Here is a 71,250-nt window from a genome sequence, read left to right as displayed (position 1 = left end):
TAAAAGGTGATAGATTATCCCATATTGCTCCTCCTGGTCTTGATGAGTTTAAAAGCAAAGTAATCACTGTAAAAGAGAAGCCAGTTTCCAGCCAAGCAGGCTGTGTCATTCACCGAGTTGAGCCTGGTGGGAAAGAGTATAATTATGCTTCTGCTACTAAGGGTGCCAAGGTCTTAGATTTTAACAAGGAAGCAAAAGGTGCTTCCAACATCTTAGACAAAGATAAGGACAGGTATCTCCGAAATCCATGCTCTGCAGAGAAATTTGTTGTTGTAGAGCTTTCAGAAGAAACATTAGTTGATACCATTGAACTAGCAAATTTTGAGCGCTACTCTTCTAATTTGAAAGATTTTGAACTGCTGAGTAGTTTAATTTATCCATCTGACAATTGGGTCAATCTTGGTAATTTTACTGCTGAGAATGTGAAACATGCCCAGAGGTTTTCTCTTCCAGAACCAAAGTGGGCGAGGTATCTAAAACTCAATTTGCTCAGCCATTATGGTTCAGAGTTCTACTGTACACTAAGTGTGGTGGAGGTGTATGGAGTGGATGCAGTTGAGAGGATGCTGGAGGATTTGATCTCTGTTGATAACAAACTGTTGGAGCCTGAAAAGCATTATGCTGAACAAAAACCACTTAAAGAACTGACTGATAGAGATGATACCCATGAAGAACTTACTACAGGAATTGATGATGAATCACAATCTGAAAGTCCAATGACAAAACAGGAGTCATTGCAAAACAATGTGCCTGATCCATTGGTTAAGACAAGGCCACCACAATTTGATCAAAAAAAGGAGACAAAGCCTCTGCAAGTTGGAAGGATGCCTGGAGATGCTGTTCTCAAGGTACTAATGCAGAAAGTCCAGTTCCTTGACATTAATTTTTCTGTTTTGGAGAAGTACCTTGAGGAGTTGAACAGCGGATATGGGCACATTTTTAAAGAATTTGATGATGATATTGCTGAGATGGATCAGCTTCTGGAGAAAATCAAATTAGAGATAGAGAATCTTCAAAACAGCAAAGATGATTTTGTACGTTGAATTTTCAGTCTCATAGATTTCTTGGTAATTTGTTTGAATTTTAGCTATTCATTTTTTTTGCTGAACTTGCATTCCTTGATTTCAGGCCGATAACATTGGAGAGCTGCTCACATGGAAAATCCTTGTTTCCTCTCAAGTGGACCAGTTGGTCAGAAATAGTGCAATGCTCAGGTTTGATTAATTCCTTGTTCTGGTGTTCATACTTCATACACATCTGGTATTGTTACTTTTTTTTTTCCATCAATTTCATCAACTAGGTTCCAAACTTCAGACATGTGTAAGAAGCAGACGCTAAACTTGTATGAACCTGCCTGCATCTTTAAGGGTCATTGCATGCATAATGTTAGTGGGAGGGTATTATGTTTCTCAAAACAGGCGCATCTATTCAGTAGTTTAGGGCTGTTCTGTTTAGTGGAGAAGGCAAGTCCATTGATAACCTTTGAAGTATGCCCCTACTAAAAGTATAGAACTATAGATTTTTTTTTATTTAGACATAAGTACTTGTTTAATATCACTTTGGTTTTCTGGACTTTAAGTGCCCTGGTTCCCCAACTGGAGAATGAACTTGCTCATTTGGAAATAGGAAATCACCCAGCTTGCTTGTTACTGGCTAATATTAGCCTTCTGCTAGTACACATGTAGGACCATTGTCACCTTGAGCAGAAAAATCTGTCCCTCACATGATGCCCAGTATCAAAATAAGTTGGAACAAACATACGGCAAAATAAATGAATCCTTTTGTTATTATCAAACTGACAGTAAAATAAATCAATTCTTGGTGACAATTATACAGTATTCACAAGTTTCTGCTAATATGCAGATTAGAGATTGAAAGGGTTCGAGACCATCAGTTTGACATCGAGAGCAGGTGTCTCACCGTGACATTCATAAGTTTAGTATTTGGGTGTTTAGCAGCTGCAAAGTTGGTTATAGGTATGCTTTCAAGTGTTTGTAAAATACATCATTCTGAAAAGTTTTGTAGCACAACCTTTTGCTGGCTCATCTTGCTTGTGAGCAGTAACATTATGGCTTCCATCCTGGTGTAATAATAATCATATGCAATAAAGTTTCCTATAATTTCAGCAAGACATTATTGTCTCGTGAGGTTTTGTTTGGATCAAACTTTTGTGGGGCCTCTATTATCTTTCATTAATGTTACTGGAAACCAGCATCACCAAGCTTGCTGACCTAACTATTCTCTTTAATGAAGAATTAAGAAACATAACTTACATTATGGCATGTAAGCCTACAAATAGATAATGGGAGATCGGGAATATGATAAAGATTTTTAAGAGATTTTAAGAGACGGTGCAAGCTAAATTTTAAACAAATGCTATATGATCAAGACTTTTCAGAAATTTTAAGAAACAGTGCAAGCTATATTTTGAACAAATGCTTTTGGCAGGTAATGAGCCTGGGGGGAAGAGTGGAGTAACAACATCTCATAAGATGCAACAATGCCAACATTGCAAAATGCTACCATACAGTCATCATTGATCATCCAATTATATATTTTCATACATTTGTTATCCTACATGATGCCATAAAATAATAGCAACCTCGAATATTTTATTTCTTTACAGACCAATCCATATATACATAAATAGGGAATTCTTCCCTTACTGAAGCAAAGGGCCTGTTTTGTTGCCCCTAATTGGGCATCCGAACTCAGTTCAGGCTAGAGGAGTCTACTTCAGGTGTTTTGTTCATCTTAAATGGAGTTGAACCAAGTTCTGCGCAGCCCAATTTAAGTTAGAAAAAGCATGAAGTGGTTTCAGTCTGGGGGAGACGAAGCCACTCCAGTGAAGTAGGCTCCTCCTCAGTCCACTTAACAGCAACCAAAAAGGACCCAAGTCTGTAGCTTTCTTGAATATAGACTCTTCAGATTTGTGAATCTCAACTTCTCTGTTCATGGAGCAAAGCAACATAATTCAATTATGTTAGGGAATTACAAAATTTATGTGAAAACAGAAGGAATTACTAATTAATCTAGTAGTTCATGGTATAGAATTTTCTCTATATACGCTGGTAGGCTGCCTTGAAACCCACGTCAAATGTGTTCTTGGGCAGTTATGTCCGCAGACTCTAAACTCGAGAAAAACAAAATATCAAACATAAATATTTTTTTTTGGCAAAAAGTCTCCAACAGGGTTGTGGCAAAAAGTCTTCAATAGGGTTCTAGCAACACCTGGTTTAACTCTCATAGATTTACTTCTTTTTCAAATTGGACTAAGGTGTCCCTGATAAATGAAAGACCTTGAGCCCGTGCTTTAGAGTGCTCTCATCATTGGTGGATGCATAGTAGAGTACCTGCCTATGGATGTTGATGTGTTCTACCCAGCTAGCTGGTTATATTGTTTGTCAGATGTATCTACTGCCATCCTATTCTTCATTCTTTAGTTGATTAATGGGGTCTCTCTCTCTCTAGATGGATGGATGGATGGATAGAAAAAAGAATAATGAAGAAATAAAAATAGCAACCCAATGGAATGAAGTATTATTTGCATTAACTGGACTTTCAGATAGTCCAATTGCACCAACTATACAGATCCTTGAACAACCAAGGTTCTTTATGCAGTACATGTTAAACAAAATAGGATGGTAATGAGCCTACGGAGCCAGTATAATTCAAGCATACAACATAGAAGTGACAAATTTGAGTTATCCCATTTGCAATAACTCTGAACATCTTAATTCAAAATGTGACCATTTGGAGAAATAATTCTAAGAATGGCTTCAGAAGAGCAACATAGAAAACAGAGATACAGCTCATGTAAAAACCTGACAGGCTATGCTGCTCACTTTTTCCTTCAACCTGGTGGAAGGTGCACAGCACTTCTTGCAGTCATTGAGTAAACCATCTCCGGGACCTGACAACTTTTTTGTGACTGTACCAAAGCTCTAATACTCAAACAGGTCTCTCTAAAAATGTTAATTGCTGATGGAATCCAGGTGCCAACCCTATCATCAGTGGTGATATTCCAAATTCGACTCGCACTGGTGGCAATTCCACCATTTCTAGATATATGGCTCCAAATGTATGCCAATATCCCATGATAAATAACATGAGACTGCCTGATTTGGAGATTTTTTAATGACTTCGAGCAAACGTCGGGCTATTTAGAAATCAAGCGCCATGTTGCAGTTGAAGACTGTACTAACATGCTTCAATAAAATAAAAGAACATTTAATGATCTCATGCACTCATTAGACTGACCTCTGGATTGGAATGATGAGGGCAACAAGTTTGAGCTCCTTCAGTGGGTCTTGAAGCCTTCCTCTTCCCTCAATTTCCCACTCAGTTTTGCTGAAGCTATATTGCAAACTTAGATTCAAAACTTCAGTTTGAAAAAGTCCACAAAAATTTATCATCAGAGAGCCAATATAAGTTACATAAACCAACCTTGCAAGGAGTCAATAATGATAAGTTACATAGACCAACCTTGCAAGGAGTCAATCTCCAAAGAATTTCAGCAACATAATGCAGGAGAAGACAAGTTCCTGATAAAAATATGCATTCGGATTCCATCTGTATGTGCTAAACTTCTGATCTTTGAATGCAACAAGAATTAGAATTAATCAAGGATCTACCACATCAATATCAAGTGAAAGAAGAAGATTTATGGATGACTTTGAGGAACCAAATAAGCTCATATCTGAAAAACTCAATGAAGGGAACAACCATAATCCGAGTCACATTAGTGATCCAACGCCGTTATTTGGCTCAACCAAGAGCTACACATATTGTTTCATTGCTGCTTTCCTGACTCGCATTTTTTTTGCCTGCTTGCAAAGCTGAAAAAATAATGCCAAAAACTTAGCACGGCTATAACTGGCTGCCATAATATAATGACATCCTGAACATCAATGGTGGATCGAAAAATTTTACTTTATCGGATCAATATAAAATAAAAAAATAAATAATAAAAATATTAATAACTAAATAGAGTATAGTACTATTTTTGTATCAATAAAAATATATTAAAATTCTTTATTTTTATAATTATTCTTTATGATTTTTCATATTTTGAAAATGATACATGATATTATTATTAGTAATACATGGGGGGGGGGGGGGGGGTGGAATTGCAGGAAGAGGACCCGCGAGGGGAGTGAGGGGTGATTGAGGGAGGAGGAGCTATGGGTGGCTGGGGGGGAGAGGGGGGTGCGAAGAAGCCGTAGGCAGAGGAAGATGGAGGAGCTGTGGGCAGGGAGCTGGGGGGTGCGGATGAGCCGCAGCTGGCACCGAGGGAGTGAGGGAGGTGGGCGCAGAGAAGCCACAGGCAGAGTGAGGTGGTCAGGTGGAGTCACAAGGGGAGAAAAAATGAAGGATAAAAATAAAAAAATATTATTTTTTAAATAATAAAATATATAAATAATAATATATAATATCTAAAATATCTTTTATAATAAAATATTATAAATGAGCACTTTAGTAAAATCTTAGTTGATATGAGTACAAAAAGAAGAAGATAAAAATAAAAAAACCTAAAAGAGATATACCTGATTTAGGTTGAGAAAGAGACAAGAAGAATAAATGGTTTTGTATTGTATTTGAATTGATTAGGATATAAAAAATAAATTGATATGGGTTTTAAATATAAGGGAATGATGCATGGGGACTAAGAGGTTGAGGTGGGGCATTAAAAAATTAATGGAGAAGTAATGAATAAAGAAAGAGAAAGAACGAGAGAGAGAGGGAGAGAGATCAAAGTGGTGTAAGAGAGGAAAAGAGACATAAGATGTGTGAGTCATTAAAAAGAGAGAGAATATAGATCATAATTATTCTTTTCATTTTTTGATATGGCATATTGATAAGAGGTTTAAATATAAGAGGTGGATGGATCGGGTTGGAAATTTAGGAGGGAGAGAGAGATATGACATCACATGTGAGTTATTAAAGAGAGAGAATGTGGGTCATAATTATTTTTATTATATGATCTTTTTTATCTTTATTTCTTCAAAATTTTATATGAGATATAGGGTCAATTCATAAAATTAATAGAATCAATTTTAACTTTTTTTTAGTAGTGTGTATGTGTGCGTGTGTGTATATATAAAATATATTTTTATTTTTTTTTGTGAAGTTAATTGATCCTATATTTCTTAAGATGCATCCGCCACTGTTGAACATGATGATTACCAAAGAATTTTTTTTTTTTTTTTTTTTTTGTGCCGCTAAGGCAAGTAGATATCTTAAACACCAAGAAGTAAATGTTATTCGAATTCATTTGTAGTGTTTGATGTTCTCCTTTACCAATTACAAGTGAGTTCACTATTGTTGTTTGTTACCGAATTCACCATTCTTAGAATGAAAATAATTGTTCATTTAAACAGAGCATATTGCTTGTTGCAAGTAGTCTCCATCATCATCATGTGCATTGAGTCTTGGTTACTAGCTATGACCTTAGGAAAGGCAACATAATTTTACTTGAATGGTGCACCAAGATGCGAGTGGCAGGCAGCTGGAGCCCAAGCTGCAAGGCTGAGGGGTTGTCTGTCTTCTCATCCGCAGAAGATTACGCTGTTTATGAATGACCCCACAGTGGAAAAATCCGATCCAAATTATTTGTTATGCAATAAAAGCTATATAATATTGTTCAAGGTCAATAATGGAGCATGGTTTCATGCATGAATAAATTTAGAAGTCATGAGAGGCCATACAGTTCTTTATCCTACTTCCCTGTGATGTCTTCTTTATAAATCTAGCTTTACTTTGATTTAAAAATAATGACAAAAATATCATCAATCATCTCAAAACAAAACTGTGTGAGAATTGTCCAACAAATTTCCTCCCAAGTATTTCATGTGGAACCTCTTCCGAATACAGGATGGATGCAAATCATAGAAACTGAATAACCAACTTGCAGGTTCTTCTGAACTTAGATTTGCCGGCATGCTTTCATCTTTTGCTACATTAAAGAAAATAAAAGAAATCAAGATTTCTTATTTGGAAGGATAGAGAAAGAGAGAGATGAGTAGTTGGGATTTGTCTAGAGCCCGTGCCTTTATGTTTAAGTGGCTAGCCAAGGTACTCCTCCCTCTAAATCTAAAATCTATTGTGAAGATAGCTATTTATAAGGATGGCACATGCTAACTTTCTTGCATGTCCTTTCTCCATTTCCAACTCTAAACATTTTACAGTGCACTGCACATTGGTTTCTTATTTTACCTTAAAAAGTGTCATTTAATAAACCTAATCAATAAATTACTTTTGTCAATGTTGGCATAATTTTGTGAATTATGTAACAACCTGTGTCGATTTATAATATTTTTCTTTATCAATGATATCCTATATTAGTATTTATTATATTTTTTTCTTAATATGATCTGGAATGTTTTTAGGGATCACCAACAAGTTGTATCAATCCGTGATATTTTTATTTGTTAGCATAATTTTATATCAGTCTATGTTATTCTCTTTATATGGAGCCTAGATACTATCTGAGGTGTATTGAATATGATACAACTTCCTTTCTTTTTTTTACTCTCGTGTGTATGTATGTGTATAGCCAGACTAGAACCAGATCGATCGAATTTGGACTCAGATCCAGTTAGATCAAAATTCTATAATAGATCTAAGCCATTGAATATGATCTACTACTTCAAAAATAGTTATATACAAAAAATCATATAATTTAGAGATCTCTAACCTATGCATCAAGTAATCAAAAATTAGACAGTCTAAATAAAATTGAATTAGATATATTTTTTGATCATCTAATACATAGGTTGGGAATTTTTAAATTATATAATTTTTAATGTATAAACAGCTTTGAGGTAGTAGATCACATTCAACCGTTTGAATCATTAATGTAGGATCTCCATTGTCTAGTTTTGATTTGATCGAATCTAAACTCAAATTTTATTGAACTTATCGAAATCTATCTTTATATATATATATATTATTTACGGTCAATATCATCCTGGAAGAGCACTAGCATTGCACGATATCTGATATCATCTTAAAAGACATGGATGTAATTCCACTCGCATGTTCCCTTCATCTTTTACCGAAGAAAAAAAAATAAAGTATCATATGTTTGATAGTGACAAATTCTTATCAAACTAATTCATAAAAAGGCCGAACAAGCTTCTAATAATTAACACCTTTCCAACATCGCCTTATATGGATGCCACCTTCGCAAACCAAATGCCCTTGTCCTGCTCATAGTTCACTCTCACGCCACGCAGGCCCCTCCAAAACTGTAGGCATCAAACCCACCATCCACTGCGACAACACCTCCCCCCGGCACCCCAACCTCCAATCCAAAAGGAGCCAAAAAAATTCTCGTCTTGCTGACTCATCACATCCAATAAACAAATCCAGAAATAAAGAACAGAAAACGTAAAGTTATCACACCCAAGCAAGGAGTTGAGAACGCAATAAGCCACCAAAGAAGGCACCAGGGTCTGTGCACACGTTTTTAAGCCCCAAACCTGGGCAAAAAAAAAAAAAAAAAAAAAAAATCACAATATCCCCTTCCTCCGGGTCGAGCGATCCAGAGGACCACCATTAAAAAAATTAAAAAGATTTTATTAATGTTAATATGTTATTAACCCATCGTGGGCATTATTAAAGAGGGGGAAGTTTCGATTTGAACGGGAAGCGCTTCTCCTAAGGAGGCCGCTGGTGTGCTCCAAGAGAGAAGAAAATGTGAGGGTTTTGGAAAAATTAAAGAGATTAGGGCTTCTGAGGGCGCTTTATTGGAGAAAGATTGAGAGAGAGAGAGAGAGAGAGAGAGAGAGAGAGAGCGGAGAGAGATGGAGGGAGGGGAGGAGAAGAGGGCGGCGAATCCGCGGTGCTACATGGATATCAGCATCGGAGGGGAGATGGAAGGGAGGATCGTGGTGGAGCTCTACGCTGGTGTGGTGCCGAGGACGGCGGAGAACTTCAGGGCGCTGTGCACCGGGGAGAAAGGCATCGGGCCCAATACCGGTGTGCCGCTCCACTACAAGGTACCTCCTCTCGCTGTGTGTCTGGCTTCTTCTATTGTTTTTCTTTATTTGCCCTTGGAGTTGGAGGAATTGCGGGGCGAAAGGCGGCGTCTTGTTCTGATGTTTGAGGGTATCAGGGTCTTTTCATTGGCTTTGGTCTTGTGTTGTTGTCCTCATTGGCTTGACGGTTTCCTCACCTTGGGTTGTCAGCAGAGGAATATTCAGTGGTTGTGCATATTTTTTTTTGTTGTTTTTTTTGTTCAATTATTTAGAAAATGACTCAATCGAGTCGACTCGAAATAAGAATCTTTAGGTGCTTCGTGCTGTATACATCCTGTAACTACCAGTTTTCTACTGAGTCGACTTGCATGTCGAGTCGACCGAGTTGGAAATGTCATGGTTAGGATGTGGGAAAAAGAAATGAGTCGACTTGCATGTCGAGTCGACCGAGTTGGAAGTTTCATGGTTAGGATGTGGGAAAAAGAAAAACTCTTTTCTTTTTCATATACATTGGCCATCTTTGCTTTTTCAAAGTCTTAAAAGCAGGTGATTTCTTGTTGCTGCTGCTGCTGTTGTTGTTGTTTTTTTTTTTTTTTTTTTTTTTTTTTTTTTTTTATAAATAAAGATATCATTGTGAGCATCTTACCATTGTCTTCCTGTTCTTATGTTCTTTCATGTCTAAGTTTAAAAACTGAATTATTATTAAATGCATTTTGCTTCTTTATTTAGTAATGGTGTTGTTTGTGCTTAGAAGAGTTATGCAACCAATATGCATGTTTGTATGTTTGTGTGTGTGTATAGAGGGATGGATAGATAGATAGCTAGGTAGATAGATAGAGAGAGAGAGAAAGAGTGCTATGGTTTCTATCAAGAGGAATGCTGCTGTTGTTGACAATATTAACTGTTGTTGACCATATTATTACACTCCAAAAAAAAAAAAGAAGAGACAATATTATTTTGAAGGTGTACACATGTTGCATAGTGGAAATTTCCTTTTGGCAATAGTTATTTGATTAATTGTTGTTATTTTTCTTTCGTTGTTTCAAATTCTCAATGAAATAGTAGTAACTGTGCCAGTGTTTTACTCAAATAATAGTAATTATTTTGTACTCAACTGTATGATTATTGTGATGGTCCTAGTCAAGATGATTGCCCCTATTTATTTAGAAAATGAAAGAAAGTGTTATGTTTGATATTAAGGTCTGATTTTCAGTTTGGGAAATTAAGGCAGTTCCTTCACCTGCCAATTAATCTGCTGGTTAGTTATCTTAGTGGAAGATATGAGAGGCTGGATATTTTGAATTCTTCAATATCCAGTAGGCTAGATGAATGCATGCCTGTAAAACTGATCATTCTCCAATCATATGTAGAACTTGTCGATCTCACATTCTTTTCCATCTTAAACATACAATGATGTTTGTGCTAGAGTTGTGATTTGACTTGCTTCAAGTTGGTTGTCTTTCCATTTAATACTTTGCAAGGTGATGGAGTGGGGAGAGCAATGTGATAAGGATCCAAATTTGTTTTAACTTCAAATTATTGGTTGATCGCTTTTGGAAAGCTTGCATACGTGAACAGATTGTGCGGACAAATAATTGATATATAATGGAGAAACTTGGATGGGGGTAGTCAGAAATATCTTGAAGCCACTTGCTGTTTTGTAGGTCTTGGTCTTCAATAGGAACTAATTTTGATGCAGGATCCACAAAGCTGATACTTAATTGGTGATACAATGCTTGTTGTGTTTATGCTTATTTCACCATTGTTTTTTATCTATTCTTGATCGACCATATTGAAACCCATTTTAGTTACAACATGATGACAGGCAAAGCTTTTTTATCTTAGTCTCTACACGCTATTGGAAGGTGAAACTGATCTACATTCCTTACATCATTTGAAGATTTTTTTTTTTTTTTTTTTGATTCAGCAGTTAAAGCATTCCTTTTGATAAATTGAACTGAGTTAATATGCACTTTTTCCATTTAAACTTTTTTTCCTCAACTTGATCTATTGTAAAGTAATGCAAACAATAAAATGCATATAATTGAACTCTACTGTCTTGCTATTCTTCTGATTTATACAACAGTCTGAAGTTATTGGAGTATATGGTACTTTTAACTGTTCATTTCAGGGTACACGTTTTCACCGTGTTATCAAAGGTTTTATGATACAAGGTGGAGATATATCTGTGGGTGATGGAACTGGAGGAGAATCCATATATGGACTAAACTTTGAGGACGAGAACTTTGTATTGAAACATGAAAGAAAGGGAATGCTATCTATGGCCAATTCTGGCCCCAATACCAATGGCTCTCAGTTCTTTATTACTACCACCAGAACATCTCATCTAGATGGAAAACATGTTGTGTTTGGGAAGGTGGTTAAAGGAATGGGAGTTGTTCGAGCAATTGAGCATACTCCTGTTGGAGAAGGTGATTATCCCAATGTTGATGTAATAATTGTGGGTTGTGGAGAACTTTCTGAGGGGGCTGATGATGGAGTTTCAAATTTCTTCAAAGATGGTGATATGTATCCAGAGTGGCCCAACGACCTTGATGAGAAGCCAAGCGATGTCTCATGGTGGATGAATGCTGTGGACTCTGCTAAAGCTTTTGGAAATGATAACTTCAAGGTGGTACTGTTAATATTTATCTTTCAATTGCATTATGTAGAATGTTCAGTTTTTAGATTATCTTTTCATCAGATTTGCTTTAATTTGTTTTCCACTGTGAAAGTATTTTTAGTGTGTTTCTATTTCTTACACCTTTATATATGTGCCCATCTTACTACCTTCTTATTGTCTATGCCATTTTTGTAATGTTTCAAAAGAGTGGTACTTGTGTTGAATGTTTGCTATCTTGTTTCACCTGGTTTTGTTAGATATCAAATTGCTTATTCCAAATTTAAATCTTTTGCTTCAAGCAGAAACAGGACTTTAAGATGGCTCTTAGAAAGTACCGTAAGGCTCTGCGCTACTTGGATGTTTGCTGGGAGAAAGAAGAAATTGATGAGGGCAAGCATATATTTGCAATAATTATTGTTGTTATCTATATGGATATATGTACTTAGGCATGTACATATGCATGTATGCATGTATTTAGCAGTAAAATTCACTCACTCACTCACTCTCTCTCTCTTTCTCTCCATCTTTTTCTGATTTTGCAGAGAAGAGCTCATTGTTGCGGAAGACAAAGTCTATTATACTCACAAATAGTTCTGTAAGCCTTTGTAGTTTTTCACACAGTTTTTTTTTTTTTTTACATTCTTATATTTATAATTCTGAATTGATTATTCAAAATATGAGATTCCCTATTGTGTTAATCTGAGTAAGTCCCTTGATGTCTAATGACCTTAAGCTCTATGAGCAAATAGTATCCAATCTATATAGGGTTTGCTTTTATGCATCAAAGGATTCATGGTAACATTAAGAGCATTAATGTCTTATGTGTTGGTTTTGAATTGCTGACCACATACTATGGGCAAGAAAAAATTGTCATGTACTCTCAGTGGGTGATTGGCAGTTAGGCACTGTTGGCACCTACATGGGTTTGAAATTTTGAATAAAATAGAAGTATTGATTTTAGTTGTGATTACCAAACTCAAAGCTTTGATTAATTTCATAGATGCATATTCAACCCATGATATGAAAAAAGACGTGAGATCCAGAAGTTCTGGGGATCTAGAGTTTGCATGTCATTTTTCGCCAAAGAATTCTTGAGATAAAAAAGCATTTTATCAGATGAATAGATTCACCCTTTTTATAGTTTGAATTTTGCTGACACAGTGAATCTAGTGGCAAGCATATATTCTGTTCTTTCTGCTAGTGTCACACTAATTAATGATTATACTAATACACAAATTTCCATTTAAGGAATGTGTTCATGCTGTTTCTCCTTGCACTTCTTTTTTCATAACTTATCCAATACACTCAAAGAACTTTTCTGTTTCTTGATCCTGCCATTAAACTAGAAATTTTCTTTATGGTTGAACAATCTTAACTCATGTAACCAGAGAGCAGCCACAAGTTCTTTCTCACTTTGAAAAGTATCTAAAAATAAGGAGTAACATGTGCATCTTTCCTTAGTTGTACTACTTTCATCATGGTTGTCTTTTTCTCACTCTTCATGCACTACAATATGTATCTCTAGCTTTTTTAAAACTTGATTTAGTGTGGTATTTTTGATTTCCTTTCTTCTTTTTAGCCAATAGATCATGTAGATAACTGGAAGTCAAATTTATTTAACTTTTCCTGCATCCTTGTTATCTATTTTGGATCTTTCAAGATCCCTTTTTGTTTTCATCTCTACATTCTGTTTCCTTCCTTTAGATTCTTGTTTTTCTTTATTGTGTTTCGGATGTCAGTTACCTTTAGGATCTTTAAGAATGCTCTTCCAAATATGTTGTTGTAAGTTGCCATCTGAATCTAACATCATATATGGTTCACCTTTTGAGCTTCCATTTCCATCCTTTAATATTTCCGTCTTACTCAGCTTATGTAGGGACTGATTTCAATTGGGTTGGGACTGACTCACCTAAATCAATGCAATCCTAACCAACACTAACCTCTGAGCCTGGTCATTACTTCATTCATTGCTCGCTGTAATAAATATTAGAGCAACATCCCACAAAACCCTAATCCTACTCCAAATAGAGTGACAAAGTAGAGGGAGAGGGAGAGAACCCAGGCATTCTACCTTATTTTATCGCTCGCTCCACTGCCTGTCAGGTATTATCTGCATATTGCTTCTGGTGCTCAGCCTTCAATTTTAGACGAGAAAATATGGGTTAAAGAGGCTTTATCTGAGAGCAAAATATGAGGAGGGAGAGTTCATATATTAGGATTCAGGTTGTTTTAAATCTAGGCTCTATTCAACCTAGTCAATCTAATGGCATTCATCCTTAATTATCCTTTTTTAAAGTTAATGCGCGACTAGTTGGAATTTAGGTTTATTTGTTGATAAGTTTTTATTCTGTGTATGTATGTGTGTGGAAAAGAGATCCCTATGGACCCATCTCGATGCAAATGATTGCCCTACCAATGCACCACAATTTTTTGTGCTTCTTCTGATCTTGCAATTGCATCTTGTTGTGATGAAGTTATTTGAGCCAGGGTGGAGGCTTTTGTCATTTTCAATGTCCTCAAGATGCTAACAAATCTGGTTCTGTAGAAACTGAAGCATGTAAAATACCAAGCATTTCCTCCATAACATCTTCAGCCCCCTTCAGTCAAGCTAGTCCCGCATGTTTTGGGTCTTGCCAATGCGAACAACACCAGCTGATCCTGCAATCCACCATGGGTATTAGAGAAAGTATTTATCTTTTAGAGCAAAAAAGAGCTACCCATAAATGATGCCTAGCAGTTGTTTTTGAAGGTCCTTTTGAGTACTATTGACAAGGTGGCCCAATTATGATACGTAAGGAATACCTTAGCCAGGACCGTAAAGCTGATTAGTGTTTTCTTTGGTTTGCTTCTTAGCAAGACAAGGCAATGCCACTGAGCTGCAGCTTTGCTTACATATTTTCTGGTCTTAGATCGACCACCATGTTCTACCAGGAAATTCATGACCAATATAACTAATTTACTTAGTTGAATGGCTGAGAGTGCACATTTTACTGTCCTAGCTAAATATTTGCCTTCTTAGTTAATCATATAAAATTGCAATCAATTGATTAAGAGGTGCATTCTGTTTATGTAGCTTCTCAATAACTATAAAGTTCTGCAACTTTAATTTTAACTAATTGCTTTTATTTTCTTAAACTCTATGTTTTAGGCTTGCAAATTGAAATTAGGAGATTCCAGGGGTGCCTTATTAGATGCTGACTTTGCATTGCGCGAAAGAGAGGGTAATGCAAAAGCATACTACCGCCAGGGCCAGGTTATTATCCTCCATCCGATGACTATTATATAGATAAAAAAATGATATCTTTCTCCGGTCTGAGATTGTTTTGGTGGACCGAGCCTTATTTGCACAATATTCAGAACCAGTGATTGTGATAATATATCATGTTTTTCTTAGTTATTTCACTATTTATTTCCTACTTTCATGAGAAAGATTGTTTTGCAGGATTTTTGGACTTACATTGGCTGCAACATCGAGGGCTATAATATATTACATCTAAGATATGGATTTCTTTTATCTACGTACTATATTTGTAACAAAGGAATTTCTGTAATGGTTTTTATGATTTGCCAAATGTTTGTCCCAGGCACTTCCATTATAATATAAGAATACAAGTTTTTGTCAATAGCTGCACTTCGCCTGCAGGTCAACATCTTATTTTTGCAATGAAAACATGGTCTGATGTTTGTGAAGAATCAGGGGTTGGCTTACACCAAAATTTGACCAGGACCTGAACTTGATAAGTCCAAATAAGTTGCATTTTGTTTTTTTTTTCCTTGTTTTGGATCTGGATTAACACCAGTCATCTGGTGTTTTTGGGATATGGTTCGTGTATGATGCAGCACATACATGCATCTGATGATGACAGATTGTAGACTGACATGATATCTTGTTTTCCATGTGCATGTAGTTAAATTCAATAGACTTCACTCAACAGGCTCCTGCACTTGTTTGTGGATGGCTATGTTTCTCATGATTTTCTGTATGCATCTTTTTTTTTTTTTAATTATTATTTTGTTTTGGCTGCTGTTTTTGTTTGTTTGCAAGTCATGGATGGCCTAAGTTGTTCCTTGGTAAATTGATCAGGCACACATGTCACTTGGTGATGTGGATGCTGCTGCGGAAAGTTTCAAGAAGGCACTGGAGTTAGAGCCAAATGATGGTTTGGGCTTTTCTTTAATTTGTTTTCTTTCAGCTTGATATATGCAATTGATAAGCTGCTGATGATTTGCGGTATTTATTAGGAGGCATAAAGAAAGAGCTTGCTGCTGCAAAGAAGAAGGTGAGAATAATATTATCAAGTGCACTTAATTCAAGTGCACTGATAATGCTACATATAATATGAATATTTACAACTGTTCACAGATTGCTGATAGACGGGATCAAGAGCGAAAGGCTTATTCCAGAATGTTCCGAGTCCCAGTAAGATCAGATGCAAATAATGAGGTCATGATATCTTGGTTTTTCAAGTTCAGAAAAAAAGCTTCTTTATATTCTTAGGTGTACAAGTATATATTTGCAGTAGCAGACTTCATGTCTTTGGGTGTTTTCTTCTTTGCAGGAGAAACATTGCTGACGAGAATTCAGGTCTAAAAAATTACATGAAATCTTTTGGCAAGCAGGCAGATATAGCAGGTTCTCATTGAACATAGAGTCAGGTAATTATTGTTTCATTTGCTAAAGTTGCTTTTCATTATATGATACAACTAGAAGATCATGCCTTTCTTTTTTTGGTGTTTACTGCAGGTATGTAATTGGGACTGAAGAAAAAAGATAAGGTCCAGATCCCTTGAGATGGACGCATACAGAAAAGGATAAAAATGCTTGAGCCATTTTTTCCTAAAAATAGTTGATGTTGCATCAGGACATTGTAGTAATAGGCTGTTTAGATGAGGGATGTTTAGATTTTACTACTTCAAAGACTCCGTTAGGTTCTCCACATGAACTTTCATACTTTTTATTAATTGCATGGTTTATTCTGCACTTTTTACTCCTTCATTTGATTTGTCCTTCTCACCCTTTTTTTTTTAAAATCCTTTATATTGCTGGTAAATTTTATAAATATCACTTAGCTGGGTTTAATGCCTCTGCAAAGCTTAAGCTTTTGTAATTTTGTGTGACATATTTATGGTTCTCAACTGCATGGCTTTTCTTGGTTGCTCCGGTCTTGCGCCTTTGTGGTCATGTCTTTCTTGGTTGCTATGTGGTTGTCCATTTAGAACTGCATGGCTTTTCTCGGTTGCAGTTCTAAATAAGGTGCTTCCAGGACGGTTCACCCTTTTCCCGGCACATAATGTCTCTGAGATAAATCTGCAGGTTTTGATTTATTATTGCTTTCTTGATGTTAAGATGTAGTTCCACTGCTTTTTGCTAGTGCTTTCATATCACCACTTGCTTTGTGAACTCAGGATTCTTGGAATTGAACTTTGGAGGCAATTTTCTGAGTTCCAATCCTCTCATCCTTGGATATCAACACTTTTGACGCTGTTCAAGTTGTTGTATATGCTTGTGACCGGAAATGGGGATTGGAACTTACAAGATGTCAGTAATTACAGTCATACACGCACAACACACGGTTTATTAAAGGATATTCTAGTTAGACATTAATTATATAATATATGGATAATTTTAGTTTATTCTTCACTCAAGGTTTTGGTTAAGTATCATTTTTGAATAATGCATTAGTTCTATTTCTAGCCATGATTTTGATCGCTATAATATTATACAGCATCTGTGACAATTTTAAAAAAGTCTATTTCTGTTGTGGTTGTAAAGTATAATTGTGATACATTAATTTCTAACAATATTTATAAATAACAACTGCAATACTCTATACTTGTGACAGTTTTTAAAACTGTTGTTATTAACTATTATTTATTCTAAGGATTTGTTTGGTTGGGGTATGTTAGATTGTGGGATAATTTGATAATTTCTGAGAATCATTTGTTTGTGAAAATGATTGCGGAGAAAAATAACTTTTGCTATATTTGATTGGTAGAAAAATTATTTTGAAAAATGGCACTGAAAAAAGATTACTATATTTGGTTGAAGATAAATCTGTATAGAAATATTGTTAAATTTATAAATATATTTTTTAATATAAAATAATTTTTTAATATTATAATAGATTTTTTTAAAAAAAATATTATGATAAAATTGTCATCTCTAATTAATTTTTATATAATGACTATAATCACATATCTCTTTATATAATGTCACCTCCATCTTAATTTTTTTATCAATATTTTTTATTGAATGAATTTGGAAATATATCAAAATAAATTCATTGATTACATATACAGTTTTATTGAGGGTATTTTTGTCAAGTATGGATTACTATCACTCGAAAATTTATCAAATATCAATTTTTTTATAATATTTATTTTTCTCTCTCTAAAAAATAAATATGGGGTCTATTAATTTTTTACCATCTCTCTCTTTCATTTTTCATACCAAACCGTTGTTACGAGGAATGTTATTGAGAACCCTTAGTCTATAATTTGGCCGCAGATCAGTTTTAGAAGCCTAGAGTCAAAGTGGTCGAGCTTTGTCTTTTGAAAACAAGCAACCCAGCATGCGGAAGTCTTGATCGTTTCTCTGATGGCTCGTTTTTGTACTCATTATGTATCTTTCATAACAGCTTTTGTGTACCCATTATAAAGTGCTATTTTTTGCAGCAACTAGAGGGTACCATATGTAACAATTCTTTTTTGTAACAACTATCAGCAGCAGCTGGAAGATTAGTGGTCACTGGTCCGACCATGATCCAACCAAAACTTTTCTCTTGAATCTGGTCGGCCCCAAATCTAGCATCTGCGTCCAACCTCAACCTTCTCATCTTCAATCCCTCAACCTGCATGTCCTTGTTCCCACCTCGACATCTTGTTAGATTAGATTTGATTCACCAAAGTCATGCTATCTGACAAGTATTCCATCTAGGCATAGTATGCTTTAATCAGCACTACTATTGTTGCTGACCTGAGGAGAGAGTCGATCCAAGATATTTACCCATCTAGTTACCCTTTGGCTTTGAGAAGAGAAAGCAACAAATTTCAATCAAATTTGTGGAAGGCCTTCTTGAAGTCAAGTTCACAAAGGGCTCCCTAGATTGTATGCTCCTTGCGACAAGCTATTAATTCATGGGCACCAAGGAAATTTTCTAAGATATATGTACCTTGCATGCAGGCCAGTTGGGTATCTTTGAGGTTGTTGACGTGGGAGCCAAATATCACCTTTTGTAAGGTATACTTTTATTGTGCTACGAGGTCTAGCAGTGTCCTAATTTTATTGATCTTTAATAACATTGATGTGCCAAAAGGATATAATTTGTTTTATTCATTTTAATTATATGATTTTTGTTTTCTTTATGTAAATAACGGTAAATTCTCTACACTTACCTGTTGCTCACGTAGACCTTTGTTACCCCACTACAAAGACAACGTAGTGTTTGTCGCTTAAATTAAAGAGTTTGTTGCGGCCAATCTCCTGATCGTCGGGAGCGAGCACATGCAAAAAAAAGTCCACACTGATTGGAGATGGCTCCGGCAGGGATCCTCCGACGGTCAAGTCAGAGAGGAGACTAGGCAACAGTGAGAAGAAAGCAAAGAGCTCAACGAGAAAGGGAAAAAGAGAGAGGAGACAAGCTCAAGAGTTTCGAAGGGGACCTCTAGCATGTTGCCTTCCCCGATATATATAGTGGAGCGTGGTATGGCGCCATCATTAATGACGCAGACAATTGAAGAATTGTCAACTCACTGTAGACTGTCAGAGTCGTCGCAAAGGTGTCAAATCGCCGTGGGACCGTCAAATCACTAGGGTTGACAATGCCATAGGCAGGACAATGCCCCTAGGCGGCAGTGCCGCATGCTGTTGTCAGGACTGACAGTCTCTGACAGTAGTACGGCGATTGGAGGAGTCGATCGATCTTAGGTCGGTGGCCAGCTGAGGGGCGTCGGGTGGAGATCCGGACCCCTCCGACAGTCAGTCGGGCACGTCGCGGGAGTCGGGCATCGAACCCCCTGGTGCAGTCGGTCGGAAGGGCGGAAAAGATCCGCTCGACCGACATATCCTCGGTCGGTAGAGAGCCGTCGATCGATCGGTAACGGCACCCGACGATCGATCGGTCGGTCGGTCGATCGGGTAGGCCCGATCATAAGTCGGCATGAGCGGGGTCGGTCGGTATTCCCCAACAGTTGCCCCCCTCCACTCCTGAGTCGGACGGCGCGCTGGCTGATGTCTTCATTTGGGCAGTAGCGTCGGGCGAAAAGGAGTGGATCCCCTGTGTATCAAGTTCCGACCGTATCGCGGATTAACATGATGTCAGGCGTCTCATGAATGCCGAGCGATTCGCTGGCATCAGACGTCCAGTCGGTGTGAGACGTCATGTCGGTGTCGGACGTCCTGTCCTGTCGGCGTCAGAAGTCCTGTCGGCGTCAAAAGTCCTGTCGGCGTCAGGTGTCATGTCCCGTCGGTGTCAGACGTCCTGTCCCCTCGGGAAGGAAAACCGCAGTTCCCGCCGTCCCTTCGGGGATACGAAACATCACGGCCTCCGCGCCACGTGGTACGCGGCCATTGGGACGGATCTGTTGGAGTGGATTGAGGTGACGTGGCTCGATCTGAAGATGGGTGCGTCGAACCGTCGGGCCGACGGACGGTCCGGATGATGCCACGTGGCGAGATCTGGGGACTTCTCGTTGGTCGTGCCTTCATCTCGATCGTCAGGGGGTACTATATACACAGGGTCGTCCATACCCAGTTTTTACCCCGCTCATTTCGCTGTCGAGACTCTGCCCGCGTAATCCCTCATTCCAGGTACTCTTCTCCACTTTCCTTCTTCTTAGGAGTTCCGTCCTCTTCTTCTATAGGTCATCATCACATTTACCATCTCCTCCTTCTTCATTTCCTGCCATTTTTCTCAATCCATGGCCAGAACATCTCCGCGAGGTGGTCAGTCCGGAGAGCTGACTGACGACACTCGGTCGACCCCGGAGGTGGAGGTCTCTTCACTTTCAGGGCCGAACGTCGATCGGCTCCGGGAGCAATATTGCATCCCGGAGCAGTTTCAGCTATTCGTACCTGATGCCGACGGTCGGATTAACAGCCCGCCTGAGGGCCAGGTGGCCTTCCACGTGGAGGACCTCTGGGCCGGCCTTCGTTTTTCGGTCCCGGAGTTTGTCCGAAATATTCTCGACTATTACGGGCTATGCCCAGCACAACTCGCGCTGAACTCAGTTCGGCTAATAGTCAGTTTTGCTCTTCTGTGTCGGCTTTTGCCGACTGATCCTCGGATCTCCCTCTTCCGAGCTTTCTTCATCCTCCGATCCCACCCTAAAGCCCGAGGGTGGTGGTACTTCAATCCTCGGAAGGGGCTTTCCTTCATCACTGGTCTTTCGTCGTCCATTCACGGATGGAAGAACCAGTTTTTCTTTGCGTCGTCTTCCACTCCTTGGGGGTTCCCTGTCCGTTAGGGGAATCTCCGAACTGAACCGAACGAGAACAGTCGGGTGGAAGCCGAAGATCGAGAAGACTTCCATCGGCTAAAAGATATCTCGGTGCCGAAGTAGAGGGAGCTCGTCACCGAGCAGGCCCTGTACGACGCCGGCCTCAGCCCGGTCCCTCGCTTAGGTCGGTTTTTCATTTTTCTTCCCCTTTTTTTTCTTTTCATTTTTTCTTCATGGCGCTGACCGTTCGTCATTGTTTGCAGATATGCTGCCGAGATCACGACTGACGGCAGCCGACGTACGTCAGTACGCCGTCCGAAAGAGGCCGACGCAAGGGGCCGGACCGTCGCAGCCTCCCAAGAGGCCCCACACAGCTCCGTCGAGCGAACCGACTGGGTTGGGGGCGGAGCCCAGCATCGCACTGTCGGCGCCGACAGTGCTTGTCGAAGTCCCGTCCGAGGGACCGTCGGGCGAGGGTGCCGCTTCGCCCGAAAGAAGGGCAGTTGAGTCGATCGATGGCGCGCCGGCCGCCCAGCCGGCAGAGGAGGACCGGAAGGAGGCTCACGAGCCCGAGCGACCAGCGCCCGTTGCTGCCGCACCGTCGGTCGAGACTCGATCGGGCTCAAGCCTACCGTCCATCTCTGACGTCAGGGCCTGGGCGTCCAACCGAGGGAAGGCCCCCATGGCGTCGGGCGACGAAGGGCGATCGGCCAGTAGAGGATCGACCGACTTCCCACTCCCCGAAGGTGCGTCGGGCCTGGCCAACCACGACTTGGCCAGGAGACTGTGCCAGGCGCTCCTTCTTCCTGCCGATATCGAGGTGATGAAGAACCAGCGTGTCTCCGACATGCTGTCTTCATTTTACCCGATGATGATCCGGGTGAGTTTCTCTCTTCTTTGCCTTCAATGTAGTTTCCGTAAGCTCGGTCTCCTGACGGTCGGTTTTATTTTGTGTAGCTGGTCTTCAACATATCCGAGCTAGAGGTCGGATACCGGAAGTTCGGCGACATGCGCGCGGCTTGGAGAGACAAGGTTGCGGCCGTCGAAGCCGACAAGGTCGTCCTGGTCAACCAGCTGCAACAGTCGGTTGAACGGGAGGACCGACTTGAGGGGGAGGTCTCCCGACTCATGGAGGAGGTCTCCCGACTCAAGGGCGCCTTGGCGACGTTGGAGTCGGAGCTGCAGTCGACCCGGGATGATGTGAAGAAGAAGTCCCGGACTGTCCGTCGGCTTCGGCACGAGCGGGACAGCTTCGCCAAGGAGCTGGAGGCCGACCGTGAGCAGCTTCGAGTAAGCCTCGAAAATCTTGCTAAGGCCGAAGAAGGTTTGTCCATCGCCCAGGCCGACGCAGACATCGCAAAGGTCGAAGCAGAGTCGGCGAAGGAGGCCATGGGTCGGGCCGTCGAAGACTTCCGTGACTCGGAAGAGTACCGAGAAGAGCTTCTGGAGAGCGGCTTTCTTTCGTACCAGATCAGGTACGAGGATGCTCGAAAAGCCGTTCGAAGTCTGTACCTGGAGCTTGATCTTAGCAGCATAGTTCTGCCAGAGTCGGAGGCCCCAGCTGCGGAGGAGACGGTCGAACCAGTATCGGAAGGCCTTTCCACCAGGGCGGAAGCCGAAGAAGATGCAGAGCGAGCTACCGAAGATCAGGCGGCCCCGACTGCCGAAGCCAGAGTGGGTTCGCCGACCGTCCCCCGTCGTTATCCAGTGGAGGAGGCCGACTCCGAGGACTAGTCAGTTTTCTGTTTTTGTTTTTTTTTTTGCTCTGACTTGTATTCGGGCTTTGGCCTAGCTTTGTAAGCTTTATTTTGATCTTCAATAAAATCAAAGTCAAAGTTTTTTGGACTTGAACTTTTTCCTTCTGCGTGTGTTGTGGAACGCATTTGAACACGTGAGTCGCTAACCCATATAGATCAGTTAGGACGTTCGGTAATTCGTGCCGCCACGAAGGTAGAACAAGTCCCGACTTTGGATCGGTCTTTTGATGACCGAAGGCTTAAGTCGGGCGCCCTTTGCCCGGCTGTGAGTCAGGCATCCTTTGCCCGGCTGTGAGTCGGGCGCACTCGTCGAGCCGAAAGCCGACCGACCGCCGGATGGAACTTGGCAGTCGGGTCTCTTCCAACGCATTCAGTCGGATGTCGTCCGGTGCGTTTAGTCGGGGGAGCGATGATAAGTTGAATCCCGATACCCTTGTGTCGGGTACTTATACTGTGCCACATGATATACGGTGGTAAGTCGAATATCTTCCGACCGACTGTAGCTCGGTCGGTGAGTGGTCGCGTCGTGCGATAGACGGTGGTAAGCCGAATATCCTTCGACCGACCGTAGCTCGATCGGTAAGTCGCGACGGCAGTCGCGCAGACGTTTCGCCTTTCTTTGGTCAGAGCTCAATCGGTAAGTTAGCCGATCGTTTGGCCCGAAAGTTCGATCGTAGGAGGAGTGTCAACTTCCGTTGCTGCGGACGGTTCGGCCCTTGAGAGCGTCCGATACATCATCGGCGATCGGGCCATCGGTTTCATGCGGACATCAAGTCCGAGTCGGGACGTCGGGACTCGGCCTTTTTGGTGAGCGCCGATCGTCAGTCGAAGAGTGAAAAACTCCGAAATTTGGAACTGGATTTGCATTCCGAATGAACAGGTACAAAGTTCATTGGTGATACAACTTCAGGTTGTCAGCGTCCCAGGTCCGGGGAATCGGCTTCCCTTCCAGAGTTTCCAGTCGATAAGCCCTTGGTCCGTTGGTGTCCGCCACCGTATAGGGCCCTTCCCAGTTCAGAGCCAGCTTCCCTTGATCTAGGGGCTTCGAGACTTCCATCTTTCTCAGGACCAAGTCCCCAGGCCTGAAAAGCTTTGGCTTGACCTTGGCATTGTAATATCGGGCTACTCTCTGTCGGTATGAAGCCATGCGAAGTTGAGCCTCGTTCCGTAGTTCGGGGAGGAGATTTAGGTCGGTTCTCCGACAATCAGAGTTGTTCGGCTCCTGATACTGCTCGACCCTAGTTGATGGCAGCCCGATTTTGAGCGGTATCATTGCCTCCATCCCATAGGCCAAACTGAAAGACGACTCTCCGATTGGAACGCTTGGGGTCGTTCGGTAAGCCCACAGAATGGAGCTCAATTCGTCGACCCAGAGGCCTTTGGCTTCATTCAGTCGGGTTTTGAGCCCGTGTAGTATGATCCGGTTGGTCACCTCGACTTCGCCATTGGACTGTGGGTGCCCGACTGAAGTCAGTCTGTGCGTGATGTGAAACCTCGCGCAGAAGTCTCTGAAGTCTTGGTTGTCGAATTGCCGCCCATTGTCGGTGATAATGGTATGCGGCAATCCGAACCTGAAGATGATGGACTTCTGGACGAAGTCCTCCATCTTTCGCTCGGTGATCTGCACCAGGGGCTCGGCCTCCATCCACTTGGTGAAATAGTCGATAGCAACGACTATGAAGTTTCTTTGGCCCGACGTCGGAGGGAAAGGATCGAGAATGTCGACTCCCCACTGAGCAAAGGGCCATGGGGCGACGATAGGAGTGATTTGGCTGGCTGGTTGGTGTTGTACGTTGGCATACTTCTGGCATGGTTCGCACTTTCGGACCAACTCAGCCGCATCCTTCCTCATGGTGGGCCAGTAGTAACCCTACCGCAAGACCTTGTAGGCTAAGGATTTGCCCCCCAAGTGACTCCCGCAGATTCTTTCGTACACTTCCCTGAGCGCGTAATCTGCGTCGGTCGGTCCCAAGCACCTGAGTAAGGGAAGGAAAAATGACCTTTTGTAGAGTCGGCCATCTATGATCACATATTGGGAGGCCGACCATCGGAGCCGCCTGGCCTCCGTGGGATCTTCAGGGCTGATCCCGTTGGTCAGGTACCGAACAATCGGATCCATCTAGCTTGGTTCAGCTGTCAGTTGTAGCACCTCTTCGACCTTGTCGATGCTTGGCTGCTCGAGATGCTCCACGAACGTCCGACCCAAAGAGTCGAAAGCCGAGGTTGCCAGCCTGGAGAGTGCGTCGGCCCGGGCATTCTCCGACCTAGGGATGTGGGAAATCTCAAAATATCTGAGGCGCGTTACGAGATCCTTCACTTTCTGGAGATATTTTGCTATGGCTGGATCCCGTGCCTCAAATTTGCCTTTGACCTGCCCCATGATCAGCTGAGAGTCGGAGAATGCCCGGAGGCTGTCGATCCCAAGTTTCCTTGCCATCCTCAAGTCGGCGAGGAGTGCTTCATACTCAGCTTGGTTATTGGAGGCTTTGAAGTCGAATCGGAGGGCGTACTCGGTGACTACCCCATCCGAGTTGGTGAGCAGGAACCCAGCTCCGCTCCCTTGAGCGTTTGAAGCTCCGTCGATGTGCAGTACCCAGGTGGAGATCGGGTCAGGCTCGAAGACCGTGCCTTGTCCGGGGTCCAGGTCTTCCGATCCTTTGTCGTTCGTCGGGCATTCTGCGATGAAGTCGGCCAGGACCTGGGCTTTTAAGGCAGGCCGCGGTTGGTACTGTATGTCAAACTCGCTGAGCTTCATTGCCCACTTTGCCAGTCATCCCGATGTGTCGGGTCGGTGCAATATCGCCCTCAGGGGCTGATTGGTGAGAACCACAATGGCATGCGCCTGGAAGTATGGGCGGAGTCGCTGCGCGGAGACGGTCAGGACGAAAATCATCTTTTCCGTCTCTGAATTTCGGGCTTCGACGCCGTGGAGCACTTTGCTGGTATAGTAGACAGGCTGATGAGTTCGGCTCTCATTTTCCCTGACGAGCACCGAACTGACCGCCTCGAGGAAAGTGGCCAAATAGAGATACAATGTCTCCCCGATCTCTGACTTCACAAGCAACGACGGAGAAGCCAGGTACCCCTTCAGCTCCTCGAAGGCCCGTTGGCACTCATCCGACCAAGAGAAGTCCTTCGCCTCCCTCAGGGTTTTGAAAAATGGGAGGCATCTTTCGACCGATCGAGAAATGAATCTGTTGAGAGCAATGATTTTTCCGTTCAGCTGCTGGACCTCCCTCTTGGTGTTCGGATGGCGCATATCGATGATTGTCTTGATTTTCTCGGGGTTAGCCTCGATTCCTCGTTGAGAAATGAGGAACCCGAGAAACTTCTCCGAGGTCACTCCAAAAGCGCACTTAGTCAGATTCAGCTTCATTCGATGTCGTCGTAGAGTGTGAAAAGTCTCTTCGAGGTCTCGAGCATGGTCTGCAGTCTGTGCACTTTTCACCAGCATGTCGTCGACATATACTTCCATGTTGCGCCCGATCTGGTCTTTGAAGACCTTATTGACAAGTCGTTGGTAGGTGGCACCGGCATTCTTCAGCCCGAAGGGCATTACTCGGTAGCAGTAGAGGCCCTTGGGGGTCACGAAGGCAGTGTGCTCCTCATCTTCGGGCACCATCCGAATCTGGTTGTACTCGGTGAAGGCGTCCATGAAGCTGAGCAGTCGATAACCGGACGTCGCATCCACCAGCTGGTCGATCTTTGGAAGCGAAAAGCTGTCCTTCAGACAGGCCCGATTCAAGTCGGTGTAGTCGATACAAATCCTCCATTTTCCGTTGGCTTTTTTGACCATGACAATATTGGCGAGCCAATCGGGATATGTGGCTTCTCTGATAAAGCCCGCCTCGAGTAGCTTGTCCACTTCTTCATCGATGGCCTTCTGTCTTTCGGGGGCAAAAAACCTTTTCTTCTGCCTCACCGGCTGCATCATCGGGTCGATGTTGAGTCGGTGCATTATTGTCTCCGGGAGGATGCCCGACATATCCGCCGCCGACCAAGCAAATATGTCGGCGTTGGCCTTCAGCAGCTCCGCCAACCGTTGTCGTTCTGGGTCGGGTAATTGACACCCGACCCACACCTTTCGGTCGGGGTTTTCCGCTATCGAGATTGACACGAGCTGTTCGGTCGGTGAGCCCCGTTCTTCCTTCTCCCGTTGGTCTAGTTTGTCGATCGTCAGGGAGCCTTTCAATTCGTCGCTTTGAGCGGAGACCTGGAAGCATCGGCGAGCGAGCTGTTGGTCTCCGCACATCTCTCCGACCTCATTTTTGGTCGGAAACCGAACCAAGAGATGGTACGTTGAGACAATCGCCTTGAGGACGTTTAGTCCGGGTCTTCCAAGTATGGCGTTGTAGGCCGAAGGCACTTGGATGACTGCAAAAGTCAAATGGACCACGCTTTATCGCGGTTCGGTGCTGACCGTCACGGGCAGGGTAACTTCTCCTTCCGTCGTGACAGCATCCCCAGCAAAGCCTATCAAGGGTGTAGAGACCCTTTTGAGTCGGTCGGTTGATAGTCGCATCCGGGAGAAGGTCGAGTAAAATAAAACGTTCGTTGAACTTTCATTATCCACAAAAATTCTTTTTACATCATAGTTCGCTATCGTTGCAGAAACAACAACAGCGTCGTCGTGGGGAGTTTGGATACCCCGAACGTCCTCTTCCGTAAAAATAATTACGTCGTCCGGGCGTAGCTTTTTCGTTGGCTCCCCTCCTGCAGACGTCCCCTGGCCCAGTCGCTTGGAAATCATATTGATGACCCCGGTCGTCGGCTGATTAGTCGTCGCTTCTTCAGTTGGCTGGGGTCGTCGGTCGGTCACTGGTCGAGTCGGTGGGTTCCTCTGAAATTTATCGAGATACCCTCGGCGGATGAGAGCTTCGATCTCATCCTTAAGCTGGATGCATTGCTCGATATTGTGGCCGTGGCCCCGATGGAATCGACAGTACTTCCGTCGGTCGAGGCCTTTTGTCTTCAGAGGCGGAGGCCATCGTAGGTATTCTTTCTCCTCGATCTCCATTAGAATCTGCGCACGGAGAGCAGAGAGAGGAGTGTAGGAGTCATACCTGGGGCGTGTCAGCTTAGGAGTCTGCCGTCAGGGTGACTTCTAGTTTCGTCGCGGGGATGAGACCCGACCATTGGTCGGGGGCCCGTTAGGTTCGGCGGGGTCCCGACCCTTCCTTCGCTTTTTCTTCGGGTCCTTGAACTCGATCAAGCGCCGGTCAGAGGCTCCTTCGTCCGTGCGCATGTACTTGTACGTGCGCTCCAACAATTCGACATACGTCCGGGGAAGGGTCTTGTCCAGGAAGTAAGTGAACCGGGACGCTCTCAGCCCCCGTTTCATGATTGAGACAGCCATGTCTTCGTTGAGGTCCCGGACCTCAAGCGTGGCCGCATTGAATCGCGTCACGAAGTATCGGAGCGTCTCGTTTTCTCCCTGTTTGAGGGAGAAAAGACTGTCCGACATTCGCGGCGGCTTCCGACTGGTGCTGAAATGAGCCACGAAAGAGTGCTCGAGCTGCCCAAAGGAGTGGATACTTTCCGATCGAAGATCGGAGTACCAGGCCCTGGCAGCTTTGCGGAGCATGGCGGGAAAGCCGATGCAAAAGAGGGCGTCGGTGCCTCCCTGAATCGTCATGAGAGCTTTGTAGCTCTTCAGATGGTCGATCGGGTCGGTGGAGCCGTCGTAAGGCTCCATGTGTGGCATCTTGAACCGACTAGGGATCGATTCGTCGAGGATGAGTCGGGAGAGAGGTTGGGCGGTCTGGAAGTCGACATCATTTGAAGATTTCTGCCCGTCCACCTGCAGCTGCGCGAGCCGACGGTCGATTTCTTCGAACCTGCGTTCGTAGTCGTCTGTCCGTCGGTGCTGGGAGACCCCAGGAGTGGAGTCTCCGAAAGAGTCGAGAGAGAGGCGGACGGCGTTCGCGGTCGCTTCTCCTTCCTCGCTCGTTCCAGCTGGGAGGGGGAATGCTGTCGGGACTGATGGGCATCGCGCCGCGGCCGCCCCTCCTCCTCTCTGTGGGAGCGCTGTGGCAGGCGCTCCTGCGGAGGTGACGGAGATCGACGTGGGCGCCGGCGGCTGCTCCTGGAGGGCATCGGACGCACCATCGGTTGCCCTACCGGCGATGGCGGCAGCTGGACCGGCTGTTGCTGAAGGCTTTTGACCGCGTCCGTCAGCACGGTCATCTGCCGTACGATCGTCGCGATCTGCGCCTCCGTGGTCACCGCGGGGTGCGGAGAGCTGGGTTCCGCCGCGAAGGGTGGAGGAGAGACCTCTTCCCGACGGAAAGAGCGCCTCGTCGATCTAGTGACCCTCGATCGCTGAGCTCTTATCTTTGTCATCTCGAATTCTGTGGGGGGTCACAGTTTCTGGCGCTGTCGATGAAGCACCAACTCATCACTATAAGCGTCGCAACCCGTCTCCCTTCCTGGTGCGCCAATCTGTTGCGGCCAATCCCCTCGTCACCTGGTCGCCGGGAGCGAGCGCCTGCAAAAGAAAGTCCGCACTGACCGGAGATGGCTCCGACGGGGACCCTCCGACGGTCAAGTCAGAGAGGAGACTAGGCAACAGTGAGAAGAAAGCAAAGAGCTCAACGAGAGGGAAAAAGAGAGAGGGGGCAAGCCCAAGAGTTTCGAAGGGGACCTCTAGCACTGTTGCCTTCTCCGATATATATATAGTGGAGCGTGGTATGGCGCCATCATTAATGGCGCAGACAGTTGAAGAATTGTCAACTCACTGTAGACTGTCAGAGTCACCGCAAATGTGTCAAATCGTCGTGGGGCCGTCAAATCACTAGGGTTGACAATGCCATAGGCGGGACAATGCCCCTAGGCGGCAGTGCCGCATGCTGTTGTCAGGACTGACAGTCTCTGGCAGTAGTACGGCGATTGGAGGAGTCGACCGACCTTAGATCGGTGGCCAGCTGAGGGGCGTCGGGTGGAGATCCGGACCCCTCCGACAGTCAGTCGGGCACGTCGCGGGAGTCGGGCATCGGACCTCTTGGTGCAGTCGGTCGGGAGGACGGAAAAGGTCCGCCCGACCGACATATCCTCGGTCGGTAGAGAGCCGTCGATCGGTCGGTAACGGCACCCGACGATCGATCGGTCGGTCGATCGGTCGGTCGGTCGGATAGGCCCGATCATAAGTTGGCATGAGTGGGGTCGGTCGGTATTCTCCAACAGAGTTAGTAACAAGTGGAATTCTATTTTTTAATAAAAAAGGAATGAATAAAGGAATGAACGAACGAACTCTAGTTTTCTACTCAGAGTGATGTTTGTAGTAGATAGCAAGCATGAAACCTCTTTATTGAACCAATAAATAAGTTCAAAATTCATGCCAAAACTGTGGTGAAGCCGCATTTGAATTAGAGAAATTTTTTGTGCATTGTATGCGGTGTGCAAACACGCACATCATATACGATAATTGGCTCAAGCACGGAGCCAAACAAATTTTTTTTTTTTTCATGCCGCTATCCGATTTCAAGCCGACCACTGCATGCGGTGCACAAAAAATTTATCTTTGAATTAACATGAAACCAATTAGATTCACAGAGAAAGGAGAATTTCATCTTTACAAATGCTGAAACAAGCTAGAAATTGCATTCTTTTATGTTTTCATTTTGAAAAGTAAACAACGTGATATATTGTACTCTATTCAATTTGTGATAGGTCATTTCCCTTGGCCCATAAAAGGGGCTATTGTTACCATTTCTAGCCAAGCATAGGATTTTTACAGTTAGACCCGTACCTTTTAGCTAAAGTTGATTAAGATCTAGTAAAGTCCTTTTCCTATCTGTTTGAGTCAAGCATGATTCCACAAGTAGGCAAAGTAAGCACAAATCCTAAATCCTAAAACCTAAACCCTAAACTTGTGTTAAACATTATGCCTAACTTGGGATTTGGGTGAGGTTCAAATCGAGCCAATACAAGCTAGATTCTAAGAGTAAGCACAACATACTAAAAGTTTTAACGGAGCAACTAATGGAACCTTCCAATAAAATTGTAAATGGATTCTGCAGCAGCAAAACTTGGCAAGAAAGAATATATCGGCGATCATCATCCACATTCCATGCATACTAAAATGAATAAATAATGTGATCGCACGTGTAAGATCTATGGATATCAAAATTTAGCCCATATTATACTATTCCTAGGCATGCAGCCATGGAAGCATCATCATGGAATGGCATTATTATGCTTATCTTTAGGATGAAAACCCTAGGTGCAGGCAGGGCCAAATGGCAGGCAATACAACTCTCATGCTGGGTACTTTCTGTTATACCAGCTTTTAGAAGCATAATACATAGGGCATGATGGCCCATTTTCTTTGCAAGGTGGCACCTCCAAAAGGAGATGGGAGCCCTAATGGCCAGGCCCACTTGATGGTAGACCCCTACCTAAGCTCTTACTTTTCTAATGTACCATGCTAATGTGAGCTGGATCTGGCATGCTTGATGCTGATTGATGGAGAGACTCTTTTTCCATATCTATTGTGAAGGAAATACTGGGCCATTCTTCTTTGGAGTTTGCTGATTGGCATCTCTCATCAGCCCCTGGAGTGCTGCTTTCATGTGGAGCCTTCACATGGCCATCAGCTTAAGGCTACATGGCCCAAAAACATAAAGGCATGGATGATCCTGTGCTCTTTGTTGCATACATATCTTGCACGTTATAGAGGGGACCATTTGAAATACATGAAAACCGGCGTATGTGCCATAGAGTTGGTGGAAGCAATCAGATGTTTGCTGAGAGGTCATCTGGTTCTTCCCTATTATCATAAAGCCAACTCCTGTTATGTCCTTAGATGTCCAATGCACTGAATGGAGCCTCTCTCATTTTGTGACATGCACTTTATCTTGATATCTCTTAAAAATCTTATAGCGAGAATCATTAAAATTGCATCTCTTAAACAAGTTGTGTGTATCTAATGCATCACACATGCTACAAACTCTTTATATAATGTTTTTTTTTTTTCCAAAAAAGAAAAAGGAGGTGCATATCTCCCCCAAACTTCATCAAGAACTTTATACAAGATTTTCAGCTAAGAATAGCAAAATAAGATACTGGTAACTCAAGTGGTAGTATAAGTAGCCAAACATGATAAGGTTTTACCTAACTTGAAAGAAACAGTGGGGGACTCTTTGGCATGGGTATTGCAGTACTGGTTCTCCTAGAGAATTCATGACAAGGTATGACAAGGTCAAGCTTCAGGTAAATCATCAATTTTGAAGAAATAAAAAGAAAAAGAAAAAAACAGTGCAAGGAGGTACTCTCGCACAAGCATCACAAACACAATTTCTAACACGCAGTAGGGTCTAAAAGTGCCATCAGATCATGGACATATATACTCAGGACCCTTACCATGACTAAGTTCTTCAAAATCCCATCAGTTTGATCACAAATTGCTTTTTTAAGTTAAATCATCATCCAATCAATGTTAAAATATTACTAAAAATAGGAAGTACTGCTAGGTTGTCTTCTCAACATTTGCCACCACCATCGTACGTAATATCCATCCCAAGTCCGTATAAAGCTAAGGTTGCAGAAACCAACTAAAAGATGGAAGAGAATATAATTTTCTCTACAAAGACCAAGAGACCTATATACACACAAGAAGCAGAGCAAGCTCAAGTAATCCGATCACTTAACCCTCACAAGGAAGATGCTCAACTCCGGCCCGCCGGTGCCGTCGGGGTTGATCATGTACAGCGCCTCGGAGTCCTTCGATCCCACCACCCTCTCGAACCGTGCTCTCATGTAGGTCAGCTCCCCCTCCGCCGTCTCCTTCTCACACGGCAAGACCCCCGCACCCATGGAGACACCCCTTAGAAGCTGCATGACGTGCCGCTCGTCGTCGGAGCTCTGCTTCCTCCTTATCGAGTAACCCGACTTCCGGCCATTGCAGTAAACGGCCCAGACGTACTCCTCAATGAGCTTCTTCTTATGAGTTCTCGTCTCGCTCTCCAGCGCAATCTTCACCAATCCAGATGCCATTTCTTTGTGAAGAGAGCTCGTGAGCATGGGGAGTTCTATAAGAAAGACGGGTGGAGACCTGGGGTCTTCTTGGATGGCCAAGCTCACCCTTCCTCTCCTGTATCCAAATAACGTAATGGTGGTGGCCTTGTCCGAGAGTAATCCTTTGCTTGGCCTGCCTAAGAGAGCAACCATCTTGCAGCCGGAGGTGAGCATGGGGAGCAGCTTGAACATCCGAAAGATACCGCCACCACCGCCGCCTCCACCGCCCATCTTCGTTCGGCGGTCTTCGGTCGTGTGCCGGAGCAATGACACCAATCCTGGTGTCTCCATTACTGAAGGCATTGATGGAGAGTATGGTCTTGGTCTTAAGGCTTGGGTTGGAAAGGTGGTGGTTGGGAGGGTGACAGAGGGAAAGGTGGGGAGTTAATTTGAGTCTAGTGTTTTCTCAAAGGAAGGGAGGGCCTTTGGTTCAAATTATATAGGGTGGGAGAGGAGGAGGAGGTTGGAAGGTGGTTGCATAGGGTGTGTGGCTTGGGAATCTTTTACCTCTTTTCAGTGTGGGGGAGGGGCACTTCCCTAGTTGGGTTTGATCTAACCAAGGTTAGTGATGGAAATATTGGGAGGATAGGATAAGGTGTGGGAGGCCGGACCACTCTGGAAAACAATGGGGGAGGAAAAGGGACCCTTTGCTCTTTGCTAGTTTGGCATGTGCCTCTCTGATCATTACATGGGTGTTGCCATAATGGGTTTGTGCCTTTCCTTCCATCCATAGGCCAAACTAATAATTGAGGCCATCTTTTCTCAGAAATCTATTTCCATTTCTTGGGGTAAATATATAGCTTTTGTCCCAGGTCATTCTCGTCTTGTGATTTAGATAAAGCACAGTGAGTCATGTGCAGTGTTGTGTTGATGAGGCACCAGTAAATTTTTAGAAGAAATGGAGCAAGAAAAGTATGAAGTTGTACTTAATTTCCACTATTGATGATAAATCTTACCCAGGTTTGAAATCACATGAAAGTTATAATTTAGCTTGCAACTTTTTGCCATCATAGTAGTTTGCTTTAATGGTGGACAGGAATGCTGTTGTACATCTACAGTCCTCCATGTACTACCACTGGTCCAAGCAAATTTTTGATAATAGTGTTATTCTGTTATGGCCCACTGAAGCCACCGTTACGACGATTATAATGACTGTTATTCTCCTCAAATGTGTGATTTTAATTTAATATTAAAGTAATAGATATATAAGCTGTTATGAACTTCTGATAGCATTATACAGATGACACCATTTTCCAAATTACTTTTGTTTATTAGTATTATTATGTTTTCCTCACGGTAGAAACTCTTTTGCAGAGAAACTTAGTATAAATAATTGAATTTTGAAAATCACAATTACATTATTTAGAGAAACAATGCAATTGCAGATAATAGTATTTAATATTTAATAATGTATAATATAACTAGTCAAAGATCTACATGTTGCGCGGAGTCGGATGTACGAAAATAATTTTTCTTCTAGATCTGATTAGATTGAAAAAAAATATATTTAATTAATAAAATAATATTCATTCAAATTCTTAGAATTACTTCATATTTTCAACTACTTATATAAATAGATTATAATTGTAAGAATATAATAATATCATACATTAATAATATAATTTAATATAAAAGGATGTTTTTTTCAGGTGGCACAATAAAATTCATTTGAGAAGTTGAGCTGGCAACACTCTAATACTCCTTTACGAAGTATTATTTTATATATATATATATATATATATATATATATATAATGATTATTATGTATCTCCAATTTTTTTTTCCTCAAATATTATTTTCCTTCAGTGCATAACCCTTGATAAAGGGTTCCTCATTGCAAAAGCCATTGACTCCTCTGAAACATCTCTTCAATATTCTCAAGTGTTCATTATTTGTACCCCATATCAGCTATATAATGGCTATTATGTATCTCCATTTTTTTTTTTCTTAGATCTCGCCAGCTAGGCTAATACAATCCTCAAGTATTATTTTCCTCCAGCACATAACCCTTGATTAAGGGTTCCTCATTGCAAAAGCCATTGACTCCTCTGAAATATCTCTTCAATATTCCCAAGTGTTCATTATTTCTACCCCATATCAGCTGGCCAGGAAGTACTTTTAATTAAATTGACATTGCATAAAGACACAGAGGAGGTCCCCAATCATTAAAATGGCTGTTGTAAGCTGTAACATCATAACAGCTGCTATTTAAACCTAGGGTCTAAGAATTGTACATGGAAAAATATCGGTATAACGGCTGTGTTAGATCTTAAGAATTCTCTCCCATAATTGAAATTGCAAAAGATTGCGATCTGAGCTGGTTCCTTTGAGGTGCTAAGAGCACCTTTGAGCAGAGCAAAACAACTGACCGTAGCAAGACAGCTCCAAAAACTCATGACATCCTATAGACTCTTCAAGAGGTCTCAAAACTCAAGTGCTAATCATGCAAAAATTTGGTGTGGATCATGCAGAATGTATTTCTGAAAGAAGAAGAAGAAGAAGAAGAGAGGAATCTAAACGAAGACCATTAGCACTCCACTATTGTTGGAAGAGAATGACTAATGCCATTGTGTATGTTATGCTCATATATGTTTGTATGCACCTATTTGCTATATCACCTAAATCAGGTTAATTAAATTGGCAATGGTTGGAAATTTGGAATGAATAATTTCAAGTACAGAGATGCTGCATTCAGGAAGCTATAACCTGATACTTATATATGGCAAGTAATTCGTTGGGAGAAGATGTCAAAGAGGATGCACCATAATTAACTTAGCCTCTGGCAATTAGTGTTTCTGACCTAAATTATTTAATGTACTTGGATCATACTATTGGTTCACTGTAAAGTGAAGATGCCACAATATGAATTGAATCCTAATGTCATTTGGAGACATGATAGAAAATGATCTATCAGGACAAGCCAAATTGATGCGATAGAGACTAGTTGGTTATGGTAGATTGTGATTAGGCCCTACTAATTAATTAGAAAAATAAAAAAGTAGCCATCATCTACTGTCATTGTTATACTGTCTGTTAATAATGCAAGTAGCTAGCACTTCAAGATTAATTGCTGTGAAAAAATCTGCATAGATATTGTCGTTCAGTTGTTCTAGTGGACAACGAGGAAACACGAAGTTAAATATTGTTCCATAAGTTCTCCATTGGACGACAATGGAACAAGAAAGTGAGCTGTTAAGCATGATCCTATGAGTGGGTACGACTCGGTATCTCAGATCACTTTGCCTTGCATTCACATTGAGGGACACATCTTATTAATGGGTCTCCCTTTTAGGTCTGTTTGCTATCAATCACCAGTGCATCTGATTTATATGTTTGGTATATGACTGGACTTGTAATTGTTAGTTCATGCATTAATCTTTCTCTCATATTACAAGATGTATCTGATTAACATGGTTTTACCTACTTTCACTTACATGGTCATTAATTATTCTGTTTTTGACATTCTCATGGTCAAATTCATTGGGCTTAAAATCATAAAATGGATTTTTCTTGAGCAAAAAGAGTGTAGTGGACAAAGAAATCTCATCTAAGGCTGAAGGCTTTCTATTGATAGGTTTGTTTCTCCTTCCTGCACTACTTTGCCTGGTGTGAGTTCTTAAAGTTGGAAACACCACATGAAGAAGGCTCTAGATGAGAAAGACTTGACAAGATTTTGTTTCATGAGTGGCTCTTATAGGGGGCCACCAACCGAGGAGAGGGAGCAAACTTGCGTAGTGATGAAGGTTAATGGAAAACTGCTATCAGATCGCAGATGCGACTCCGCAGTGGTCCCAAAACCATGTGATGCTTCCCTCCCTCTTTAAAGGGTTGTCCTCCTTGTTGTCCCACTGCTCCCTTCTTTTTGAAATCTTTGGCCATGGTTGTGTCCAACTTTCGATTGCTTTGCGGCTTGCCTCTTCTATCCATGGAGGTGCAAATAAGAAACACCTCAAGTTATGATGATACTCTTTGCTTTTGTCTTGCTAAGATTATATTTGTGGGACAGAAGGGTCTTCCACACTACTGATCATAGTTGCCATTATGGATGGTGGATGGGGAGGAAGATACATTACCAATAAGTGTAACATGTGGATCATAAAGTCTTATGGACATTTCCTTAAAAGAAAGTTCTTTTTTTTTTTTTTTTTTTGAGATAATAATAAAAAAGTTCATAGGAAAGATGAAATTGTCAGCTGCAATGTCGAAATAAACTTTCTTTCATAAAAATGTCAAATAAAGTTATGGAAATGAATGGAAGGCATCGAAGTGTATATTTGGAGAGCATTGCCAATAAATTCAAATTGAAAAACTCGGAGCAAATATGGTTATGTTCGTATTAGTGCTTAGGCCCAGAACTGCAATAAGGGCTCCCCAATCTTTTGTAAGAAAAATGGGAAAAGAGAGAGAAGAAAAAACAGAACAGATGACAGACAATAACCATAACTACTAACCTCGTCCTAACTATTTATTTTCAAGTAATTAAACTGCACCTCTCCCTGTATGTGTGTGTTCAAAGAAAGTCATATGGCCATAAACACAAAAATGCGCTTTTGGAATAATTACATGTTTGATAATAACCTCAAATAGTTAGGGGCTGGCATGTCGAAGAAGCTACAACTCTGTCTTTTGATGCATGGTTGCTTGGAGCATGTATACTAGGACATAGAAAATGACTAGCTTAGTTATCTTGAGCTCATCTTGACAAGTGTCGCAGGGGGATTGGTCAGACCTCAACTTGACTTTGAACTTAGCTACGGCGCCTAAAGCACCAAATTTGGACTCTCACTTATTCTAAATATTGGTTTTGGATCTGGTTGGGCCACCCATGATGCGCTGGGCCGATCAAGATCACCTAAATTTTAAAAAAATAGAGGGATTAGTTAGAGAAGAAACTACTAAGTAGTTTCTCCTTCTTCCTCCAAGAAAGAACATATTCTCTATTTCATCTTATTCTTGCATCAAAGCATTTGATGGATTTCTTAATATGCTTTCCATAATGAGTGCACATACGTCTTTTGAAAGTCGAAAACGTGTGATTCAATCTATGGATTTTTAGTTTTTCAATTTTTGTGGACTTTCTGTGATAACTCCCAAAATCTGGATTTACATTAAGTTTTATTTAACACTAAAAGTAGACTAAAATTGATCAGAATTGACTGGACTAAAACAGATCAGAAGTGTCGTTTTTACCCATAGAATTTAACACCAATATAGACCCACTTCTAGTTGAACTCAACCCCACCAATGCAGGCTTGCTAGGTGTTGCCCAAGTCTGATTCATGCTGTACCACCTGCAACTGCTTGGCCGTGCAGAAGAGAAACATCAAGATGCTGGTTCAGTTCTTCAGCTTGTGCGACGTTTCCATGAATTGTAGTAGTCTATTTGTAGTTTGCTTTTGTCATGCTGCCTCAGTAAATCCTATCAATATGTTGCTGTAATTGAATTTCCAATTACACCCAACAATTTGCCTGCTCAGACTTAGGCTCTCTGTCATACCGATATTTAGAACAACTGTCTCCTAACAGGAGTGTTTTTTTTTTTTTTTTTTTGTCCGTCTGAAGGTCTCCTAACGGGAGTTGATATACTTCTGTTAACAATTTTAATTGAACTATCCCATGCTTATTATACATGTATCTGATTTCTCAGTGTAATATTTTGTTGCATGAAGTGTTTCATTCCGAGAAAATAATGAGATATTGACCATCTTTTTAATATGTTTTCTATGCTTTGCAGGAGAGAGAGTGGTTGGAGTCCATGGTGGTGTCCTGGGAGAACTGTACAAGCTTGCTGCCCCAACAAGGTCAATCAATAGGAAGATACAGAACACTTTCGTGAATGTTTTCTGTATTTCTGGTAGTGGTGGAGATTGGATCTTAAAAACGTGGGGAGACACAAACCATCTTCAAGAAATATGTTAAGCCATTCCTCCAAGAAAGGGTGATGAATGGTCCATATTTCTGGTAGTTGTTACAGTACTTCACAAACAGATACAGAACTTTTCTTTTTTCTTTTTCTAAGTAAAATCTTATTGAATATGAAATCTGTGGCACCAACTCCTACCAGCATCAGACATGATGCATGCGAAGGGAAGTATAGGTATTGTGCCCGCATTACAAAAATTTCTTTGGGTAAATTAAAAAACATGGTGTGAGGACCTATTTGGGTGTCTGCCTAATTCCCCATTGGTTGTACATTCAATAGTTTTTGGATGCTTATATGGAATCAAAGAATCCAAATAATACAGGAGAAATTAATTCTCAGTCCATATATTGTCTCTGTCTAATGATTAAATTTTGTTGATTTTTTTTTAACTTTTCGATCCATAGCTTCAAATATTTAACTCTAAATCCTTCTCTTTGATATTTTTACTTTTTTCAAAATTACAGCAGAAACAAAATAGGGGGTCAACATCGATGCCCCTTCACCCAAAAATCCCACCGATGGTCATCGGCATCTCCAATCGACGGCCTGACGCATCTTTCGGCCAGAAGATACCAATTCACCAGTGATCAAGAGAGGGAAGCCACCGGCAAATTGAGATTCGGAGGTTTTCTTTTTTTGGTTTGAAAATGAAGGGGTTACGACTGACGTCCGGCACCACCGTCTGTCGGGGTAGTCATCGCATGCTCGGATGGTGCTGTCGGTCGGATGGCCACATGCGGTAATGACATAGGTGGAGGAGGAGGCCACGACGGTGAGAACCGTTGCCCTTCCAATTTTTTTTTGTTTTTTTAGATCCTTAGATCCAGATGCAAATCGTCGGCCTTTCACCAATGGCTGATCTCGATCGTCGTCGGAACTCTCTCTTCCACACCGGCAACTGATTGATCTCACGGACGGAAGAAGAGAAGAAGGGACGGCCTCCATCCCTCTTCTTCTTAATTTTTTAAAAATTTGTTTGGGATCTAGATTGGAACCACCGGCCCCTCCCCATCGGCTTAATTTTTTAATTGTTTGGGATCTTTTTCTTAATTTTTTAATTTTTTTTAAATTAACTATATACGATGTTAATTTAACTGTATGCAGGGTTAATTTAACTGTGTATCATATTTAGTTAACTACATACCATATTAAATTAACTATGTACTATATTAATTTAACTTTGTACAATATTCAAACTATATGCAGAGTTTATTTAACTATATACCATGTTAAATTAACTATATACCATATTAATTTAACTGTGTGTAGTATTAATTTAACTGTGTGCAGAGTTTATTTAACTGTGTATCATATTTAATTAATTATATATCATGTTCAATTAATTGTGTACTATGTTAATTTAACTGTATACAATATTAATTTAACTATGTGTATAATTTATTTAACTGTATATAGTATTAAATTAACTGTATATGATATCAATTTAACTGTGTATAGGGTTAATTTAACAACGTATTATATTTAGTTAACTATGTACCATGTCAAATTAACTGTGTATCATATTAATTCAAATATGTACAGTATTAATTTAACTATATGCACAGTTCATTTAACTGTATATCATATTAAATTGACTATATGTCATGTTAATTTAACTGTGTGCAGTATTAATTTAACTATGTGCAGAGTTCATTTAACTGTGTACCATATTTAGTTAACTGCGTATCATATTAAATTAACTATGTACTATGTTAATTTAACTGTATACAATATTAATTTAATTGTGTGTAGAATTTATTTAACTGTATGCAGTGCTAAATTAATTATATACGATATTAATTTAATTGAGTATCATATTTAGTTAACTGTGTATCCCGTTAAATTAACTATGTATGATATTAATTTAACTATGTGCAGGATTAGTTTAATTATATACCATATTAATTTAACTGTATACCATATTTAGTTAAATGTATACCATATTAAATTAACTATATATCATATTAATTTAACTATGTATAGAGTTTATTTAATTATGTACCATATTAGTTTAATCGTATTTAGGGTTCATTTAACTGTGTACCATATTAATTTAACTATGTGTAGAGTTTATTTTTTTTTGTTGGATAGAAATCAAAATTTATATTTAATAGGGGCTAAACTGTAAATTCTCATAAAAACTTCATTTAGCAAATCGAGTTCGGATTTCGATTGAAACTCGAAACCCAAAACCTGTTAAGGGGTTTCTCCTCCTTCCTCACGATTGGGTGGCAGAGAATAGGGGCCCAACACCAGCGCCCTTTCTACCCAAAAACCTTGTTGGGCCTCTAATCGGTGGTCCGATGCATCTTTCGACATGAAGATACCAGTTCGCTGGCGATCAAGGGAGGAGAATCACCGGCAAATCGAGATCTGATGGTTTCCTTTTTTTCTTTTTGTTTGAAAATGACAGGGTTAGGGCCGGCGTCGGGTACCACCATCCACAGGGATAGCCGCTATATGCCCAGATGGCGCTGTCGGTCGGATGGCCACATGTGGTAACGGCATGGGTAGAGGAGGAGGCCACGGCGACGGAAACTGTCGCCCTCCTACTTTTTTTTTTTTTCATTGGATCCTTAAATCCGAATGCAAATTGCCGGCCCTTCATCGGTGGCTGATCCCGGTTGCCATCGGAACTCCCTCTTCCACACCAGCAATTGATCGATCACACAGACGGAAGAAGAGAAGAGGGGACAGCCTCCATCCCTCTTCTTCTTAATTTTTCTTTTAAATTTGTTTGGGATTCAGATCGGAACCACCAGCCCCTCACCGCCAGCTCATGTCGGTGGCCGTCGGAGCACGGGGTTAGGGGTCTGGAAGCAGCGCACGATAAGGGAGAGCGGCCGCTGCCATGACCAATACCTCATGAAGAAGAACAAAAAAAAGGAACGAACGAAGAAGAAAAAAGATGAAGGCAATGGGTAAGTTGGATATTTTTTAAAGCTAAATCGCATCAAAACTAATGGGTTACGCTAAATAGGGACCCGGAGTTACAATTTTGGTCAACAGGGAGTTTTCGTTAGAGTTGGGTCAATCGAGAGATCGGCAATTAAATATCCAAATAATATATTTTGACTAGTTTTTTAGGATAAGAATTTGGATTGTTACAAATAGTATCAAAGTAGATTCAATCTATGAGCCATGTGAGCTAAAAGATATTGTAGTGTGAATTTATATAAGATTGATTCTACACCTATTATGAAATTTATGATTGAATTTGGATTCTAAACTTAGTGAGAATACTAGGACTTAAATAAAAGAAGTTGTGCTGATATATATTTAGTTCTATATTAATTATAAAATAATAAATCTCAGATATTTATATAAGATCAAAAAAATTTAAATAATATCTTTTGATTAATCTTTTCAGAATGTATTAATAATCCTTGCGAGCTGGACCATATGGGACCTTCAATGCATGTGAGAGGTGTGTCACCAAAAACATTTTTCGTTTATCATAAAATTTTATTTAATAGTAAATGTTTATATATATATATATATATATATATATATATATATATTATTTATTTATTTATATTTATATCATTTAGAGAGCTTGCAACTTTGTTATCCACCTCTTCCATGGTACATCTCTGTGTATGTTAAGCTTTCTTCACTGAAAAATGAATATCCTCTCCGAGGAAAAAAGGTTCCCCCTAGCTAACGTGGGTGATGGCTGTCCGCTTATTCCTTGCACAAAATCATTTTAGACAATGTTTTGGTGGACCTAACCATCTCAGAAAAGTTATTTAGTTGAGTGATCCATATGAGGAAAAAACACCAAAAACTACAAGACCAAGAGTTATTGCCAGACATAACTATCTTATGTACGATGGGAAGAGACAGAAGGTTCCATTTTGGATGTCTCATAAATTCATGTGAGACTGAGATGAATACCAAAGACATACTAATTCAAATTCAAATCAGAATAAAGTCAGTACATTTACTTCGCTTTTTTTTTTTTTCAAAAAAAAGGAAATTCTAATTCTTATCTATGATTTGGCTCATTCCATCACTCTGTTTCATATTTTTTTTCACTCAATAGATTGATAATTCTTTTCATTGAGATGTGAAAAAGAATCAGAGCAATTCTTTCATTAATCCAAATCACGTTCAACCATAAGAAGAAAAAACAATGAAAACAAGCAATAACTGAATACGTTACTCGGTATCAGACGATTTGAAGTAAAAGACACAAACATATGCATCAAACTTGAGAAATATGAAATTCTCGGTAGTGCAAGTGGACTTCCCTTCTCTCGGCTGCTAGTCTTCTCTCATTCGTTCACTCTCCCGTGCCCGAAAACTTGTTTCACTCCTCACCTTTCATATGTCCAAACTCTTTCTTCCTCCAATCAAAAAACCCCGCCAAAACCCCTTCAAATCCCGCCTCCGCCGCCTCGCCGACTCGATCGCTCAAATCCTCCGCTCCCGCGACACGAATCCCCACTGGGAGCGAGCACTCGACGATGCCTTCTCTCCCGAAGAAGATGAAGAAGCGATTGCGCCCGTCCTCGCGCGCCTCCCCGACCCCGACTCCGCTCTCGCCTTCTTCGACTGGGCCCGCCGACGCCGCCCGCCGTGGGCGGACCCGCCGGACTCCCTCTCCTACTCGGCGCTCCTCTGGCTCCTGGCCAAAGCCCGTCGGTTTCCGGAGATAGAGCTCGTGCTCCAGACGATGAGGAGCGAGGAGCGAACCCCCAATCGGCAGGCCTTCGGCGCTCTCATCGCCGCCTATTCTGATTCTGGACTTGAAGAGGAGGCTTTGGATGCCTACAGAACTATGAGAGATCAGCTTGGTTCTTTTCCTGACGTGTCTGACTGCAATTGTTTGCTCAAGTTGTTGGTAGAACGGCGTCATTGTGATCTGGCCCGTCAGATGTATGATGAAATGCTTAGGCGAGATGGTGGGGCCGATAACTACAGCACTGGTATAATGGTCAGGGGTTTGTGTATTGAAGGGAGGATGGATGAAGCCAAGAACTTGATTGAAGATAGATGGGGAGCCGGGTGCATCCCGAATGTCGTCTTTCATAACACTCTTCTTGATGGGTATTGCAGGAATGGCGACATGAAGAGGGGCTTAGAGCTTTTTAGGGAGATGAAATTGAAGGGATTCCTGCCGACATTGGTGTCTTATGGTATTGTTATTAATGGGTTCTGCAAGAAAGGGGATTTTGTAGAGATAAATAGATTGATTTCAGAGATGAAAGCACGGGGATTGTGGCCAAATGTACAAATTTACAATAATGTGATTGATGCTTGGTGTAAGCATGGCTCGGTTGTTAAGGCTAAAGCAGTTCTGAGGCAGATGATTGGAAGTGGGTGTGAACCGGATATCGTAACATATAACATTTTAATTTCCAGTCTTTGTCAGGGTGGAAATGTTGGAGAGGCTGAGCTTCTTCTGAGGGAGGCCATTAAGAGGAGATTGGATCCGAATAAATTTAGTTATACTCCTATCATTCATGGGTATTGCCAAAATGGGGAGGTTGCCATGGCGTCGAATTTGTTCATTGAGATGATGGAGAAAGGACATAAACCTGACTTGGTAACTTATGCAGCTCTAATTCATGGACTTGTTCTCATGCAGGAGGTACATGATGCATTAGCAATTCAAGAGAAGATGATAGAGAAGGGAGTAACCCTAGATGCTGGAATTTACAATATTCTAATAAGTGGACTTTGCAAGAAAGGGATGCTTTCCTCTGCTAAAAAGCTGCTTGCTGAGATGCTTGATCAAAATATCCTCCCAGATGAGTTTGTTTATGCTACATTGATTGATGGGTTCATCAGAAATGAGGATTTGAGTGAGGCAAAGAAGGTTTTTGAGTTCATGGGACGGAAGGGCATTAGACATGGGGTTGTTGGCTACAATGCTATGATCAAAGGGTATTGTAAATTTGGAATGATGAATGATGCAATTTTATTCATCAATAGCATGAGGAGGGATGGACATTGCCCAGATGAATTTACATATACCACAGTTATAGATGGTTATGTGAAACAAAGCGACTTGGATGGGGCTTTAAGGGTATTTGGTGACATGATGAAGCGGAGATGCAAACCAAATGTAGTCACATATTCTGCTTTAATCAATGGGTATTGTCGAAAAGGTGATATTGATACTGCAGAAGTTCTCTTTAAGAATATGCAATCTCATGGTCTTATTCCTAATGTTGTCACATATAGCATTTTGATTGGCAGCTTTTGTAAAAACAAACAAACCACCAGAGCTGTTGCATTCTTTGAAGAAATGTTATCTAATAAATGCCCTCCTAATGATGTTACCTTCCATTATTTAATTAATGGTCTTATTAATAGTACTCCATGTCTTGATTCCACTTGTACCACTGATCTTCAAGAGGACAGCAAGAATGCATTCTTAGACATCTTTGTAAATATGATATCTGATGGATGGGATCGCAGGAGTGCAGCATATAATGTAATAATTTTCTGTCTTTGCAAACATCAAATGGTTACAAAGGCATTGGAGTTGAGAGACAAGATGTTTGCAAAAGGCTGTTTGCCAGATTCTATCACATTTCTTTTCCTTCTCCATGGAATTTGTGCAGAAGGAAAGTCAGCAGAGTGGAACAGCATTCTTTCTTGCCATTTTCAGCAGAATGAACTTGAAATAGCTCTTAGATACACAAGATTGTTAGATCAACACTTACATAACGGAACGTCTTCTAAGGCCTCATGGATTTTGCGGTCATTGCTTGAAGAGAGCATGCATTTAGTGGGAATGGAACACAGAGCTGTTCGTTCTTGACACCAGGCTAACAACACTTCTATTGAGATAACAAAGATCATTGTTCTGATGCAAAGGTAAGGAACACTTTCCTGTGAAAAAGCTGCTTTTGCAGTATAAAGTCTTTTGGAAAATAAACCAAGATAAGAGGGGCAGCAAGGATTAGTTCATTTTTTGTTGTTTCTAAGCCTACAAATAGTGCTATGGTGGTATGGCACTTTACCAAGATTGTGCCTCCTTGCTTTATTTCTCAGATGCTTAAGGCAAACATGAAGCATTATGTTATGGACTATGTAGTTTTGGCGAATCTACAATGTGAAAAGGTAAATTAGTTACCCATCATATCACTATTCTCTAAATAGATGCACAAGTTATATTACTCGTGGTCTTAGGACAAACATTACAATTCAATAGCATTTTCCAAGGCATGGTTTAAAAAATTGCCGACATGGGAGAGTACGGCTGATACCATACCTTTCTAGCATGAAATTGGCACTAGTATGGGTCCCAGGATGTTGAAACGGCTGTACCAGTATGGACTAGCCACACTGGTCTATAGGTGCATACTGATGTGTACCGACCAGCCGCACTAATCGGTACCAAGGGGTTTTCGATTTTTTTAGAATCTTTTAGTTTTGGTATGTATCATCAATATAGGTACTATACCAATACTATCTCATTTTGAGGAAAAAACGGTAAAAGATTCAGTATTGATATTTAAAACCCTGTTTGAACAACTATAATTTTTCTAACTAATTTTGCAGGTAAACTTTTTATAGTGGGTAAGCAAATTGAGAAGTCAATGTATGCGAATCCTATTAAATGAAGCTGGTTTGAACAGCATTATGGTGTGGAGCATGGAAAAAGGACAGAATAGTGCCAAGAGATGTGATGGTAGTGGACACCATGGTGAGAAATCTATGTAATTGCAACATATTGATTAGTATAATAGACTTTTTATGTATAATATCTTCTATTTGGCTAAGTTATTCATATGAATCCTATGTCCAAGCTATCTAAGTATACCAATCAAATCCAAACATAAATAAATTTTTCTTAAAAAATGCGATTTACACCCTGGGTAAGTTGCATCATTTTTGATCATTTTGTTCAGATAAAAATATTTTGTTTGGTGTTGGCAAAACTCATCATCTTATTGATGTGGGGGGTGGGGGGTTGTGGTGGGGGAACTACATTGAGACTCTAGATTTGCATTAATGGCATGCGTAAGGGAATGACAGGCTAGGTTTAATGTATTGTTATTGGTACCAGAATATGTAAATTTTAAATTGGCCACACCAAGTTCTGTTGTACTGTGCCAAGTGCTTGGATGCATTAGCACAATATGTTGCAAAATTTTTAAGGCGTTAGGCTGAAGTTGCACCAAGATAGGTCATGAAGCCTCTCTTTCTTGTTAGAACTAGTGGAAGATCTAATCTATTGCATTTATTGTTAGTTGAGATTTACAAGGCATCCACGAATCCCAGCATTAAGAATGCATGCAATGGAAAAATGAGAAGCATGACCTAAGTATCATGCAAGGTTTGCCAGATCCAAAATGGCCACAACATATTGCTATGCATTATATCTAATGCCGATATGCTTTATCATCAAGTGGTACTGAATATGACAAATACATGAGCCAGATCAATTGAAAGATGGGTTGAAAAAGCTCGGAATAGTTGAGACTGCGGAAGAAGTTTTTCTTGATTTATTTTTTATGTTGCAGAACTGGAGCATTTAAACAACATTCTTTCATAATGAAATCTTTCATCCCAGTTATGCAGAGTATATGTGTTAGTGATAATAAAATTATAGGACATAATAGATTAAATTAACTATTTAAGCTCATGAGAGAGGAAAAAAGATAAAAAAATATAGAATCTTAAATATAAAATAAAGTGGATATCAATTTAAGATTACTTAAATTTACATGAATTTCTAAGGAATGTATTTTTTTAGCCTGACTAATTAGTTTAGGACAAGAATAGGCATACTTGTGAATTGAAACTAAAAATTATAAACATAAAATCATATTTACTGGTTAAAAACTTCAATTGACACTGTCAGATAAGTTTCGTTCTGCATATCCGTTTGACAGTTTGACTCGTTTCTTATATAGAATTGTGGTGGAAGGATTTTGAGAAGAAGGGTAACCTTTTACACAGGTTTTTCTGTTTCTGTTGAAGAATCAACTTTATTAAATGTTCCACAACAATATAGTCATTGTGCTTCAAAGAACATTTTACAACCCAATATTTTGAGCCCCAGGATTCTACAAAATGTTTGAAACATTGGTGAGGTAAGCAAATATATTTGTTGGCTGGTATGGCATTGTATAAATGCTATGTCAAGCCCTTGGCAATTTGCAAGTCGATATTAGGAAGGGGGAGTTCATTTATGGCCCTGTTTCAGTAATGGTATAGTTCTTTGTGATGATTCCTCTCTTTTCACTAATATGGAAATCTTAGGCATGGAACCATCATATTTCAAATCTTTAGGACAGAATTCAGATGCTAAAATCTCAACTAGTATGATTTGGCACATTCATTTTATTCATTTTTTTTGTGGTTTAATTACTATAGCTTGGAACTTCAGTAGATGCTTGAGAATGTTATTCTTCCTCAGAGCTGATTCTTTTCCACGTTGTTTCCTGTGGGATCAAATAAGGGCTGATAAGGAATCAGGCAATAAAGAATTGGATTTGCAGCTTACTGATGCTTTATTTTCTGATAATGATGTGGAGGTGAGGATGCAATGTTTGTCAATGAAGTTTTAAGCATTTAAGCGCTGGGTTTTGCCTATTGCTAATGACCTCTTCCCAACTACAAACTTCAGTCTTGGTTGCAACTTGCTGCATATGTGCCCAATCATATGAGTTTTGATACTATATAGCTATAATATTTTGTCAAGTCACATGTGTGTCTGATTTTCAGCGTTTCCAATTTGGTAGCCAATTGATAAGCAGGTTCTGTCTGATTGCCAATCTATGGTAGACTGAAGTTATAGGCTGGTTGTAAAGTCATAGAAAACTTTACAGTTGTAAGCTAGAACAATTGCTAAAACTAGTGATTTTCTTCATTCTTGAAATTCTACTAGACTGATTATATAATTTCCAGATATCTGGGTTTTTGTATCATGTTTAATTGGATAAATGATCTGTCAATTGATCATGGATTAGCAAATTTGTAGCAGCACACAACAGCTCATTATATGGGTTCTTTGCCAGAACTAATTTGCATGTAATACATGGATTTTTGCTAATATTCATCTAATGGATAGCATTTTTCCAATGCCAGGATGAAGTTGAAGAGGCCGATCTCGAAATGTATGGCATTGGCAATGAGGATGATGGTGATGCTTGTGCAGAAGGGCTGCGAGTTCCATAAGGAATGTTTGCAAGTGAGTTGGTGCTGACTAATAACTTGTTAGTGGAGTAGGGCATGATACATATTGCTTATTGTAAGCAACCAGTGCCTAAAATAAAATCCCAAGTGTTAAGTAGCTTGTCTTGCTAACTTCTAGGTTAAACCAAAAGCATGGAACTCGGATCCAGAATGTTGGACATGTTGTCAAACTGAAGAAGAGGGACATGCCACTCTAGCAGGATTCTCAATATCCTATCTTTAGGTACAGGTTGGTAGGAGGGGAATTAGCCATGATGGAAGGAGATTGTGTCTGATGAAAACTCGGTGGGAGATGAAGAAGGTGTTTGCTTTGATGAAAACTCGGTGGGAGATGAAGAAGATGTTTGCCGTATTTATAGTCAAGGTGTTGATCGTGTCACGAAGGCGAGAGGTCTAGGTTCTCTATATTGCCTAGTTCTGGAGTAAGTACAACCAGAAATATTATGTTTGAGTAATATTATATACGGTGCTACCGAAATATAGAAATCCAACCACCCCAACGCCTTCCTACTGCGGTTCGTGATCCGTTTATAGGCACACCAGGGGCGCGCAGGTGGAACCGCCATAACTCATCCTGCAGCCAGGCCCGCAGGGTCTCGCTTTTTTTGAACCCTTTCCTGAAGGCCAAGATGCGCTGTTGGTTTACATGTGTTAGTGGTTTTGTAACTGCTTTTTTTGAACCCTTTTCCAGAAGGTTGAGATATGCTGTTGGTTAAAAATTAGGATACTCTTTCATAAAAAAATTATGATATCTTGATGCTAAATAAAAAATTAAAGATAGATATCATAATTTTTTTAAAAAAATATCATATTTTTTTAAAAAAATATTATAATTTTTAAGAAGGGATGTCATAATTTTTTTTAAAATGCAGAGATAGAGTGTCATAATTTTTTTGAAGGAATGTCATAATTTTTTTGAAGGGATATTATAATCAAAAGATAGGAATATTTTCGTTATATAAAATTTTTAAACGAAAAAGATAATCTACAGATATTAAATGCATATTGGAAGGTGTGACTATGTGGATCAATCAGATAAAATAATGTATTTTACACGTTAGATTTTTTACACCATTGGCAGTGCATAAAGAATTTTTGAAGGATAAAATAGAAAAAAAAGAGAAAAAAAAGATTTAAGATGGACTGAGACAGACGTGCATATCATTTTTCTCTAAATGCAGCGTCCGTCATATGGCCACAAAGAGTATTTTTTTAACCTTTCATCCCCTATTCTTCCGGTAGCTTCCTCATTCCCCTCTTCTCTCCTTTGTCAAGATCGATCGTGGGGGCCTCTCTCTCCATGATCCTCCACCAGCACTCCACCACTATACCCTTCATGTCGGCGGCCGCGGAGGCCGTAATCGATGCTCTTATCATCTTCCGTTGGACCATTTGCCCAATCATCCTGACAGCGCCCACGAGAAGCATAATAAAAATTGGTATATCTTTCACTAAAAAAAAATAATTTTTTTGTGATGATATTTTTTACGATAAAAATTTTTTCACTGCAAATAAAATTATTTATGATCTAAAATATTTTTTATAAATAAAAAAATATTTATGATGATTTCATTTTTTCGTCACAAAAAAAATATTATCGACAAAAAATAAATTTTCATCGTTAATAAATGATTATTTTCGATGATTTTTTTCATCATCAATAATAAAATATTATTTAAATTTTAAATATCCAAATATTAGCGATGAAAATATTTTTATCGTATATAATTTAAATTTTTATGATGAAAAATATTTTTCCGTCACAAATAACTTTTATTTACGACTAAAAATTTTTGTCACTAATATTTGAAGAGAAATAAAAAATTTAAAATATCAAATATTATAGATTATTTTCAACATAACTTTTCATCATAAATAATTTAATTATTTACGATAAAAATAATATTTTCATCGTAAATAAGTCTTATTAACGAAGAAACTTTTTGTCATTAATATTTTAAAAAAATTATAAATTTAAAAATTTAAAAATTAAAGATTATTTATAATGAATTGAAATATGTTGTAGATAACATAAATATTTGTGATGGAAAATAATTTTTCTATCACCAAATATTGATCATTTACGATAAAATTTTTTATCACTAATATGTGAAAAATAAAAAAATTTAAAAATTCAAAAGGCTATTTGCCACTAATAAAAATATTACGTCATCAATAATTGATTATTTACGACAAATTATATTCGTTGTAAATAATTAGAAAAAATTAAAAATTTAAAAAAATTTCAGACTATTTGCGATGAAAACTTTACGTCGTAAATAATCAACTATTTGTGATGGAAATTATATTTTCTGTCGAAAAATAGCTGTTTATTTATAATGAATATTTTTCATCGCTAATATGTAAAAAATAAAAAAAAATAATTTTTAAAAATAACAGTATTAGGGACGTAAAAATTTTTTGTCGTAAATTATTAAGCGTATTTGCGATGAAAGAAGATTTTTTCGTCGCTAATAAATCTATTTTAAAAATTTAAAAATAAAAAATAATTTATGATAGAAATATTTTATCATAAATAATCTACTATTTACGATACTAAATCGAATAAACGTTGCAAAATCATTGCTTATTTACGATGTATATCTTTCGTCGTCAATATTTGAAAAATAAAAAATTTAAAATTTCAAAAACTAGACTATTAGCGATGGAATTAAAGATTTCCGTCGCTAATGGCTTTTTTAACGATGAAAAATTTCATCGCTAATATCTTAAAAATTTTAAAAAAAATTTCTATTGAAGGATGTTTAGATATATTATAGTAAATTTTTTTATATTTATAAAAATATTTATTAGATAGTTTTTAAAAAATAATATGTGCACAAAAAAAGTATGTAGAATATTAAGATGAATATGTAGTAATATAAGAAAAAAATAAAATTAAAAAAATATTATTATTTTTTTATTTTTTTAACAAAGACTTAATTGATTTCAATTTAGAATCGATTTGAATGATTGGATATAAAATATTATGGAACTCAAAAATCAGTCCTTGATAATGGTAAAATAGGCCAAGCTCAGCTTATAATTCTGTATATTTGGTGGTTGGCTTATGTATCTCATAGAATTTTAGGCCCAACTATCTAAACAAATGCTTAATTGGATTCAAAGTTGTAAGCCACAAGCACATGTTGGTCACTTCAAGGCCTAGATGGGATCATCCAACCCATATGTGCCCGATTATACACAATTTCAAATACTAGGGATCTAATCAAAACTTTAATATGAAAAATCCCAAACTGATGATCTGGTTCCTTGTCTAGTTCATGATTTCAAAGTTTAGAAAAATGCCTATATTAAGCATAAACAACAGAACAAGCAGTCAAGTTAAACAACACTATCCCTGATAAGGTTTTAGTTAATAGTAGGCGTGGCTGATTAAGGTGGAGCTATGTTATGGAAGACGGCAGCATCATTACCTCAGAAGGACAACAATATTTGAAAATTACCTTCTGCTGCCGACATTCTTGAATAGCAAGGCTGGATGCTGGAAAAAGAGTTTTTCATTTATAATTGCTTTATTCTATCCATCTCCATCTTATCTATAACGTAAAATTTGAAAATCTCAAGCTGTATGCTTTAATATTATTTTTTGAAACTTTTAAATATTTTCGTATCTATCGATCATTAGAATCTTTTGAAATTGCCATAACATTTAAAAAAAAATTAACGTAAATTTTTAAAAAAATAATTTTTTTTAGTAATTATTAGCGATGAAAAAGAATTTTTGTCGCTAATAATGTAATTAACGATAAAAATTTATCGTTGTAAATAATTTTTTTGTTGGAAAACTTTTTTTATCGAAAAATATTTTGGCGGATACTATTAGCGATGAAAACTTTCTGTCGTTAAAAATTTATTAGCAACGATACCTATGATTTCGTCGCAAATAATATTTTGGGAGGGGAGAAATAATTTTTTCGACGGATTTTTTTTGGTGGAAACTATTAGTGACGAAAAATAGTTACATCGTCAATAACATTATTAGCAACGAAAATTTTTTTTCATCGTAAATTATTTTTTTGTTTAAATTATTAGCAAAGAAAATTTTTATTAGCGACGAAAATTTTCGTCGCTAATACATCGCGTCCTGTCAAATTCCATCTGAAACCCATTTTCTTCCCCGATGCCCCCCCACTGTGCTTTCGCGCGCTCCCCCCCCGCATCCCCCTCTCTGCTCTGCCCCCGCTCCCGACCATCGAGTTTGCCGCCGTTGCCATCCTTGATCACCGTCGCCGTCGTCGTCGCAGTCACGTCCGCCGATAAGGTAAGCTTTCTTTGTTTTTTTTTTTTGGGGGGGGTTCTCGGGCCACTAGTGGGCTGTCGGGGATGGGGGAGACGCCGGTGGGGCCGGGCCGAGCCGACGGTGCCTGCGTCCGCTGCCGGTAATCCATCTTTATTTTTTTTGTTCTTTTGTCGGGCCACCGAGCCGACGTGGACGGGTGGGTCGAGTCGGGCCTGATCGGGTCGGCGTGGACTGGGCCGGGGGCGGCGGGCACGGGGACGGGGATGGGTGGGCTGGGGCCGGCGGGCACGAGGACGGAGACGGGTGGGCTGGGTCAGGCCGGGTCAGACTGGGGTGGACGGGTGGGCAGGGTCGGGCCGACGCGGATGAGGCTGGGCCGGTGGAGACGTGGCTGGGGCGGGCTGGCGGGGCTGGGCCGGTCCGATGGGTCGGGTCTGGTCGGGCTGGAGCGGGTCGGGCCGGGTCGGTTCCGGGTCGGGCCGGGGCCTCCGGGGATGGGGCCGGGCTGGTCTAGCGGGGCGGGTTGGGTTGGGCCGGATTGGGTCGGGTCGGTGGTGCCTGCATCCGCCGTCAGTAATCCATCTTTATTTTTTTTATTCTTTTGTCGGGCCACCGGGCCGGCGTGGACGATGTCGGGGCCCGATCGGGCCGACGTGGACTGGTGGGTCGGGTTGGGCTGGCGTGGATGGGCCAGAAACGGCGGGCACGAGGACTGGGATGGGTGGGCCGGGGCCGGCGGGCACAGGGATGGGTGGGCTGGGTCGGGCCGGTGTGGACTGGGCCGGGCTGACGGAGATGAGGTCGGGGTGGGCCGGCGGGGATGGGGCCGGGGCCGGGCCGGTCCGATGGGCCGGGTCGAGCCGGATCGGGTCAGGGTCGGGTCGATTTTGGGTCGGGCCGGGGCCTGCGGGGATGGGTCTGGGTCGGGTCGAGGCCGATAGGGATGGGGTCGGGCCGGCGTGGACGGGGCCAGGGCCGATGGGGACGGGGCGGGTTGGGTTGGGTCGGGCCAGCATGGAGGGTGACGCATATTATTTGATTAATTATTTAATTAATAATATTTATTGTATATTATTTTTTAGTATTACTATTGAAATTATTTAATTATTTGATTAATTATTTTTTTCACTGACACAATACACATTGCTGTTACTTGTTACAATTTAATTATTTTATGTACTGTTTTGTATACTGCTGAAATTATAAATATAAAAAATATTTTTATTTTATAGAAAACTCTATTAAAATTTTTGATGAAGAAATTTTAATACAAAGTTATTCTTTTTTGATAAATTAGAAATTTATCTTCGAATGCATGTTCAAAGATGGTAGTTAAATTGTATTGAGCCGTAGATTTCCGTTCGAGAGTCGATCTTCATCGAGATCGAATCTTGAATGTCTTGTATTTGAGCTTTTTGAAAAAATAATAATATTATTATTATTAATAATTGATATTTTATTTTATTATATGGTATTCAATAGTTATTTGTCTATTGTTCTCTGGGTATATGGTGGATAGGGTGCGTAGGCACCATATTCATATTGTATACTTGGAGAACTATAGGGAGATACTGTCAAAATTTTTATAAAAATGAGATAAAATATTCACTAATAACAATAATAAGATTATTATTTTTCTGAAAGGGATAGGACCACACTTGTTAGTAATGATTTGAAATGGATAGGATCATCCATTTTTACTTTATTAAATTGATGTAATATATTTTCTGTATTACTATTCAGTCTGTGTTTTTTAATATGTGTTGTTTTGTATAAAGTGATTCGGATCTAGATCCGGATTGAAAGTTTGCCTGGAATTCGAAATGTGATTCAGTCCGAAATTCGAATCGAGATCCAGAATACTACTGAACTTTTTTTTGATTGTTAATGATTTTGTGTTTATTGTTAGATGGATATCAACAAAAATTGAAAGAATGCTAGAGGTATTTTTTTGCCTGAATATCGAAAAGGAGTTTAAAATTTTATTGAGTTTGCATTGCATAAGGCTGACAGTGCTAGTCGGATAAAGTGTCCATATAAGAGATGTGTCAATTTAGTATATCGTCACATAACACTTGTTGAGGAGCATCTGCTACAATATGGTATGGATAAAAAATATACTTGTTGGATATGGCATGGAGAGGGTGATCCGAATGAAGTGGTGTGCCACGATGACGATACTGAAGATGATAGTGATGCTGGTGAACCTGTCAAATATAGTGGTATAAGAGAATTATTAGATAATTTACATTAAGGTGCTTGTTCAAATGTACGCATGAGTACTACTACATCTGAAAGCAATTCTGATCATGAACATAATATCCGACTTGAGGTAGAAGGGATTTCTGAACAGTTTGCAAATCTTGTAAGGGATGCACGAGAGCCACTCTATCCAAATTGTACAAAGTTTTTGAAGTTAAAGTTTTTGATAAAATTACTTCATATTAAAATCGTTAACCGATAGAGTCAGAAGTCATTTGATTAAATTTTAACATTGATTAAAGCAGCTCTTTTCGATGGAGAGCGACTTTCGAAATCATATTCTGAAGTAAAAATATACATGCGAAAAATGGGACTTGACTATATTCCTATACATGCCTACAAAAATAACTGTATATTATTTTATAAGGATAATGAACAAGCAACTGAATGTCTAAAATGCGGTGAGCCTAGATACAAAATCGATAATAGAAAAGTAAAGAAGATACCTCAAAGGATTTTAAGATATTTTTTATTAATTTCAAGACTTCAAAGGTTATATATATTCACAAAGACAGCTGAATAAATGAGATGACATTATGAGCAGCGGGTTTCAGAGAAGAACATACTTAGCCACCTGACCGACTCTTTAATGTGGAAAGACTTCGATACAAAGCATCCACACTTTGCGAGTGACCCACGCAATATCCGACTTGATCTAGCGACAGATGGATTTAATCCTTTTGGTAATCCGAGTACCTCTTACAACATGTGGCCTGTGATGCTAGATGTATATAATGTATCACCTTGGAAGTGCATGAAAGAACTATTTATTTTTATGTCACTGTTAATTTCGGATCCGAAAGTACCAGGTAATGAAATTGATGTATATATACGACCTTTAATCGATGATTTGAAGGAGCTATAGGAAAATAGGGTATAAACATATGATTTTGTGAGTCGAAGTAATTTTAAGTTGCATGCTTCGATTCTATGGACCATAAATAATTTTTTTGCATTTGAAAACTTATCTGGATGGAGCACCAAAGGATATCTTGCATGTCCAATATGCAATAGGGATGCATCCTTCTTACATTTAAAGCACGGACAGAAAATATATTTCATGGGTCATCGGTGGTTTCTTCTTGCTAATCATTCTTGGAGGACTTGTTACAATAAATATTTTGACGGTAAGTCCGACCGACGTCCGCCACCTAAGGAGTTAAGTGAAGTAAAAATTTTAGAATAACTTGAAGTCATTGAAAATGTCCAATTTAAAAAAACATCGGGTACTCGTAAGCGGAAGCGTACTGAAGCTGAGCTGAATTGGATGAAGCGAAGCATATTTTTCGAGCTACCATATTAGAAGCAGCTACTACTTCATCATAATCTGGATGTAATGCACATTGAAAAGAATATTTGTGATAATATCATCGGTACTGTATTGAACATCTCAGAAAAAATAAATGATAGTACAAAAGCTCACCTTGATTTACAGGAAATGAAAATCCGGTCGGAGTTGTATTTAGTTCGTCAAGGTGAGAGATTTTTTATGCCATCTGCATGTTATTCGCTGTTTGGTGAGGAAAAGAAAAATTTCTGTGGATGGTTCAAAATCGTAAAGTTTCCTTATGCATGCGCTTCAAACATTTCGCGGTGTGTTGGGAACAACGATGGTAATATCTCTGGCATGAAAAATTATGACTCTCATGTGATGATGCAATGTTTGCTTCCTGTAGTCATGCGTGGCTATTTGGGTGGTGATATTCAAACCGCATTGATTGAGCTGGGAGTGCTCTTCCGAGAATTATGTTGTAAAAAATTGAAGATTAACTTGAGAGATCAAAGAAGAATATCGTATTTATTTTTTGTAAGTTAGCAAAAATATTTCCACCATCATTTTTTGATGTTATGGTGCACCTGACTACTCATCTTCCAAACGAAGCTCTTTTGATCGGACCGATACATTATCGATGGATATATCCTATTAAAAAATAAAAAAATTATACATACTTTATTATATCAATTATAAGATATAAATATATTTCTAAAATTTAAATTTATTTTTATTTATAGATTCTTGTGCACCTTAAAAAAATATGTGCGCAATAAAGCAAGGCCTGAAGGGTCTATAATGGAAGCATATGTAGCTATCGAGTGTGTCACTTTCTGTTTGATGTATCTTGACGATATCAAAATAAGATTCAATCGTACAAATCGTAATGCAGACTGTGAATGGGGTGACAATAAATCGATGTTGTCTATATTTAAACAAATGGTTCGACCTATTGGTGCAAGAAGATATGAATTTATAGACGTGAACGAGCTATTCAAGGCACACTTTTATGTTCTAAATAATTGTGAAGAAATTGAAGATTTTATTGAGTAAGTACCATCTTACCATACTGTTTAATATTTAAAAAAATTTTTCATGTCGATGTAAAATTAAAAATTGTAACTTTTTGCAGTGAGCACAAGAGTATACCATGTAGAGAGAATAATACGGATGCCGATGATCGATATAGGAACAGATTTGCAAAATAATTTGATAATCTTGTAAGTTACATTAGTGATACATTATTTATTTATTTATAAATAATATTATTTGAACTAATATAATTTTTTATCTTTTGATGTAGATGATATATAAGTATTTCAATAAAGAAGTGGATGCGACCGATGAGTTTTACGATTTAGCATGTGGTCCCGATCGAAGGGTTAATCACTACACATCCTATATCATTGGAAGAATGAGATTTTACACAAGAGAGCTTGAGATGCAACGACGGATCTAGAATAGTAGGATTGCTACAATAGGATATGAAGGAGAAGAAGAGATTGATTATTATGGTGTACTGATAGATATCATAGAACTGAAGTATGAGTCCAGTAATTATGTATTTTTGTTTTAGTGTGAATGGTGAGATATTAGTAATAAAAAGATCGGTATTCATATCGATTCATAATTTATCAGTATAAATTTTGCACGAACATAGTACCAAAATGAGCCGTATATATTAGCAACTCAAGCGAAACAAGTAATATATTTGAAGGATCTAAAATATCGAGGTAATTGGCATGTTGTACAAAAAATGATATCTAGAGGTTTATATGACATACCAACCCGATTAGAGATGGATGAAAATTCAGATTTACATGAAGAAGAAGCTTTTCAGTAAGAAGAACAAACATTAGCCGAGCTTTTTGTTGATGAAGAACTTGTAACGGCACCTTTGAATAAGGCTGATTTGCCATCCAACAAAGTTGAAGCTAATTTTGTATTTAATCTTGATGAGTCGGAAGGTGACGATTAGTTCATAAATGATGATGAGATTGAAGATGACATATATATCAATTATTCTAATTCGGAGGAGGATCTACATATCGAGAAAGATACAAATATTGATGAGTAGATCTATATTCTTCGTTCAATCTTGTCTTGCAATAATGGTATGTGATATAATTATATTCATTAGAATGTTATTTGAATCTATTATTATTATTCAATATTATATTTATTTATATCTTAATTATTGCAGATATAGTACTAAAAGACAGACGATGACGTCCGCATTCACAGTCTACCTCGGAGGTTGAGGCGCCTTCACCGATCTCCATTGCTGCACTGGCTCCACTATCAGAGGGTTCCAGTGAGGTGGATCCCAATGAGGCAGATCCCAGTGATATTATTATATTTTTTATATAATAAAATTTGATTCTTTTATTTGGATCATACTAATGATTTATTTATTATTGTTTCAGGTCAGTCTTCATCGGTAGTGAGATGAGGGCAAGATCCATCGAAGAATCTCGCTCTAGAGCATTGGAGATGCGAGCACCTGAGACAGCATCTCCGAATCGAGATACCAGCCAGTTACACTAGACCCATTAGGGGATGGTGCGAGCCATGGCAGATTGAGCTAGGCATCATATGCCGCAGTTATGCCCTTATGATACTTTTCAATTGGCATCACGTTCTACAGGCTCTGAGAGAGGTTTTCTACACCCACTTATAGGTAAAATAAATTATATTATGAATATTTAATTTACATAGTATTCTTCTAATATTTATTATTGACAGGGTATATTCGACATCATTGATTTTGAGGAGGATCGTGTGAGACGAGCCGTCCACACTCATCTTTCCTTATATTTCAACGATTATCGCCATCACATGCATCAGAATTGGTACCGAGTGGTGCAGGATCATGGGGAGGAGGCAGTGTGGCAGCAGTCCTATGACAGCATCACCATGGATGATTGGACTGCCATATGCTGGCAGTATGAGGATCCGATATGTCAGGTTACACATCTAAACTTCTTTTTTTTTAGAGTTTAATGACTGAATCATTTATTCTTAAATTAAATTTGTTATCTACTAATTTGATTGATAATTTTACAGAGACGATGTATCCAAAATGCAGTGAATCAGGCGAGACAAATCGTGCCATATTATGGGGGTTCGAGATCGTTCGCTCGTCACATGGAGCACATGGTAGGTAATTTTTAATTTTTAATTAGCATATAATTTTTTAGTTATTTAAAATTTTTTTAATTAATTTTCAAATTACATAGAGATGCTGAGAGTGGTGAGCTTCCTGGTCGGATCGATATCTACTAGTGAATCCACCAGCGACGGTCGAGGGAGTGGACGACGGGACGACAGGGAGTTGGGAGATCTTTGTAAATTTTTTTAATTATTTTTTTATTCAGTCTGATTTTTATTAAAAAATTAAAATAACTCTAATTTTAATTTTCAAGATCGTATGATAGAGATGAGATCCTGACCTACCCCTGAGGGTTCGACCGCACCCACAGATGATGAGATCTGTGATCAGGTGCTCGGTACGAGATCCTGTTATATTAGAGATCTAGGGTATGGGATCACTGCTCCCTCATCCTCACGCTCATCTAGGGTTGACATCCATTCTACATGCGAGTCTCGGCTAACGGAGGTGCAGAGGCAGACTGTCGAGGATCGACAGCAGACTGTCATAGATCGATAGCAGGTTGAGCATCGAGCTCAGGAGTTGGCTGCATGCATCGACGAGTATCAACAGTTCCAGATCCAGATGATGGAGTGGATGGTGCAGATGGAGCAGACGATATAGCTAATGAGGTAGCAGTAGGTCGGTTCGAGCTCCGTCGAGTGCTCTCTGTCCCCCAACTCATTCTCTAGATGCCGATATTTAATGGCTTATTGATATATATATATTTTTAATTTCAAATCTCTTATAATTTTAATTTAATATAATAAAATAATAAAATTTATTAATCAATTTATTATGTAAATTTTTTATTTTTATTTTTTAATTTATAAAAAATATTATACATATAAATTAAAAATATATATTCATAATTTTTTTTTAAAAAATATGACTAAATTATTAGCGAGAGAATTTTTTGCAATAAAAGATTCATCACAAAAAATATTTTACTAACATAATTTAATTTTTTAATAAATATATAATTAACAGTGATGAAAAATTTTTCATCATAAATAATTATTAGCAACGTAAATGTTTGTCGCAAATTGAATAATTTACGATGTAATTTTTTATCGCTAATATTATTTAATTTTATTTCTTAAATTTTTTTTTATTAAATTAATAGCGATGAAACTTTTTCGTTGTAAAAAATATTTTTTATGACGTAAACTTTTAGTCATTAAAATTTTAAAATTAATAGCGATGAAAATATTTTCATCGCTATTAATTTTTTATTTATTAGCGACGGTATAATTCGTTGCAAATACTTTTTTTTATAATTAAATTTTTTAATTTTTATTTTTAACGTTAAAAAATATTCATTGCAAATATCTTTTATTAGCAACGAAATTTTTTTTCATCATAAAATATTATCAACGACGGAATTATTGACGATAAAAAATTAGCGACGAAATTTTTATTGCTAATATCTATTAGTGACGAAAATTTGTTATTAGCGACGAAAACTTTTCGTCGCTAATAACCTGTTTTGTTGTAGTGCTTGTTGAAGCGCGGTGGCAGAAGGAGGGCATGGTGGAGCTCATCGCCCCTATTGGAGGAAGAGAGGTTATCGAGGGATCCATTGGTACTGAAGGAGACCTTGGAGGAGTAGAGACGAGATAAGACAGCAAGCAGGAGCGGGAGGCGACGGGGCCCCGAGATCAGGAGGGGCAAGGTGAGGTGGGAAGGGAAGAGGCGGGCGTGGCCAAGGGCAGTGGCGGCGATGCTCGAGCGAGCATCGAATAGAAAAAAAAAAGAAAAGAAAAGAGGAAGAAGAAGAAAGAAAGAAAAAGAAAAAAAAAGAGAAAAGAGAAAAAAAAGAAAAAAATTTAAAGTTTAGACTCCTTCCTCTCTGTCTCTTTCTTCTTCATCTCCTCCATCCTCATTGTCTTCGCCATCTTCTTCCTCAAGCCCTTCGACTCTAATATCCAGGTCCCCATCTCTACCTCCACCTCGATTGTCTCCGCATCTCTATCCCATGTTGCTATCAACGTCTCCCCTGGTCTTCAGATCCAGATCCGAAACCAGAACTTCTTCGCTTTGGACCACTCTCTCGCAGTCCCTACAATGTGGAGCGGTGCCTACCGCAGACCAAATAGTGGTCACCGCATCCATGGCCACCCTCTCTCTCTTTCTTTCTCTTCTCATTGGTGTGGAGGGCTTTTTTTCTTACATATAACAATAATGTAGAGTACGAGAAAACCATTAGGAATCGGCAAGAGTGCGCATCTATTTTTTTTGAGGTAGATATGGCAGACCGACTACTGCAAAGAGAAATTCTTTGTACACTTTATGTGGTGTAAAAAAAATACACCGCACTATCTGATTAGGTCACGTAACCATCACTTTTCAATGCGCATTTAATGCTCGCATTTTATTTTTTTATTTAAAATTTTAAATAACAAAAATACTCTTCTTTTTTTTAAAAAATTATAATATCTTCTATCGATATTATGATATTCTGTATCGATATTATAACATTCTGTATAGGATGTCATAATTTTTCGATAGAATGTCATAATTTTGATAGGAATACTTTCATCCTTTAAAATTTTTATAAATTTTTTAACAATAAAAATATCATTTCTTCTTTATGATATCTTGTAAAAAAATTATGACATCCCATATAGGATATCATAATATCGACACAGGATGTCATAATATCAATACAGGATATTATAATTTTTTTAGAATGAGAAGAGTATTTTTATTATTTAAAATTTTAAAGAAAAAAATAAAATTATGGATATTAAATACACATTGAAAGTTGGTGATTATGTAGCCCAATCAAATGATGCGGTATATTTTTTCTACAATGCATATGGTGTGCAAAGTATTTTCCCTGCCGCAAATGTTATTTCTCACGGGAGCCTACAAACGCCGGCAGCGTTAGTTGGGCTCATAGATGTACGATGGTTTTGATTTTTTTTTAGAAGTATGATAATTTTATTTATTTCTAATTACTTTTTTAAACATATATATATATATATATATATATATATATATATATATATATATATATATATATATATTTGTAATCATGGATTTTTGCCTGTTTAAAGGGCTCGAAGATTTGAATAGCAATAAGAATTTTGTTAGCTGGTAAAAGAGTTGGTTTGTTGGCATAGAGAAAATGGACTCAGTATGCTGAATAACCGAGGGAGTTTCTTATCAGAGATTTTACAAATACAGCTTTTGAAAGAGAGTTGTCTACTGATATTGGTAGAAGCTTTCAAGTTGATAAAGTCTTGCATTTAATCTTCTCAGTGTATATACCGAAATATCAAGCAGACAAATTAATTAGTCTGCTTAATTTCTTTAAGCAATGTTTCTCTTCACCTTCTGAGGCGGTTCTTATTTCTACATTGCCAAAACCTGCAAGTGTCAATTTTAATATTTTATTGTACTATATTTTTCATGCTTTACAATCTGGAAGACAAGACAAAGTAGTTGAATTCTTTGGGGCCAATGGCAATTATTTGTTGCAAAAGCGTGAAGACTGGATGCCATGGATTGGTGGGTCACAGTTTTCCTTTTCTTTCTTTCCCCTATCTATTATCATCCTTAAGAGTTGAGATCATGCCTTGCAGCTATTCCATATATTAATTAAAAATCCAAACTTGGATCCTCAGTTCCATATATAAAATGCATGTAAAATAATTTTATTTTTTAACATGCTTCAGATAAACGTATCAAGTATAAATATATCTTACATAAAATATATTATATACTATAGAATAATAAGATCCCAAGTTTTTTAAAAGATTAAGATCCCGCGCAATAGTGGGTGTGTATATATTAGATACCCAACACAAAACCCAAACCATCCCGTGAAAAGCTGAAAAACCAGATAATCACCATATCTTAATCTATTTTAAAATTATTTCATAATACAACCACTATATCTTAAGCTATTTTTAAATTAATTGATAATATTTATACCCTTTACACTTTTATATATAAATACCCAGCACAAAAGCCAAGCCATCGTCTATGCCTCCCTGTTCGGCCGCTCCGAGCCTCCTACCCGACGGAAAAAAAATCGAAAGGTAAGACCTTTTCCTCTCTTTTCCCTTTTTTATTTCTTTTTCTTTTCATTTCATTCTCTTTTTCGGAGATCTGTGGGGAAGGAGGAAAGGTTCTGGTTGGGGTTTTGTCTCAAGGATATGGGTTTTGTGCGAGTTGTGGCGGTGTGAGTTGGTCTCTTGAAGTTTTGAGAGATAGAAGCATGATATTTTGTAGGATTCGGTGCTACAAAATTTTTGATTCATGGTTCTCCTGTATCTTGCTAAAGGACAAAAAAATTCCATAATTTTTTTTACTGTGCAAAGCATAGGGGAGTTGAGAAGCCGCTGCGTGTCGCGAAGGAGATGCTCTGAACTCTCCATTCTTGCTTCTTCTATATTTAAAATTAAACAGATAAATACATAAATAAATCAGAAAGCTTATATTTTTCAGTTTTATTCTTTTATTATCGATTTTTGGTTATTCGAACTTTTGATGAACTTGTCAAACTTTCTCCAAATTCCAAATCCTTATCTCTAGCTGAATCAATTTTATCTTAGATTACAGTTTTAGTGTATCTACTGAGATTTCTTTTATTATTTCTATTGCTATGTTGTTGTGAATATTGCAGATTTTAGAAATTAAAATAAATGTTGAAAACACTGATTGATCCTGGGTTGCAACCAACAGTTCGCGAATCAGAACGTTCGCCCGATCGGACCCATCCCCAATTTCCCCCAATAGGTCGATCCCTAGCCCTTTAATTCCTCGGCTGCGAGACCCTTCCACCCTTTGGTTCTCCGCCTCCAACCCGAATCCGGCAGAGGGGGAAACTGAGAGTTACCTCATCGAGTCCTCTCTCCTTTCTTCTTTTTGGCACAGAAGAGAAGTCTAGGATCTCCATCTCTTCGTCGATTGTGGAATTCGAATCGCTCACCGATTTAGGGCATAGACGGCGAGTGGCAGGTTGCCTAAAAATTTCATCTTTCTTTGATTCTTTGAAGGAATTCTCTTTCCACGGATGAGTAGTAGATTTTGGAGGTGGTATGCCGATAGGCTGTTCTACAAGTGGGAAAAGACTGTTCTTTGGGATATGGTGGAGCCTTACAGGCGCCCGAGATCCTTCACGCCTCTTGTAACGGTCTATGTCGCTGCCTTCTATACTGGCGTTGTAGGATCTGCGATAACAGAGCAACTCTATAAGGTACACACGAATTCATGCAGTCCTCGTTTGTTTGCCTCTGCCTCTCGTTCATCGATTTCTTTTCTTTTCTTTTTTTTTTTGCTGAAGGATTTTTTTTCTTGATTCCTACGTAATTTGTAAGAATTTAATTTAAGTGTCATACCCCATCTTCAAGTGTTATCTTTTTGTACTTCTTGATGAAAGAAATTATGTTCTGTGCATCTTGTTCTGTATAACGTGTAGGCTAATGGGGAGACTAGTTCTATACTACAATTTAGTTTTTGGCAATGCATGTTATTTTTCTTTTAATGAAGAATTCGTACCTGAGGCTTCTCCTCATTCTTTATACTTCGAGGTTGCTATATCACAAATATGTCTGCAATGAAGTTTCTTGCTTTGCATTTTTTCAAGAGCATAGATCCCTAATACATAAGGTGAAAATGGAAAGATAATGCAGCATAAACGTGACATGCAGGTGCACTTTCTCAAAAGAAAAAGGAAAAAAGAAAGATACATGCATGAGCTCATATCACACAAACTCTTCTGCTTTTGATTCAATGAACCAGTTTGTTATCTTTTAAGATCCTAAAGCACTGAAAGTAAGTGATTCTGAGAAGAAAGTTGAGGGGCATGTCAATCTTGAATTTTCCTCCATAAAACTTTCTTCATTGAAAGATCATCTCTAGAATGATAGAGAAGAAATAGGCTTGTTACATATCAATTAATTTGGCTTTCAATTAAAAAAAAACACAATTCTGTCTTTTTTATTCTTTTTTATGGCACAGTAGAAGGGTTATGGTTTTCCTGATCCAGTTAATGGCTAGGGTGGTTGGATGGTTTTTGAACTGGTGGAAAGGGGTGTTTGGAGGGAAGTGATCAGGATAGATGCTACAGGAAGATTGCAAGGGATTGCCACCCCATTGATAGGAGGGTGATGTCTCCATGGGAATTAACTTTTTAATCCTTTTGCTATTCCTATCAAGAAGAATACGTTGATGCATTACTGCTGTGAAAGGAGATTGTGCCCAAACAGTGACTTCACACAGAAAAGAGTATTGGAAACTTCTTGGTTATTTTGTTTTGCCTTTCTTCCTGATGTCCCTAATCAAGTTTTTCTGTGAAAACAAGTAGACTTTTTCTTGTTATAAACACAGTAATTGGTGACAGACTGCTTGATCTTGTGTAGGTACAATGTGATGTCTTTTGTAATGAGAAAAGAGTCAAACAAACAAGTGAAAGAAAAATAGGTAGAAAGAAAAGCAAAATTCTGTTGCTTTCCCAATTTTGTGATATTTTTGTTGTTGTGTCGATTGGCAAGAATGAAAATACACATGGTTCGGTTGCATATGCATTAAAGAGTTGCCTTATCCATGATATGTTTAGAATGGCTTCCTTGATCCAAAGCTGATGTTAAAAGTCAGAATTGGCCTATGGAATCTTTTTTGTTGATAGGATGAATTATATTGAAGGTATCAGCGGCATTGTAGCTAATTATCTGCCTGTATACCATATATATGTCTTAAACTAACTGTGCTGCATCATATATGTTCCCTGATATCTTACTATAGCCATTAACAAAAGCTTCAACGAACCTTTTGGTCTTAAGCCCTAACCTTGTTTCTTTTTCTTGATGATGTTGTTGAACAGGAAAAATATTGGGAAGATCATCCAGGTGAAGCAGTGCCTATTATGAAACCAAAATTTTATTGGGGCCCTTGGAGGATAATGGGGGGAGATGTTCCGAAATAGTAAAGGTTGTGGGAGAGCTGAATTTCATAGGAAGCTTCTGGGCCACCTTGATATCCAATGTGATCCCTCTTAAACGAGAGCAGCCAATTGCAGCTGCAATATGGGAAACTACATTTTACTAAAATTGTGAAAAAAGGGTAGTATGAGTCTTTTGTTTGCTCTTCACTGATATGAAAATAATGGTGAACTACATTTTCTTAAATTTGTCAAGGCCCTTGTCTTCATTTATTTTTGATTGTCTGTATTGTTCTGAGCAATCCCTCTTTCTATGATTAGTATTACCCATGTTTTTGATGGACATGCTGTTGAGGGAACAGAAGTACCTGAATCATCCTGAGATCAAATAGATGGATTGTTTGGATTTATGAGTATTGTGATAGTAAATAGTTTAGTAGATAGATTGCTGAACTTGCAAATAGTATTTGGAAGAAAGGTGGTACCTAGATACCTCTCTGGAAGATAGAACTGCTCTCGCATCCTTTATATAGCTGCTAGGTGTTAGCCCAGTTCTGGGTTCTTATGGTCCACTGTCAGTATAGTACTGTTTACTGGTCATGACTAGTAGAGTGATCTGTGCTGCTTTCTCCACCCTTGCTAATGCTTGGATCATGGGATTGATTTTTAATGGGAATTTCAGTGATCTTATTAGTTTAGTAGGAGCAACATAACCGATATTGGTAAATTATTATAGTATGGTGTACTTTAGTGTGCTGAGTATTATTGGATATAGAGGTGGAAGTTATATCCAAAAATAGGGTTTCTGATTATTGGAACTATGGGCACAGAGCAATGTGACTGTCAACAGTTAGGTCTAAAGTGAACAAAAAAATCGTGGTAGAATTCAGTGACAGTTGGGGAGGTTAAGACACGCACACTGAACATATCCAAAATGAAGGCAATACTTTTGCTATTTGCATACAGAAAGAAAAGAAGATAATACTTTCACTTGATCTTAGTTTTTGCCAAATGCATTGCTTGAGTTTAGGCGCTTTAGGAAGAATGTTCTTTTTACTATTTAATATGGTTAATTGTGTTAATAATCATGGTTTACAGTATATCCTTTTGCTTTTATTTTCCAAATTGTTATCTTTGTCCTACCATTGCAGTGTGTCCAGCCAGCAGGGGTCGAAATTCCATTCTTCACGGTTTTAGGGATGTCTCAGCATACCCATGTAGCTATCGAGTAGTCCTAACAGGTATTTAATGCAGCTTAAATATAAATTGAGAAACTTCTATTCTAATAACATCAAGTTTGTTGTTGCAAGACTCAGCTGCTTTCTTCGTTTCTTGATGAATGGCCAGTAGGGTGCATTATTGTCAAGCAATAAAAAAAAGCATACGACTTTTCTTACTTTTACAGTTGCTTTGACAGCTTATTTGGTAAAAGTTCTCCATCTGCTTCCTAACATGTTCTCAAAATGTTGATCATATCCATGCACATTTTTCCATTTACTGACTAACTGACCAAAACATTAACTGCAGAGGGGAATGTGGATCCAAAATTTATGTTTGTTGTATTGCATTTCAGGATCTAGTTTGTCAAGTTATTGCTGAAGCATATCAGATTCATGGAATTTCTTTTGCTGATAAATGCATCTGTCTTGTGTCTCATTCACCTAGTTTCAAGTCCTTCAGGATGTGCTGGAAGAATCATTTGTTCTTTGTTTTTCGCCTGCTTACTGCCGGTAATGTTCAACTATTATTGTGATCATTTATCTGTTCTGCAATCTATGTTGTCAGGATCTGACGATCCATGATCCGGATTATGTGATCCAGTATCAAAATGACCCTCAACAATCCTGATGGTATGATCTTATATGTATTTTCTAGTGTGTATTTCTGATGATCTATATTTCCATTTTTATCATGTCTCCATGTCAACATTTTTATCTCTGTGATGTCCTGCAGCTATTGCACTTTTGCATGTTCCTTTCTGAATTATATATCCAGATTTACCATAAATCCATTTTACATTTTCTATTCTGCAACCCCCACCTTACGTGCTTGGACATTTTTTATTTTTTTCCTCCTTATACCATCCAATAATCATTCATCACTTCATCCAAAGGCCAACATTTCTTGTGGATGCATCTCTCTCTCTCCCTCCCTCCCTCCTTGTTGGCTATCAGTTTGATGAGGGACTTAAATTTAGCTTCTACATCTCTAGATGCACACAATTTCCACTTTATTGAATTTCATATTCTTTTGTCTAATACTTTCTTATCTAAGTATATAATTTAGCCTTATTCTTTAGATGCTCGTGACTTTTGTCTATCAAGCCTATAATCTGCAAACAAATTCATCAATCTATTTGGATCTTAAATGAATCCCCATGAAATGTTCCATGCATCTTGCGAACTACTTGAAAGAGGAAGAACATTACAATTCATGAACTTGTCTACTCTATAATTCTGACATCAAGGCATATATGCATCTCTTCTTCCGTTGTAGCTTTTTCTCTCGTATGTCTTAAGCTAGGACTCTATGTTGATTTGAAAAAGCAGCTTCCAGTGCTAGTCTTTTGTCTGTATTTCCAAATATCATGCCCAAAGACCAGCTTTGTTTATGTTGATGATTGCATGAAGTCTGTTATGATACCCCTTTTTTCATTTTTTTCTTGAGGGGGGCCTGAATGGTACCTAGACTAAATTTCAATGAGTCTCCTGATTAATGATGTCCCTCATAAATGGCCTCTCGTTGTTAGCTTGAACTTCAAACACATTGGAATATTGCTTGAAAGTAGGATGAAGTTGTGCTAACTGGGTGGAACGGAGAATGATGGGTCCATGCCTGAGAGGAATTCTTGAATTTCAGTCTGTAGTCTTCCAGTCCCAGATTTAAATTCTGTAAATGAAAAAATGTTAACCGAACCTAGCCCAATCCTCTTGACATTTTTATGAGGGTGTGGTCATAGGGTTACTGAGTAGCTATCATTAGTTTTGGTATGCATGCAAACCCTTAAATATCATCATTTTGTTTATGTTTTCCACCTCAGAATTTGCTGGCTGATTTGGGAAAACTGTTTTGCCATTGCAATGTGCTGCAGAGGATGTTAGCAGAGATTGAACTTTCAAAAGAATGTTTGCAATTTCATGCTGAGGAAGCATGTCATTTTGGTTCTTCCTATGCTTTTTACTTAATAATAAAATACCAATAGCAATGCCATGATTAGAATATTTATCTTCCTGCTGATTCTTAAAGCTAGATGGTGGGTGTGAAACCCCAACGGGGATGTTGTTAATTGTCTCTGATGATGTTATTTGATAAATAAATGATTGTAATTTGTAAGGATGATCATTTATAGGGAAAAAGGAATGTTATTTAGTTGTTGAGGTGAAAATCTGAAGAAAGTAAAAGCAAAAGAAGATTAAAGGTTTTGAATAGTCCACGTTTGGAGGTTATTGTCCTTTCACAACTGATCTTTCCTCTGAATGATTTGGTGTCCAATGAATCCAGCAATGATTAGTATATGGTCCTCGTGCTTATGCTTTGGTTCCAGGTAACGAGTGTTGTCGTCATCTCGATGAAAAAAGGTAGTCCTTTCTGTTCTGGTAGGCCAGACTTTGATGAGACAATGACAAAGACAAGGGGCAACTTTGATGAGACAATGACGAAGACAAGACACGAGGATATTGAAGCAGTTACAAATCTTGATTTTGCCTGTTCTCTTTTAACGAAATATAGGAAATGGTGGAAAGATTTTACCTTCGGTCAGATTAGGTGATAGCTAAAGAATTATGGTCATAACATTGCGACATTTACATTGCTTAGGCTTAGTTCTGAATTTTATGGGCCAGTTTCAATCATTCGAGATATTTTGGATTTAGTTAGTTAAACCAAATGATTATTTTCATATTGGTTGGAATTTTCTTGACTTAATCATATAATCAGGTTTTTGTGGAATCTGATCTAAACGATGGTCATGGATGTTGAGATCGTGACTCGTCTATGTTTGGATTGCAAGTATCATTATGTTCCATGACATGCTTTTTAGATTGTCGGTGCTAAGCAAGTATTTATGTTGCCTTAACTTCTCCAAGACATAGGAATGGATCTGAGGATGATGTTATGGTAAAACTCTAGCTGGATTGAGGATCATATGGCTTTCTTGTTCTCTCTTTGTTGGTGGGGGTGAAAGCTCTGCATTTGATTTACATCAACAATTAACATCACACCAGTAATAGTTAAGAAAGAAAATCCGGTAGCACCTTGACAAGTTTCAGAGATTGGACTACTGAGTGGAGTAATCTGACATTTGGGTTAGGTTCAAATTGGGCTTTCGTGGGTTCTTGTTGGGACGTTGGCTGAGCTGAGAATTTCCGATAGTGATAAGATTGATTTATTTCTTCGAACGAAGTTGCTGGGCAATAAGTAGGGCATATGCTAATAATATTGCCAGCATGAATGGCGTGACTAGATTAGGTGAAAATCTGGTGAATTTTATTTGGACTAAATTCCAAGAGAGC

At 39.2% G+C, this 71,250-nt stretch overlaps 5 protein-coding genes across 13 annotated transcripts in view; 4 read left to right on the top strand and 1 right to left on the bottom strand.

Moving 5' to 3' along the window:
• LOC105058503 (SUN domain-containing protein 4) overlaps positions 1-2,844 on the top strand; it is a 6,851-nt gene extending 4,007 nt beyond the window's left edge. For 2 of the 3 annotated variants that reach the window (XM_010941455.4, XM_010941454.4), the window contains exons 3-5: positions 1-1,034; positions 1,129-1,214; positions 1,864-2,125. The exon at positions 1-1,034 is cut by the window's left edge and continues 273 nt beyond it. In XM_010941455.4, the coding sequence (XP_010939757.1) occupies positions 1-1,034; positions 1,129-1,214; positions 1,864-2,089 (1,346 nt within the window). In that variant the 3' untranslated portion in view covers positions 2,090-2,125. Of the gene's footprint in view, positions 1,035-1,128; positions 1,215-1,863; positions 2,126-2,448 lie in introns of those variants that run through there. The other variant, XM_010941457.4, reaches the window with a different exon arrangement.
• Positions 2,845-8,437: 5,593 nt separating this feature from the next.
• On the top strand, positions 8,438-16,600 carry LOC105058504 (peptidyl-prolyl cis-trans isomerase CYP40). Of its 2 annotated transcripts, none has more exons than XM_029268487.2 (10): positions 8,438-9,002; positions 11,113-11,613; positions 11,907-11,994; positions 12,147-12,199; positions 14,753-14,857; positions 15,689-15,764; positions 15,847-15,884; positions 15,968-16,024; positions 16,164-16,260; positions 16,349-16,600. In XM_029268487.2, exons 1-9 carry the CDS (start codon positions 8,808-8,810, stop codon positions 16,176-16,178), a joined length of 1,128 nt encoding a protein of 375 aa, XP_029124320.1. In that variant the 5' UTR covers positions 8,438-8,807; the 3' UTR covers positions 16,179-16,260; positions 16,349-16,600. The 2 variants fall into 2 exon arrangements, with proteins under 2 accessions (XP_029124320.1, XP_010939760.1); XM_010941458.4 differs by having other exon boundaries at positions 8,440-9,002; positions 15,968-16,048.
• Positions 16,601-32,326: 15,726 nt separating this feature from the next.
• LOC105058505 (protein MIZU-KUSSEI 1) lies at positions 32,327-33,755 on the bottom strand. Its single transcript, XM_010941460.4, has one exon. It carries the CDS (start codon positions 33,114-33,116, stop codon positions 32,439-32,441), a length of 678 nt encoding a protein of 225 aa, XP_010939762.1. The 5' UTR covers positions 33,117-33,755; the 3' UTR covers positions 32,327-32,438.
• Positions 33,756-42,896: 9,141 nt separating this feature from the next.
• On the top strand, positions 42,897-49,595 carry LOC105058507 (uncharacterized). Of its 4 annotated transcripts, none has more exons than XM_073249596.1 (4): positions 42,897-45,813; positions 46,255-46,399; positions 48,790-48,892; positions 49,016-49,595. In XM_073249596.1, the coding sequence occupies exon 1, from the start codon at positions 43,067-43,069 to the stop codon at positions 45,509-45,511; it is 2,445 nt and encodes an 814-aa protein (XP_073105697.1). In that variant the 5' UTR covers positions 42,897-43,066; the 3' UTR covers positions 45,512-45,813; positions 46,255-46,399; positions 48,790-48,892; positions 49,016-49,595. The 4 variants fall into 4 exon arrangements, with proteins under 4 accessions (XP_073105697.1, XP_010939764.1, XP_073105696.1 ...); XM_010941462.4 differs by lacking the exon at positions 49,016-49,595 and having other exon boundaries at positions 42,897-45,567; positions 45,745-45,813; positions 48,790-48,994; XM_073249595.1 differs by lacking the exon at positions 49,016-49,595 and having other exon boundaries at positions 48,790-48,994.
• Positions 49,596-63,796: 14,201 nt separating this feature from the next.
• LOC105058508 (uncharacterized protein At4g29660) lies at positions 63,797-66,986 on the top strand. 3 transcript variants are annotated; one of them, XM_010941464.3, is made up of 3 exons: positions 63,797-63,896; positions 64,857-65,056; positions 66,683-66,986. In XM_010941464.3, exons 2-3 carry the CDS (start codon positions 64,874-64,876, stop codon positions 66,782-66,784), a joined length of 285 nt encoding a protein of 94 aa, XP_010939766.3. In that variant the 5' UTR covers positions 63,797-63,896; positions 64,857-64,873; the 3' UTR covers positions 66,785-66,986. The 3 variants fall into 3 exon arrangements, with proteins under 3 accessions (XP_010939766.3, XP_073105566.1, XP_073105565.1); XM_073249465.1 differs by having other exon boundaries at positions 63,833-63,896; positions 64,543-65,056; XM_073249464.1 differs by having other exon boundaries at positions 63,848-63,896; positions 64,484-65,056.
• The last annotated feature ends 4,264 nt before the right edge of the window (positions 66,987-71,250 follow it).

Source organism: Elaeis guineensis, chromosome 15 (assembly GCF_000442705.2).
Source record: "Elaeis guineensis isolate ETL-2024a chromosome 15, EG11, whole genome shotgun sequence".
NCBI classification, from domain to species: Eukaryota; Viridiplantae; Streptophyta; class Magnoliopsida; order Arecales; family Arecaceae; genus Elaeis; species Elaeis guineensis.
Note: the sequence above shows the minus strand (reverse complement) of the source record. Positions and strands in the feature narration are given on the sequence as shown.

Bases quoted from the DNA above. Each gene is read 5' to 3' on its own strand.
- LOC105058504 (XM_010941458.4), top strand. From the start codon at position 8,808: ATGGAGGGAGGGGAGGAGAAGAGGGCGGCGAATCCGCGGTGCTACATG. The intron at 11,995-12,146 runs GCAAGCATATAT...CTGATTTTGCAG, and splicing joins GAAAGAAGAAATTGATGAGG to AGAAGAGCTCATTGTTGCGG. The intron at 12,200-14,752 runs GTAAGCCTTTGT...TCTATGTTTTAG, and splicing joins TTATACTCACAAATAGTTCT to GCTTGCAAATTGAAATTAGG.
- LOC105058505 (XM_010941460.4), bottom strand. From the start codon at position 33,116: ATGCCTTCAGTAATGGAGACACCAGGATTGGTGTCATTGCTCCGGCAC.
- LOC105058507 (XM_073249596.1), top strand. From the start codon at position 43,067: ATGTCCAAACTCTTTCTTCCTCCAATCAAAAAACCCCGCCAAAACCCC.
- LOC105058508 (XM_010941464.3), top strand. From the start codon at position 64,874: ATGAGTAGTAGATTTTGGAGGTGGTATGCCGATAGGCTGTTCTACAAG. The intron at 65,057-66,682 runs GTACACACGAAT...GTTGTTGAACAG, and splicing joins TAACAGAGCAACTCTATAAG to GAAAAATATTGGGAAGATCA.